Genomic DNA, 67,812 nt, shown 5'->3' with positions numbered 1-67,812 from the left:
CTGGCTGCTCACAGACCTTTCTGGAAGGTTATACAGAGGTTTCGTAAGTGAGGCAACTGAGAGGGTCAAGGGAACGTGGGAGGGCTGGGGGTCTGGAAGGTGTGGGCCCCGCTTCCTTTGCCCATGCCTATCCAAAGGTATCTATGATCTCAGTCCTCAGAGGTGGAGGCCCCAGGGGTGATGGGCTGGGAGGGAAGAGAACCAAGAGATTCCACAAGTGGGCCTCCGTGGGACAGCCAGACTATGCCTAGTATGGTGGAGATCTCAGGACTGGGTTCAGATGCTGGCTTGACCTTGAACAAGTCCTTTCCCTCTCCCAGGGCCTGCTAAAATGAGCAGGTGGGACCACGTGATCTTGAGCTTTAAATCTGTGATCCTTTGATCCCCACCCCCCACCCCCTATAACAGAGGCTGCCCCTGAGGACAAGGAGAAAGATCACAGGGAGGTGAGCCTAGGCCCCCCGCCTAAGCTTGAGGCCCTGGGGAAACCCTTGGAGCAGGCCCTGCCCCTGCCTCCGAACCGAACAGGCTTGGTATATGACGAGAGGATGATGGAGCATTTCAATATGTGGGACAGGTACTGGGCTTGGGTTGGTGGCTGAGGGCACCATTTGCTAGGGGTCACATGACCTCCCTTCCCTTCGATGACCCTACCTGGCCCTTCCCCAGCCACCACCCAGAGCGGCCCGAACGCATTGCCCAAATAGCGCAGCGCCTCGTGGAGCTCGGGCTGACCCCTCGATGCCTCCCTTTGCCTGCCCGTTCCGCTACGGACAACGAGCTGCTGAGCTGCCACAGGTAGAGGCTGCCCCTTGCCCACTCTGTTCTCTTCTCTCCTCTGTTCTCCTCTTCACCCTCTTTTCTTTCTTTGTTCTTCTCTTTGTTCTTTCCTCTCCTCACAAAGCGCCTCTCCCCACCTTTTCCTCTCTTCCTCCTGTCCAGCGAGGAGTATGTTGACCGTGTTCGAGCCACGAGTGGCCTGAAGCCTCGGGACCTGCACAGGGAGGGTGAAAGTTACAACTCCATCTACATGTCCCCCCACTCCTTCAGCTGTGCCCAGCTCGCCGCTGGAGCCGCTTGCAGTTTGGTGGAGGCCATCTTGGCCAGGGAGGCACGTGGTGAAAGGGAGGGGGCTCCACCACGGTGGAGGATGTGGGATAGGGTGGAATTCTTGTGGTGTGGCGTGGCATGCCGTGGTATAACATGGCTTGGTTCCAAGGTGGGGTGAGGAAAGAGGAGGCAGATAACAGAGGGCAGGAAATGAGGCCATCCTTTGCCATTTGGCCTCAGCACAGGTGCAGAACGGGCTAGCCATTGTCCGTCCACCAGGCCACCACGCGGAAAGAGATGCTGCCTGTGGTTTCTGCTTCTTCAATTCTGTGGCCGTGGCTGCTCGCCACGCGCAGGAGGTGGCAGGCCGGGCCCTCCGGTGAGTGCAGCTGAGGCAGGAAGCTGGAAAGGGTGAAGAGGAGTACTGTCCACCTTTGCCCTCAGACGCAGGGCTTTCTAACTTGGCCTCTGACCTTGGCTTTCTTGGGTTTCTATCTGGAGAGGTGGGGCTCGTTAGAATTGGCGTCCTTGGTAATCCTCTGGCATCGCCAGCCTGACTGCCCACAGGGCCAGGCCACACAAAAGCTGCTGAGCACTCTGTCTAAGGGGAGCTGGAGGGAAAGAGCTGGGGGAGGCTCCTTGTCTCTTCTTGCAGAATCCTGATTGTGGATTGGGACATTCATCATGGCAATGGAACACAGCACATGTTTGAGGAGGACCCAAGGTAAGGCCTGAGGAAGGACAGGAAGCCCATGGGGAGGCGTCTGCCTCTGCCTTGGTCTTCTAACAAACCTTCTCCTGGCTAGCGTGCTGTACGTGTCCTTGCACCGCTATGATCACGGCGCCTTCTTCCCTGTGGCTAAGGATGGTGCTAGCAGCTGCGTGGGCCAGGGCCAGGGAGAGGGTTTCAATGTCAACGTGGCATGGAACGGGCCCCGCGTTGGAGATCCCGACTACCTCACCGCCATGCACCATATTGTGATGCCCATTGCCTACGAGGTGAGACTGGCGGCAAAAGAAGATGTTTGAGGGTGGGGTGGCCTCTCCTGGCACTCGCATCCACCCGAGAGGCCGGGCAGACGTTTCGAGTGCTTCAATTATGTTGTAGTTCAACCCTGAGCTGGTGCTGGTGTCTGCTGGCTTTGATGCTGCTCGAGGGGACCCCCTCGGAGGCTGCCTCGTCTCCCCAGAGGGCTACGCACACATGACGCATCTGCTGATGGGGCTGGCTGGTGGCCGCGTTGCCCTGATCCTCGAGGTACGATTCCTTCGGGACTCTGCTGTTTCCCTTTCCTGTGGTCTCCCCTTGATCGTCCTTACCCATGACTCTGGGCCCTCCATGCCCACCTACCTCTCTTCCCCTGACTAGGGTGGCTACAACCTAACATCCATCTCAGAATCTATGGCTGCTTGTGCCCGGACCCTTCTAGGTGACCCACCCCCATCACTCCCCTGGCTTCGGCCTCCGCTGCCTGGGGCCTTCCTCTCACTGGCTGAGGTTGCCCAGAACCACCAGAAGTACTGGCAGAGCCTTCGGCTTACTGGTGAGCAGAGCTTCAGTCGGGGCTGCGGAGGGTCCAACCGGATGGGGGGGTGACTGGTTTCTCCCCGTTCCATTCACTGTCCAGCAGTAAAGACAGAGGTGGAAGCAAGGGAGAGCTCATTGGAGCCGGTTGAGAAGGAGAGCCCCCCAGAGGCGTTGGCCACAGGACTGAAGCTAGAGGAACGGCCTCTGTCACCCGTGCTCGAGGAGACCTTGGGCCTGGAGTCCCTTCGGCTCAGTGCACGTGCTCCGGGGGAGCCAGAGGCCAAAGCCGTCGTTGCCAAAGAAGAGGACCCTGGGGAGCCTGGCCTACTTGGGGAGGCGGCTGGGGGAGGGGGCCCAGCCACCCCTACCCTACTGATGATAGGGGACCAATTTGATGCTGAGGGGGTGAGTCTCTGCTTCACCCCCAGGTCCCCACCGGATGAAGATATGGTGAGAACACCCTTCCTGGCCTCAGACTCATTGCTCTCTCAAACAACCTCTTAGGCCACATTCTATGCTGTGACCCCGCTGTCCTGGTGCCCACACCTGGCGACTGTGCGCTCAGTGCCTGAGGGGGGCCTGGATGTGACCCAGCCATGCCAGGACTGTAGCACCCATCTGGAGAATTGGCTCTGCCTGTCTTGCTATCAGGTGGGCCGGGGAAGGTGGTATGGAGTGCAGAGTGGAGGTGTGGGGTTGGCAGAGAACAAGATTCTACCTGACCCTGGAGTCATTCCAACTCCTGGGTACTAGAAGGGATTACCCTCATTCTTAGGGTTGCCAGGGGTGCCACAGTGCACAGAGTGCTGGGCCTGGAGTTAGGAAGTCCCCAGTTCAAATCCTGCCTCATACACTAGCTCTGTGACACTCGGCAAGTCACTTCACCTCTGCCTCAATTTCTTCACCTGTGAAATGGGGATCATAATAGCGCCTACCTCCCAGGGCAGTCATAAGGACAAGATAAAATGTTTGTAAAGGGCTTAGTACAGTGCCTGGCATATAGTAGGCACTTAATAAATGATGATTCTTTCCCTCCCTGGCTTCCTTTAGGTTCATTGTGGCCGCTACATTCAGGCTCACATGCTCCAACACCATGAGGCCTCAGGCCACCCACTGGTCCTAAGCTATGCTGACCTCTCAGCCTGGTGTTACACTTGCCAGGCCTATGTGAACCATGAGGTGAGTCCCCTGGAAGTGGCTGCTGCGTCCCATGGGCTGGGCATCAAGAGAAGGGCTCCCTCCAACTGTTTTGCCTTTGTCTAGGTTCTGTTGGAGGCCAAGAAGGCTGCATACCAGTCCAAATTTGGGGAGGAGATGCCAGCGTTGCCATGACAGCTGAGTGCCCGGTGGCCCCTCCTTGATGTTGCCATTCTTTTGGATTATTGATTAATGAGAACAATCATTCCTACGTCTCTCTAGCAGACACTGGCTTCCCTAAATAAAAGAAAACGAAAGACACTTGCTTCCCCACCCACCCATTTTGTAGTTGATGAGGGAGGGGAGGGTCAAAAGTGCCACCATAAGGTAGCAATAAACATCGTTAATGCGAGGCAAGCTGGCATCAGTGCCCGGGTGAGCTGGTGTGGAAGAGACTTGTTTCCAGGAGATCGACTGCCCCAAAAGGGGCTGGGAAAATGCCTCAGAAGTTGGCAAGGGGTGTGGGGACCAGAGATGAGACAGACTCTGCTTTGCTTGCAGGGGCACGAAGGAGGCTATTTTATTAAGCTTGGGTGCCAAGGCTGGGGATAAACATGCATGATGGAGGAGAGAGACAGGAAGCAAGGGTGGATGGAGACCCTGTCACTCTGGCCAGTAGCGTGTGGTAGCAAGTGGTACTCCCCACTGCACCTGAGCCCTGCCCTTGGCTCCCAAGGCCTCCAGGCGGTTCAGGCGCTGTAGTGCAGTCCCATGTGACACGGAAGCAGGACCTGGCCCCAGGTCCCGGCGCAAATGACGACGTTGCCGGGGCCATGGTTCCCCCCTGACCAAGATGGGAGGGATTTGGGTCTCCGACATCTTGGCCAACAGCTGGCTCATCACAAATCTGTGGATGGAAATATCCAGAAGTCTCCAGTGCCACCAATTCTGCCCCTCCCCAGACCCATCCACCTTCCCTCCAGTGGTACCTGAGGAGTGCCTGCTTGGAATCTGCTGCCTCATCCTTGGCCTGGGCCTTGGGACCAAGTGACACTGTCTCCTCCATGTTGACCTCAGGCTCAAGATGGGAGCCTCCCCACAGGTGCAAGAGGAGCTGGGCCAGGGCAGCAGCTTCAGCCTTGGTCTCCCGCCACCCAGCCTCTGCCTCAAGGAGCCGCTCTAGGGCCTGGGCCAGCAGGGCTGCCTTGGGAGAACCTGGTGGCCAGTCCAACTGAAGGGCCCTTGCCATCTGCCCAAGGTTCCAAGAGAAAGGCAGGGTCTGGGGCTGTGGGACCCAGAAAGAGCAGATGTTACATGTGACTCGAGAACAGACATGTTATTAAAAAGATCTGGAAGGGGCTTAAAAGCCCCAGCTCCTCCAACCATTCCCTGAATATCTGCCATGTGCCTGACAACTGGCCATTGCCCCTTTGCTGGAAGGCCACCAGGTTAAAAAGTAAGCACACACCCCCCCCCCCCCACACACACACACCCCAAGGCAGCCCATTCCACTCTAGGGTCGCTTTCATAGCAAGTTTTTCCTGACAGCACGCCTAGATGTACCTCCTATCCATGGCCCCTCTCCTGCCTTTAGGCCAAGTTGAACAAAGCCAGTCCTTCTCCATTACTGCTCTTCAGATAAATGAAGACAGCCAAGCATGTACCCCCTCTTCAGTATTCCCTTTGCCAAGCTACACATTCTTCCAACCGATCCACAGTCCTCTGGTTTGCCATCAGGACCCCCAAATATCCCGTCAGCAGCCTGCTGAATTCTGTCTACCTAGTGAATAGTACTTCTCCATCCCTAGGAAATCTAAAAATGAGTGAGTTTTCATGTCATTGGAAACATGGAAGTGTCTAACTACCAATCGTTTGTGGGTAAGGGAGACATCTTGAAATGGCTTTGGAATGTCTGATTTGGCCATGACTCCAATGTGTTCCCTCCCTCGCATCCCACCAAAACCAACACCATAATGTCTGACTTGAGACTTCGACAAAGGGCAGGGACAGTAATCACTCTAGAGCTCTTTGCCAGGTCTCTGGTAATGGGAAATTTCTGTATGTATGTGCATATGTATTTATCCTCTTTTAATCCAGAAAAGACCTCCGAGACCATATAGTCCAACTCGAATTCCTCTCATTTTATAGGTGAAGAAACAGGCCCATGGAGGGGAAGTGACTTGTCCAAGGTCACCAAGACAGAACTGGGTTGGAATTCAAATCCTCTGAGTCCAAAGCGGGGCAGAACTCTTGCCTGTGGTTTGCCTTCCGTTTCAGCATGTTACAATCTTGAATCATTTCTGTGAGGACTAGCAGAAACTCCCTCTGCAGAAATCAACCTACTCGGTCGTCTCCAAATGACTCAGTAAGAGCCATTTGGCTGTATGGGCCAGAGCTCTTCAGAGCCTTCCTCAAAGTCTACCAAAGGGCCACTAGTTAGGGTGAAGGAGAGCCTGTGCTTTGGCAGAAAGCGCCTTTTTCATATCTGGGACAAGACAAAAATGATGCTCGTGATGGAGAAAGAATAGATTTGAAATGAATGTGACATAAAACTGGAGAGCACAAAAACATTCATAAAACCAAACCACGCTGCTTAGTCCTTGAAATCTCAAAGGCTATCCCAGAAGGACACAGACTCCAAGACAGCCACAAGGACAAGGCCCTCGGGAGCTCCAAGCCTGGTCTCCAAATCTACTGACTCCCTTTCCCCTTCTATCCCCATAGCCAGTCCACACCAGCTTGGAGGAGCGCGAAAGAGATGGAGCAGTGGCACCCCCACCCCCACCCCGCAACTCCTGCCACAGACATACGTAGAGACACGTGACCCCACACGAACACCACACAAAGCCACAGCCATGATCAAGCTGGTCGTGAAGGCACAATGACATAGGGTACAGAAACAATCACAATGTTACAAAGGCCAAATGTCTAAAGAATCATCACCCAAAGACTTAACACGATCACACACACATAGTCATGTCACACAAAGACCCAAATACATCCAGACTTGCAGCCCAGCCTTTTTCCTTTCCTACAGGACCGCGGACAGCTCCAAACTCTGGTAAGGCTCCTCCCTCTGCCTGATCCAGATATTCTCCCTCCCCCCCCCCCGCCCCCCAGAATCCCCAGAGCGATCCCCTTCCCACCATAGAGCCTGTCTGAAGACGAATACCTGAGCAAAGACAGCGCCATGGGACTCTGTTGGGAGGAGCAGAACTCCAGCCCAAACCAAGGTGACCAGCGGTGGCAGCGGAGCTGCTGCCATCCTCCTCCTCCTCCTTCTCTTCCTCTTCCTCCCCCAGCCTGTGGCTTGCTCCTCCCTCCTTCCTGCCTCTCCTGTCAGCGCAAGCGTGTTACTTCCTCCCCGCAGTCCTGCCACAGCTTCTAATGCACATTCCTCTCACCCTTCGTTCTCTTAGGATCCTAGAAGGTCAGAGCTGGAAGGGACTTTAGCAATCCATGCAGTCCAACCCTCTGGAGGAAACTGACCCCAGGGAAGAGACTCTGTGCACTCACACTTACAGTTAAAGATGAAAAGCAATCACCGAGTCTTTGACCTGAGCTCTGGCTTTCAGTGTGACTCACCTATTCCTCCCACACCCCCAACACTAACCCTAATTGTGCTTCCAATTTTTCCTTCAGGCTATGGCACTGAACCTCTCCACCCCACTCCCATCCCCCAGCCTCCTCCGTTTGATTCCAGAAATACTGAGGTAAAAATGGAGAACTTTGATATCAAACAACAAATATTACATCACAAGGAATTGTGGCAGGGAAGCAGAACCCTATTTCTTGGCCACGAGAAGTCAAAGGAAAGAATAGAATATGATCTTCTCTAAAGCAAGGCTTCTTATTTCCAATAAGATCAAGGGAGAAACAAGGATGTCCATTATCACCACTGTTATTCAATATTGTACTAGAAATGTTAGCTTTAGCAATAAGAGAAGAAAAAAATTGAAGGAATTAGAATAGGCCAGGAAGAAGCAAAGCTATCACTCTTTGCAGATGATGTGATGGTATACTTAGAGAATCCTAGAGAATCAACTTAAAAACTACTTGAAGTAATTAGCAACTCTAGCAAAGTTGCAGGATATAAAATAAACCCAGGAGGCAAAGCCAAGATGGCGTAGAGAAAGCAGTAACTTGCTTGAGCTCTCCCCAAAACCCCTCCAAATACCTATAAAAATGGCTCTAAACAAATTCTAAAGCAGCAGAACCCACAAAAAGACAGAGTGAAACAAATTTCCAGCCCAAGATAACCTGGATGGTTGATCAGAAAGGTATACCGTGCCGGGCAGGGAGAGGAGCTCAGTTCGGCATGGGCGCACAGGCCGCAGTGAACCTGGAGCAGGCTTCAGAGGACTGGATCACAGGCAGCTGTGGCAGTTTCCAGACTTCTCAACCCACGAACACCAAAGACAACTTAGAAGGTCAGTGGGAAAAGTCTGTGACTTTGGTGAGAGACAAACTAGGTCTCAGCCGCAGTGGTCCCAGGGCAGCAGCTGCTTCCTGAGCTTCCAGCCCACAGACTGAAGGGGAATCGAGTGGCTGATCAGAGGGGGATTGCAGGGATCTCTCTGCCAGGGCTGAGGCAGGAATCTCTTGCTTTGCCCGTGCTCGGATCTGGGTCACAGTTCTGAGGGGTGGTCCTGGGGTGAGGAGCGGTGCTGGTGTGGTGGAGCTTGTTGTGGCAGTGAAGAGAAAACACCTCGCTCCTTATCATAGCACTTTGGAAGAACTGAAAATTTTGAGGTCCCTAGAAGTACCTCTGAAAACAGCTGTACAAACCGCCGAAGCTTGGGACAGTACATTCTCCACGTTGGAAGCAGACTCTTACCTTAACAAAGAGTTTAAAACTGAAGTAATTGGCCGGGATCATGAGTAAGCAGCACAAAAAGAGTCAGACTATATTATCTTACTTTGGTGACAAAGAAGATCAAAACATACAACCAGAAGAAGACAACAAAGTCAAAGCTGCTACATTCAAAGCCTCCAAAAAAAATATGAATCAGTCCCAGGCCTTGGAAGACCTCAAAAGGGATTTTGAGAAGCAAGTAAGAGAAGTAGAGGAAAAACTGGGAAGAGAAATGAGAGTGATGCAAGAAAATCATGAAAAACAAGTCAACAGCTTGCTAAAGGAGACCCAAAAATATACTGAAGAAAATAACACCTTAAAAAATAGCCTAACCCAAATGGCAAAAGAGGTCCAAAAAGCCAATGAGGAGAAGAATGCCCTAAAAAGCAAAACTGGCCAAATGGAAAAGGAAGTCCAAAAGACTACTGAGGAAAATAATTCCTTAAAAATCAGAACAGAGCAATTGGAAGCTGGTGACTTTATGAGAAATCAAGACACTGTAAAACAAATCAAAAAGAATGAAAAATTAGAAAACAATGTGAAATATCTCATTGGAAAAACAACTGACCTGGAAAATAGATCCAGGAGAGAGAATTTAAAAATTATTGGACTATCTGAAAGCCATGATCAAAAAAAGAGCCTAGACATCATCTTTCAAGAAATTATCGAGGAAAACTGCCCTGATATTTTAGAACCAGAGGACAAAATAGAAATGGAAAGAATCCACCAATCTCCTCCTGAAAGAGATCCCCAAAGGAAAACTCCTAGGAATATTGTAGCCAAATTCCAGAGTTCCCAGGTCAAGGAGAAAATATTACAAGCAGCCAGAAAGGAACAATTCAAGTATTGTGGAAACACAATCAGGATAACACAACATTTAGCAGCTTCTACATTAAGGGACCGAAGGGCATGGAATATAATATTCCGGAGGGCAAAGGAGATAGGATTACAACCAAGAATCACCTACCCAACTAAACTCAGTATAATCCTTCAGGGGAAAAAATGGTCATTCAGTGAAATAGAGGACTTTCAAGCATTCTTGGTGAAAAGACAAGAGTTGAATAGAAAATTTGACTTTCCAATACAAGACTCAAGTGGAACATGAAGAGGTAAACAGGAAAGAGAAATCATAAGAGACTTATTAAGGTTGAACTGTTTACATTCCTGCAGGGAAAGATGGTATTTGTAACTCATGAGACCTTTGGCAGTATTAGGGAGTTGGAGGGGAAAAATTATATGTATGTATATAGATAGATAGATAGATAGATAGATAGATAGATAGACAGACAGATAGAGGGCACAGGGTGAGGTGAAGATGAAGGGGTGATATCTGGAGAATAAAATTAAGGGGTGAGAGAGGAGTATACTAGGAGAAGGAGAAAGGGAGAGGTAGAACAGGGTAAATTATCTCACAAAAAATAGAAAAGAAAAGGCTCTTACAGTGGAGGGGAAGTGGGGGGAAGGTGAGAAGGAATGAGTGAATCTTATTCTCATAGGATTTGGCTTAAGGAGAGAATAACATACACACTCAATTGGGTATAGAAATCTATCTTACTCTACAGGAAAATAGAGAGGAAGGGGGCGAGAGAATAGGGGGTTGATAGAAGGGAGGGCGGATTGGGGGAGGGGTAATCAGAAGCAAACACTTCTAACGAGGGACAGGGTCAAAAGAGAGAATAGAATAAATGGGGGGCAGGATAGGATGAAGGGAAATATAGTTAGTTTTTCACAACATGACTACTATGGAAGTGTTTTGCATGACTACACATGTATAACTTGTACCAAGTTGCTTGCCTTCTCAATCGGGGGGGGGGGGGGGGAGGGAGAAAGGGAGAAAATTTGGAACCCAAAATTTTAAAAACAAATGTTAAAAATTGTTTTCACATGCAACTGGGAAATAAGATATACAGGCAATGGGGTACAGAAATCTGTCCCACCCTACAGGAAAATAGAAAGGGAAGGGGATAAGAGAAAGGAGGGAGAGATAGAAGGGAGGGCAGACTAGGAGAAGGGGTATTTAGAATGTATGCCAACTTGGGGTGGGGGAGGGGCAAGATGGGGTGAAAATTTGGAACTCAAAATCTTGTGGAAGTAAATGTTGAAAACTGAAAATAAATAAATTTAGTATTTAAAATAAACCCACATAAATCATCAGCATTTCTATATATTATTAACAAAGCCCAACAGCAAGAGATTTGAACTCAGGTCCTCCTGACTCCAGGGCCGGTGCTCTATTCATTACACCAGCTAACTGCCCCAATAACTGGAAAAACATCAGTTGCTCATCGATAGGCCAAGTTAATATAATAAAAATGACAATTCTACCTAAATTAATTTACTTATTCAGTGCCATACCAATCAAACTACCAAAAAAAAATTTTATAGACCTAGAAAAAATAATAACAAAATTCATCTGGAAGAACAAAAGGTCCAGAATATCAAGGGAATTAATGAAAAGAAATGCTAGGGAAGGTGGCCTAGCCATACCAGATCTAAAACTGTATTATAAAGCAGCAATCATCAAAACTACTTAGTACTGGCTAAGACATAGAGTGGTGGATCAGTGGAATAGGTTAGGTATGCAAGACACAGTAGTCAATGACTATAGTAATCTACTGTTTGATAAACCCAAAGACCCCAGCTTCTGGGATAAGAACTTACTATTTGACAAAAACTGCTGGGAAAACTGGAAAAGAATATGGCAGAAAATAGGCATAGACCAAAATCTCACACCAAATACCAAAACAAAGTCAAAATGGGTACATGATTTAGATATAAAGCTGATACTGTAAGCAAACTGGGAGACCAAGGAATAGTTTACCTATCAGATCTATGGAGAAGGGAAGAATTTATGACCAAACAAGAGATGGAGAACATGGATAATTTTAAGTACATTAAATTGAAAATGTTTTGCACAAACAAAGCCAATGCAACCAAGATTAGAAGGGAAGCAGAAAGCTGGGAAACAATTTTCACAGCCAGGCCTCATTTCTAAAATATATGGAGAACTGAGTCAAATTTATAAGAATATAGGTCACTCCCCAACTGATAAATGGTCAAAGGATATGAACAGGCAGTTTTCAGATGAAGAAATTATAGCTATCTATAGTCATATGAAAAAAATTCTCTAAATCACTATTTTTTTTTTTTTGAGGCAATTAGGGTTAAGTGACTTGACCAGAGTCACACAGCGAGTAAGTATTATGTGTCTGAGGCCGGATTTGAACTCAAGTCCTCCTGACTCCAAGGCCGGAGCTCTATCCATTACGCCACCTAGCTGCCCCTCTAAATCACTATTGATTAGAGAAATGCAAATCAAAATGATTCTGAGGTACCACATCACACCTATCAGATTGGCCAACATGACAAAATAGGATGATGATAAATATTGGAGAAGATGTGGGGAAAATTGGAACACTAATGCATTGTTGGTGGAGTTGTGAAATGCTCCAACCATTTTGGAGAGCAATTTGGAACTATGCCCAAAGTGCTATAAAATTGTGCATACCTTTTGATCCAGCAATACCACTACTAGGTCTGTATCCCAAAGAGATCATAAAAAAAGGGAAAAGGACCCACATGTACAAAAATATTTATAGCAGCTGTTTTTGTGGTGGCCAAGAATTGGAAATTTAGGGGATGCCCATCCATTGGAGAAAGGCTGAACAAGTTATGGTACATGAATGTAATGGAATACTATTGTGCTATAAAAAATGATGAGCAGACAGACTTCAGAAAAACCTGGAAAAACTTACATGAACTGATGCTGAGTGAAGTGGGCAGAACCAGGAGAACATTGTACACAGTAACAGCCACATTGTGCGATGACTAACGTTGATAGACTTAGCTCTTCTCAGCAATGCAAGAATCTAAGACATCTCCAAAAGACTCATGATAGAAAAAGCCGTCCAGATCCAGAAAAAGAACGATGGAGTCTGAATGCAGATGGAACCATACTATTTGGTCTCCTTTTCTTTCAATGTTTTGTTTTGTTTCTTCTTTCTTATGGTTCCTCCCATTAGTTCTAATTCTTCTTTACATCATGACTAATTTGAAAATATGCTTAATATGAATGTGTAAGTAGAGCCTATATCATATTGCACGCCATCTTGGGGAGGAGGGAGAAGAAGGAGGGGGAGAAAATTTGAACTGAAAATCTTATGGAAATGAATGTTGAAAACCTAAAATAAATAAATAAATACACTGCTCTTCTCAGCAATACAATGATCTAAGAGAGACTATCCAAAAGACTCATGATGGAAAATGCTATCCACATTCAGAGAAAGAACAATGGAGTGTGAATGCAAATTGAGGCATACTATTTTTCTCTCTTTTTTAATTAATTAATTAGTGTATTTATTCAAATATCATGGAACCATAGTCAGGATTACGCAGGACTTTGCAGCTTCAACATTAAAAAATTGGAGGAGGGGCAGCTAGGTGGCACAGTGGATAGAGCACCGGCCCTGGATTCAGGGGGACCTGAGTTCAAATCCAGCCTCAGACACATAACACTAGCTGTGTGACCCTGAGCAAGTCACTTAACCTCACTGCCTAGATAAAAACAAATTGGAGGGCTTGGAATATGATATTCTGTAAGGCAAAGGAGCTTGGATTACCAGCAAGGATCAACTACCCAGCAAAATTGAGCATAATCTTTCAGTCAAGGAGATGGACATTCAGTGAAATAGGGTACTTCCAGACTTTCCTGATGAAAAGACCAGAGCTCAATGGAAAATTCGATCTTCAAATACAGGACTCAAGAGAGGTATAAAAAGGTAAACAGGAAAGGGCCAAAACAAACAAACAAACAAACATGTTATTCAATAAGGGCAAACTGTTTACATCCCTACATGGGAAGATGATACTTATAACTCTTGAGAACTGTGTCTTTATTATGACATTTAGATAGGATATACATAGACAAAGGGGGTGGGTTTAAGTTGACTTTGATGTGATGATAAAAAAAAATCCAATGAAGTGGTGAAAAGGAACTGTAATGGGAGAAGAGAAAAGGAGGAAGCAGAAAAGGGTAAATTACATCAAATGAAGAGACACAAAGACATATTACAGTAGAGAGAGAAAAGGGAGGGAGGTGAGCATTGAACTTTACTCTCATCCAATTTGGCTCAAGGAGGGAATAACATACACAGGTATAAAAAATTAACTTGCCATATAGGCAGTAGGAAGGGAAGGGGGAAAGAAAAGGGAGGAGGCTGATACAAGGGAGAGAAGATTGAGGGAGGTGGTGGTCAAAAGTAAAAGTAAGGAGGGAAAGGGAGAAAAAGAAAAAGAAAAGGATAAACAGGGGAGGGGAGAATAGGATGGAGAGAAAGACACAGATAGTAATCAGAACTGTGAACAACGTGAATGGGATGAACTCTCCCATAAAATGGAAGTGGATAGCAGAATGGATTAAAAATCATAATCCTGGGGCAGCTAGGTGGTGCAGTGGATGGAGCTCTGGCCTTGGAGTCAGGAGGACCTGAGTTCAAACCCGGCCTCAGACACTTGACACTTACTAGCTGTGTGACCCTGGGCAAGGCATTTAATCCCAACTGCCTTAAAAAAAATTTTTTTAAATAAAAAATAAAAACCATAATCCTACAACATGTTGTTTACAGGAAACACATTTGAAAAAGAGTGACACCTACAGGGTAAAGGTAAAAGGCTGGAGTAGAATATATTATGCTTCAGCTGAAGTGAAAAAAAGCAGGGGTAGCAATCCTGATCTCAGACAAAGCAAAAACAAAAATAGATCTTATTAAAAGAGATAAGGAAGGAAACTACATCCTACTAAAAGGCACTATAGATAATGAAGTAATGTCATTACTAAACATATATGCACCAAGTGGTATGGCATCTAAGTTCTTAGAGGAGAAGTTCAGGGAGTTACAGGAAGAAATAGACAGCAAAACTATACTAGTGGGGGACCTCAACCTCCCCCTCTCTGAACTAGATAAATCTAACCACAAAATAAACAAGAAAAATGTTAAGGAGGTGAATACAATTTTAGAAAAGTTAGATACGGTAGACCTCTGGAGAAAGCTGAATGAGGATAGGAGGGAATATACTTTTTTCTCAGCGGTACATGGCACATACACAAAAACTGACTGTGTACTAGAGCATAAAAACCTCACAATCTGATGCAGAAAGGCAGAAATATCAAATGAATCCTTTTCAGATAATGATGCAATAAAAATTATATGTAATAAAGGGCCATGGAAAGATAGACTAAAAATTAATTGGAAACTAAATCTAATCCTAAACAATGAGTGGGTCAAACAACAAATCATAGAAACAATCAGTAACTTCATCCAAGAGAATGACAATAATGAGACAACATACCAAAACTTACGGGATGCAACAAAAGCAGTTCTTAGGGGAAGTTTTATATCTCTAAATGCTTACATGAATAAAATAAAGAGGAGATCAATGAACTGGGCATGCAACTGAAAAAAAAAAACTAGAAAAAGAACAAATTAAAAATCCCTATATACCAAATTAGAAACACTGAAAACCAAAGGAGAGATCAATAAGATTGAAATTAAAAAAACCACTGAACTAATAAATAAAACTAAGAGCTGGTTTTATGAAAAAACTAATAAAATAGACAAACCTTTGGTTAATTTAATTAAAAAAAGAAAGAAGAAAACCAAATTACCAGTATAAAAAATGAAAAGGGTGAGTTCACCACCAATGAAGAGGAAATCAAAACAATAATTAGGAACTATTTTGCCCAACTGTATGCCAATAAATTTGAAAATCTTAATGAAATGGATAAATATTTACAAAAATATAAATTTCCCAGATTAACAGAAGAGGAAGTAAAATATTTAATACCTAAATAACCCCATTTCAGAAAAAAAGAAATTGAACAAGCCATCAATGAACTCCCTAGGAAAAAATCTCCAGGGCCAGATGGATTTACAAGCAAATTCTATCAAACATTTAAAGAACAATTAATTCCTATTCTATATAGACTATTTGGAAAAATGGGTGAAGAAGGAGTCTTACCAAATTCTTTATATGATACAAATATGGTACTAATACCTAAACCAGGAAGGGGCAAAACAGAGAAAGAAAATTATAGACCAATTTCCCTAATGAATATAGATGCAAAAATTTAAAATAAAATATTAGCAAAAAGATTAAAGCAATTTATCATTAGAATAATACACCATGACCAGGTAGGATTTATACCAGGAATGCAGGGCTGGTTCAATATTAGGAAAACTATCAGCATAATTGATCATATCAACAACAAAACTAACAGAAACCACATGATTATCTCTAGATGCAGAAAAAGCTTTTGACAAAATACAACACCCATTCCTATTAAAAACACTAGAGAGCATAGGAATGAATGGAGTCTTCCTTAAAATGATAAGTAGCACCTACCTAAAACCTTCAGCACGCATTATATGTAACGGGGATAAGCTAGAAGCATTTCCAATAAGATCGGGGTGAAACAAGGATGTTCATTATTACCACTGTTGTTCAATATGGTACTAGAAATGTTAGCTTTAGCAATAATAGAAGAAAAAGAAATTGAAGGTATTAGAACAGACAAAGAAGAAACAAAGCTATCACTCTTTACAGATGATATGATGATATACTTACAGAATCCTAGAAAATCAAGTAAAAAACTACTTGAAATAATAAGCAACTTTAGGAAAGTAAACCCACATAAATCATTGGCATTTCTATATATTACCAACAAAGCCCAATAGCAAGAGATAGAAAGAGAAATCCCATTTAAATGTATACATTACAAAATATTTAGGAGTCTACTTACTGGAAAAAAAAACACAGGAACTCTATGAACACAATTACAAAACACTTTTCACACAAATAAAGTCAGATCTAAATAATTGGGAAAATGTCTGTTGCTCATGGGTAGGCCAAGCTAATATAATAAAAATGACAATTCTATCTAAGTTAATTTACTTATTCAGTGCCACATCAATCAAACTACCAAAGATTATTTTCCAGAGCCAAAAAAAAAAAAAAAACCCAATAACCAGATTCATCTGGAAGAACAAAAGGTCCAGAATATCAAGGGAACTAATGAAAAGCAATGCTAGGGAAGGTGGCCTAGCCATACCAGATCTAAAACTGTATTATAAAGCAGCAATCATCCAAACTGCTTGGTACTGGCTAAGAAAGAGAGTGGTGGATCAGTGGAATAGGTTAGGTACACAAGACACAGTAGTCAATGACTATAGTAATCTACTATTTGATAAACCCAATGACCCCAGCTTCTGGGATAAGAACTCACTATTTGACAAAAACTGCTGGGAAAACTGAAAAGGGTATGGCAGAAACTAGGCATAGGCCAAAATCTTACCAGATTAACAGAAGAGGAAGTAAAATATTTAATACCTAAATAACCCCATTTCAGAAAAAAAGAAATTGAACAAGCCATCAATGAACTCCCTAGGAACTCCCTATACCAAAACAAAGTCAAAACACCATTTAGATATAAAGGCTGATACTATAAGCAAACTGGGAGAGCAAGTTTACCTGTCAGATCTGTGGAGAAGGGAAGAATTTATGACCAAACAAGAGATACATTATGAAATGCAAAACGGATAATTTTGATTACATTAAATTGAAAAGTTTTTGCACAAGCAAAGTCAATGCAACCAAGATTAGGAAGGAAGCAGAAAACAGAAAGAATTTTTATAACCAGTGCCTCTGATAAGGGCCTCATTTCTAAAATATATAGAGAACTGAGTCAAATTTATAAGAATACAAGTAATTCCCCAATTGAGAAATGGTCAAAGGCAGTTTTCAGATGAAGAAATTAAAGCTATATATAGTCATATGAAAAAATACTCTAAATCACTATTGATTAGAGAAATGCAAATCAAAACAACTCTGAGGTACTACATCACTCCTATCAGGTTGGCTAACATGACAAAATACGAAAATGAGAAATGTTGGAAAAGATGTAGGAAAATTGGAACACTAATGCATTGTTGGTGGAATTATGAACTGATCCAACCATTCTGGAGAGCATTTTGGAACTACGCCCAAAAGGCTATAAAAATGTACATACCCTTTGACCCAGCAATATCACTTTTAGGGCTATATCTCAAAGAGATCATAAAAATGGGAAAAGGACCCACATGCACAAAAGTATTTATAGCAGTTCTTTCTGTGGTGGCCAAGAACTGGAAATTGAGGAGATGCCTATCAATTGGGGAATGGGTGAACAAGTTGTGGTATATGAATGTAATGGAAAACTATTGTGCTATAAGAAATGATGAGCAAGTGGACTTCAGAAAAACCTGGAAAGACTTGTATGGATTGATGCTGAGTGAAGTGGGCAGAACCAGGAGAACATTGTACATAGTAACAGCCACATTGTGCAATGACTAACTTTGATAGAGTTGACTCTTCTCAGCAATGCAAGGATCTAAGACTTCTCCAAAAGTCTCATGATGGAAAATGCTATCCACATCCAGAGAAAGAACTATGGAGTTTGAACGTAGATTAAAGCATACTATTTGCTCTCCTTTTCTTTCAATGTTTTGTTTTGTTTCTTCTTTCTTGTGGTCCCTCCTATTGGTTTTAATTCTTACTTACAACATAACTAATGTGAAAATATGTTTAATAGGAATGTACATGTAGAGCCTATATCAGATTGCATGCTATCTTGGGAAGGGAGGCAGAGAGGGAGGGGGAGAAAATTTAAAACTCAAAAGCTTATGGAAGTGAATGTTGAAAACTAAAAATAAATTAATGAAAAAAAAAAAAAAGAAAGCAGACTAGGCCAAATAGTAAAAGAGGTCCAAAAAGCCAGTGAGGAGAAGAATGCCTTAAAAAGCAGAATTGGACAAATGGAAAAGGAGGTCCAAAATCTCACTGAAGAAAATAATTCCTTAAAAATTAGAATGGAGCAAATGTAAGCTAATGACTTTATGAGAAACGAAGAAACAATAAAACAAAACCAAAAGAATGAAAAAAATAGAAGACAATGTGAAATATCTCATTGGAAAAACAACTGCCCTGGAAAATAGATGCAAGAGAGATAATTTAAAAATTATTGGACTTCTTGAAAGCCATGATAAAAAAAAAAAAGAGCCTAGACAACATCATCTTTCTATTTCTTTCTTTCTTTTTTTTTTTTTTGCTTTTTGGTGAGGCAGTCAGGGTTAAGTGACTTGCCCAGGGTCACACAGATAGTAAGTGTCAAGTGTCTGAGGCCAAATTTGAACTCAGAGGTCCTCCTGACTCGGAGGCCGAAGCTCTATCCACTGTCCCACCGAGCTGCCCCTTAGACATCATCTTTCAAGAAATTATCAAGGAAAACTGCCCTGATATTCTAGAACAGGAGGGCAAAATAGAAATTGAAAGAATCCACCAATCACCTCCTGAAAGATATCCCCAAAGGAAAACCCCTAGGAATATTGTAGCCAAATTCCGGAGTTCACAGATCAAGGAGAAAATATTGTAAGCAGCCAGAAAGAAACAATTCAAGTATTGTGGAGCCACAGTCAGGATCACACAAGATTTAGCAGCTTCTACATTGAAGGATGGGAGGGCTTGTAATATGATATTGTGGAGGGCAAAGGAGAAAGGATTACAGCCAAGAATCACCTACTCAGCAAAACGGAGTATAATCCTTCAGGGGGACATTCAATGAAATGGAGGATTTTCAAGCATTCTTGATGAAAAGGTCAGAGTTGAATAGAAAATTTGACTTTCAAATACAAGACTGAAGAGAAGCATAAAAAGGTAAACAGGAAAGCAAAATCATAAGGGACTTAATAAAGTTAAACTGTTTACATTCCTACACAGAAAAATGATATTTGTATCATAAGACCTTTCTCATTATTAGGGTAGTTAGAAGGAGTATATATAGACAGAGGGCATAGGCGTGAGTTTAATATAAAGAAATGATATCTAAAAAATAAAATTAAGAGGTGAGAGAGGAATGTACTGGGAGAAAGAGAAAGGGAGAGGTATAATGGGGTAAATTATTTCACATAAAAGAGGCAAGAAAAAGCTTTTACAATGGTGGGGAAGAGGGCGGAAGTGAGGGCTAATGAGTGAACCTTACTCTCATCAGAACTGGCTCAAAAAAGGAATAACATACACACTCAATTGGGTATAGAAATCTATCTTACTCTACATGAAAGTAGGTGGGGAAGGGAATAAGAGAAGGGGGGATGATAGAAGGGAGGGCAGATTGGAGGAGGGGGTAGTCAGAAGCAAAACCCTTGAGGAGGGACAGAATGAAAGGAGAGAGAATAGAATAAATGGGGGGATAGGATGGAAGCAAACAGAGTTAGCAGTAGTAACTGTGAAAAAAAATTTTGAAACAAGTTTCCCTGATAAAGGCCTCACTTTTCAAACATATAGAGAAGTGAATCAAATTTATAAAAATAAGAGCCATTCCCCAATTGATAAGTGATCAAAAGATATGATCAGTTTTCAGATAAAGTCATCGAAGCTATCTATAGCCATATGAAAAAACATTCTAATTCACTATTGATTGGAAAAATGCAAACTAAAACAATTATGAGGTACTACCTCATACCTATCAGATTGGCTAATAGGACAGAAAAGGTAAAAGACAAATGTTGGAGGGGATGTGGGAAAAATGAAATTTTAATGCACAGTTGGTGGAGTTGTGAACTGATTCAACCATTCTATACGGCAATTTGGAACTATGCCCAAAGGGCTATAAAACCATGCCTACCCTTTGACTCAGCAGCACCACTACTAGGTCTGTATCCGATAAAAGATAAAAAACAACAAGGAAAAGGAAAAGGAAAAGGACCTATATGTGCAAAAATATTTATAGCAGTTCTTTTCTGGGGGTGAAGAATTAGAAGTTGAGGGGAAGCCCATCAATTGGGGGATGGCTGAACAAGTTGTGGTATGTGATTATGATGGAATACTATTGTATTATAAGAAACGATGAGCAGGATGCTCTCAGAAAAACCTGGAAATATTTGCACGGGGTAATGCAAAGCAAAATGTACTGTGTACAAAGTAACAGCGATATTGTAACATGATCAGCTGTGAATGACTTAGCTATTCTCAGCAGTACAATGATCCAAGACAACTCTGAAGGACTTATGATGAAAAACGCTATCCACCAGTTGTGAAATGATCCAACCATTTTGTTGAGCAGTTTAGAACTATGCCCAAAGAGCTATAAAATTGTGCATACCCTTTGACCCAGCAATACCACTTCTAAGCCTGTATCCTAAAGAGATCATAAAAATGGGAAAAGGACCCACATGCACAAAAATATTTAAGGCAGCTCTTTTTGTGGTGGCCAAGGATTGGAAATTGAGAGAATGCCCATCCATTGGGGAATGGGTGAACAAGTTGTTGTATATAAATGTAATGGAATACTATTGTGCTACAAGAAATGACGAGCAGGCAGACTTCAGAAAAACCTGGAAAGATTTACATGAACTGATGTGGAGTGAAATGAGCAGAACCAGCAGAACATTATACACAGTAACAGCCACATTATGGGATGACTGACTTTGATAGACTTGGCTCTTCTCAGCAATGCAAGAATATAAGACAATTCCAAAAGATTCAAGATAGAAATTGTTATCTACATCCAGAGAAAGAACTACGGAGTCTGAATGCAGATGGAAGCAGACTATTTGCTCTCCTTTTCCTTTGTTGTTTTGTTTTATTGCTTCATTCTTGTGGTTCCTCCCATTAGTTCTGGTTGTTCTTTACATCATGACTAATGGGAAAATATGCTTAACATGAATGTATATGTAGATTGTACACCATCTTGGAGGGGAATAAATGGGAGGGGGAGAAATTTTTGTGTGAGTGTGTGAGTGTGTGTGTGTGTGTGTATGTATATGGCAATTGGATTTAAATGACTTGCCCAGGGTCACACAGCTAGTAAGCATCAAGTGTTTGGTCTGAGGCCGGATTTGAACTTAGGTCCTCCTGACTCCAGGGCCAGTGCTCTATCCACTGTGCCACCTAGCTGCCCCAGGAGAAAATTTAAAACTCAAAATCTTATGGAAGTGAATGTTGAAAACTAAAAATAAATAAATTAATTACAAAAAAAAAAAAGAAAAATGCTATCCATCTCCAGAGAAAGAACTGATGATGTCTGAATACAGATTGAAGCATACTTTTTTATTTTTTTAATTTTTAATTAATTTATTTTGAATTATCAACAATCACTTCCATATGGAATCATACTTTTTTAAATTTTATTTTTCTTGAGGTTTTTTTGCCTGTTTTTTCACAACTTGACTATTATGGATATGTTTTGCATGACTACACATGTATAACCTATATCAAACTGCTTGCCTTCTCAGTGAGGGGGGATGGGAAGGGAGGGAGAGAATTTGGAACTCAAAGTTTTAAAAGTGAATGTTGGGGCAGCTAGGTGATGCAGTGGACTGAGCACTGGCCCTGGAGTCAGGAGACCTGAGTTTAAGTCCGGCCTCAGACCAAGCACTTGACACTTACTAGCTGTGTGACCCTGGGCAAGTCACTTAACCGTAACTGCCTAAAAAAAAAAAAAAAATTTTTTTAAATTTTAAATGAATGTTAAAAGTTGTTTTTACATATAACTTGGGGAAAATGAAATACTAAATAAAAGCAAAAAAAAAAGAATATTGAGGGAATTAATTTAAAAAATGCAAAAAAGGTGGGCGAGCCATACCAGATCTCAAACTATAATATAAAGTGTCAATCATCGAAACTATCTGGCACTGGCTAAGAAATAGAGTAGTGGATCAGTGGAATAGATTAGGTACACAAGACACAGTAGTAAATGACCACAGTAATGTAGTATTAGATAAACCGAAAGACCCCACCTTCTGGGATAAGAACTCACTATTTGACAAAAACTGCTGGGAAAACTAGAAAACAGTATGGCAGAAACTAGGTATAGGCCAATATCTTATACAATATACCACGATAAGGTCAAAATGGGTACATGCTTTAGACATAAAGGGTGATACTATAAGCAAATTAGGAGAGCAAGGAATAGTTTATCTGTTAGATCCATGGAGAAGGAAAAAATTGTTGACTAAACAAGAGGTAGAAAGCATTATGAGATGTAAAATGGTTAATTTTGATTACATCAAATTAAAAAGTTTCTGCAAAAACAAAACCAATGCAACCAAGATTAGATGGAAAACAGAAAGCTAGGAAACAATTTTATAGCAAGTGTCTCTGATAAAGGCTTCATTTCTCAAATATATAGAGAACTGAGTCAAATTTATAAGAATACAAGTCATTCCCCAACTGATAAATGGTCAAAGGATATGAACAGGCAGTTTGCAGATGATGAAATCAAAGCTATGAAATCATATGAAAAAAACATGCTCCAAATCACTATTGATTAGAGAAATGCAAATTAAAACAATTCTGAGGTGCCACCTCATACCTACCAGATTGGCTAATATGTTAGAAAAGAAAAATGATAAATGTTGGAGAGGATGTGGGAAAATTGGAATTGTTGGCAGAGTTGTGAACTGATGTAACCATTCTGGAGAGCAATTTGGAACTATGCCTAAAAGGCAATCAAACTGTGCATACCCTTTGAATCAGCAATACCACTACCATGTCACTATCCCAAAGAGATCATAAAAAAAGGGGTAAGGACAAAAATATTTATAGCAGCTCTTTTTGTGGTGGCCGAGAATTGGAAATCTAGGGGATGCCCATCAACTGCGGAATGGCTGAACAGGTTGTGGTATGTGATTGTGATGGAATACCATTACACTGTAAGTAATGATGAGCAAAATAATTTCAGAAAAACCTGGGAAAACTTACAGGAACTGATTCAAAGTGAAGTGAGCAGAACCAGTACATTGTACAGAGTAACAGCAATATCGTAAGATGATCAACTGTGAATGACTTAGCTATTCTCATCGATACAGTGATCCGAGACAATTCCAAAAGATTCATGATGAAAAATGCTGTCTGCCTCAAGAGAAAGAACTGATGGGAGTCCGAATGCAGATCAAAGAATACTGTTTTCACTTTAGTTTTTTTAGTTTTTTTTTTTCCTTTTGGTCTGTTTCTTTCATAAAATGACTAATATGGAAAGGTTTTACATGATTGCTCATATATAACCTATATCAAATTGTTTACCATTTTAGGAAGGGGAGAGGAGAGAGGGAGAAAATTTGAAACAAAAAAAAATTCTAAATGAATGTTTAAAATTTTCTTTACATGTAATTGGAAAAAACGTTTTTAAAAAAGAAGACATCCAATCAATATAGTCAAAATGCTCTAAATCACTAACAATTAGAGAAAGGCAAATTAAAAACAACTTTGAGGTCCCACCTCACACCCATCTTTTGGCTGAGATGTTAGAAAGGGAAAATTATAAACGCTGAAAGGACTGTGGGAAAAGAGGCACTCTAATGTACCATAGGTAGAGCTGTGAACTAGTCCAGCCGTTCTGGGAGGCAATTTGGACCTATGCCTAAAAAGGTTATTAAGCTGTGCATAGCCTTTGAGCCAGCAGTATAACTGCTACGCTACTACCCAATGCAACTATCCCAGAGATCAAAACGAGGAAAAGGACCCCCCCCCCCCATTTGTACAAAATATTTATAGCAGCTCTTTGCGTAGCGGCAGAGAATTGGGATCTGAAGGGTGCCCAACAACTGGGGAATGGTTGAACAAATGATGGCGTACGATCGTGCTGGAAGAAATGATGAAGGGGGTGGTGTCTAAGAAACCTGGGAAGACTTGTATGAACTGATGCAGAGGGAAGTGAGCAGAATCACAAGGACAGCTTGGACGCTACCAGTGACGGTGCAAGGATATTTAACTGTGAAAGACTTGGGAATTCTCATCACTACTGTGACCAACCACAATTTCAAAGGACTCGTGATGATCGCAAAGGCCTGCGACCCACTTCCAGACAGTGATGGGCTCTGAGAGTGACTGATGCAATTTTTTGGGACGTGGCTAATTTGTTTTATTTGACTATTAATGTTTGTGCCTGGCGACGTATTTTTCTTGTTTTCTCAATGGTTGGAGGAGGGGGAGAAGAAATTCGAAACTGAAAATAAAATGAAAAAAAAAAAAAAAAAGGAATCCCGGAAGGATTCAAAGGGGGCAGGGTGAGTCAATAGACCCATTTCCCGACGAAAGAACAGAAGTGGCCAAAAAGCCAGTCGGTGGGGGGGAGGGGCCTTCCCTCTCCCCCCCCCCCGCCCAGAGCCCTGTGACGTCACGCCGGGCCGCGGCCCAATCGGGCGTCGGGCCCGCAGTCTGGCGGTGCTCGCGGCCCCTGCCGGTCCTCTCGTCCCGCTCTCGCCGCAAGGCTGGAGTGGGCCTTCCCGACTCTCCGGCTCCACAGCTCTATGCCCTGGCCCTCGAAGCCGGTGGGCTCCCGGAGGGAGCGAGGCTCGACCCAAGGCCAGGGCTGCGGCCGGGGTGGACAGCGTGTGCGCACACGCCCAGATCGTCTGCAGGGAGGTGGCCGCCACGTGCTCCCAGGCCGAGGCCTTCTGGACCAGGCTTTACGCGCCAGGGTTAAGGCAGAGGCCGAGGCGCATGCCCGCCGCCTCTCAGAGGGCTCGGCCTGTAGGTCAGGGGGCGGCCGCGGCACCGCCCACCGACCCGCCGAGCCAATCCAAGCCTCCCTCCCAGACCTGTCTTCCTTCGCCCCTCCCCCACCAGCCGGGACGCGACGTCACCGCCCCGCCCCCGCGGGGACAGCCGCGCCCATTTGAGGAACTGGCCAGAGGGATAAATAGGGGAGTGGGTCTTTCCGGCCGGTACCGCGTGTAGGGAGAGAAGGCACCGGGCGTGTTCCTGGGTGGCTTAGCCCGAGCTCAGGGTACTGAGCAGCTGCGCTCGCGGGAAGGGAAAATGGGAAGGACTACAAGCCCCAGAGGGTAGTGCGCGTGCGCCTGCGTAGTAGATTGTACGCCGACGAGTTGAGACTTGGGCGCCTGCGCTCAATTCTCCCCCCCACCCCCACCGCGCCTCCTAATGTCGGGGGGTGGGGGTGGGGGTGGGGGTGGGGGTGGGCTTCGGGGCCACGATGTTCGCGGGTCGCTTGTCCCAGGACCTGTGGCCTCCGCGGGTCGGATGGGAGCGTCCATCGATGCATCTGTGTAGCCATCCCTGGGGCTGGAGGATGTCAGGGAGGAGGGAGGGCTTTCCTGGCAGCTTTTAAGATTCTGGACTGGGGGGGGGGGGCACCGAGGAAGTGTTCACCACCCCACCCCCACCCCCACCCCCGAGACCCCCAGAGCTGGCTGACGGCGTTGAGCTGGGCTGTGGATCTCTTCACTGCCCCCAGGAGCCTGAGCCAGAAACTAGGGTAAGGCTGCATCTAGCTGCCTTCACGTCTGCTCTTGCCTGCCTCATGGTACTCGGGTTGTGCCCTTGGAGACATGCGTCCAAGCCCTAGGGATCGTGGAAAGCCCTTACGGCCCTGCCAGCAGCTTCGCCTCTGGGCCAGGCTGTTTCAAGGCCACCGTTCCAGGTAGACATTACAAGTACCTGGAAGGCGTGAGTCCTCTCCTCTGTCGTGGACCCCATCCATCCCTACCAGGTGGCCACTGCCCAGGAAATCATTTACCACTTTAAGGGGCGATCAGCTGGCCTTGTTCTGTGGGATGGGGCCCCTGCCGGTGGGTAGCGCCAGGGCCTAGCTTGGGGTTAGGAGCTCGGTGGCGAGTCAGTTCAGCCCAGCCCAGCAAATGCTTTGGTCTTCTCTTGTAACTCTCGGTCCTGTGTCACTGCTTTTGGTGGCCCTCAGTCCCTGACTGTCTTCACCTGCCTCTTTCCCCATAGTCACTGGGCTACACGTCACAGATGAGCACACCCGGACTCCACTCCTTTCGACTGTGTCTCATCACCCTCCTTGGTCCCAATGTCCTTGAAAAGCCCCCTGGCCTGCCCCTGAACATCTCCCACAGCTCCTCTGGGTCTTCCCACCTGCCTGAAGCCCAAGCTTCCAGGAATTAAGGATGACCCAAGCCCATCACTGTCTCCTCATTCTGAAGCCTGGAGGGAGCTTTGTTGCAAAGGTAAGGACTAGAGGAAATGTTCTGGTGGGGGAGTCACCTCTTCCCCCCTCCCCTCAGGGCCAAGCCTTGACTCTGCTTTATTTCCAGCTTCAGCTCCTTATCCCTAAAGTCATCTGTGCCAAGCCCAGGAGCAGCCACAATTCTAGCACTGGTGAGTGGGGCTACACAGTACAGACCTTGGCTTGTGACTAGCTGGGGGAAGGGAGGCAGCCTTTTGACTCGCCTACCTCCAGTGCAATTGTCCCCCTTGCCAGTTGGCTTCTTCCTTCAAGAGGCTGATTTTCCCACGTCTATACTCTGCTTCTTCCCCTTTTCCCTCTGTGGCCAGCACAACCTCTCCCTCCAGGGTCCATCCAAGTTTCCTCTCCTTGCAGTTCGACTCTTGACCCTTCCTTGACCTTGACTCTGACTCTGCCCCTTCCTCAGAGGCAGACGTATTCTAGCCCCAGAGCCCATAATCTCTTGGGGGCAGGAAGGAATGTGGAACCGCATCAAATCCAGCCCCTGACCTCTGTAGCTTACTGAGGAGGGCAGGGACACTTGAGCCAACTTTCCAGCAGAGTGTAGTCAGAGCTATTAGAATGCAGACCAAGGGACAGCTCTGGAGGAACAGCCAGAAACTGGCTTGTGTCAGCAGGGCCCAACTTGATCCTCTGGAGCTTTGGGAGCTGAGGAGGAACTGGGTTGGGCCTGGGACTTGGAAAAGTGAATTTGGCAGAAAGGCCATGGAGGAAGCTCTGAGCACAGCCATCGGAACACTCGGAAGGTGAGGGCTGGGGGCAGTGGCAGCAGCAGGATGTAACGAATGCGCTGTGGGATCTGGGGAAATCTCCGCTCTTTGCCTACCTGTGGCCCTTCTCTAGGCACCGTCCTCAGGTTGGCTGTCCCATCTCGACCCCAGAGCCCGTCGTTTGAGTCTGCTGGGGTCTCGCTTCCCTTTCTAGGCCATCGCTCCCCCACTCTCCACAGCCAGCCTTCCCTCCCCCCCCCCCAGGGGCATGTGTGGTCTGCGAGGGCCACGCGCCCTTGCTGTCTGCGTCCCAGCGTGCCGAGCCCCCCACCAGGTCACAGCTGGAGGAAGCAAGGAGCTCTCTCTGTTGGTCCCTGGTTTACTTTGACAGCCTCTGTGGTCTAACTCAGCCCTTCTTGCCACCCAAGACCCGTGCATCATCCAGGTCTCTCTGATGGCCCCTTTGTTCCTTCTGGGTCAGCCTGCAGGAGGCCCTGAGTGCTGCTACAGGCCACCCGTCTGCTTGTCTTGGCGAGAGGCCTGCATCCTCTAAGAAGACTGGAGACCTGGCTTGTACATCTAGGAGCCCTCACAGGCAAGAGCAGGAGCAAAGCCCTGGGCTCCCCCTCCCCCGGCCAATAAAAGGCCTTCTGAATCCCCTAGCCCTCGTGTCTCCTGCCTCTTGATGGGTGGGAGGGCTCGGAGCGAGCAGCTCAGAATTAGGGAAACAGCTCACACACACAGCTCGGCCACTTGTGCCTCACCTAGTTTTATCTGACAATAACAAACCATTTATAAAAAGGGGAACTTTCTAGCAGAATGTGGGGGTGGAAGACATGGTGTCAGGGTCCTGCCCTCCAAGGACCCCTCCCCCCCAAATCCCCAGAGCCCCTTTGGGGGAGGGGGGCCACCGTGGCCAGGACTCCACCGAATGCCCAGGGCAGGTGCTTTGGACCCACCAGGGGGAAGAAAGAGAAGGGGGGTGGGGGAGGGCCCTCAGCTGATGAGGCGGTAGAAGATCCAGCAGCTGAAGGTGAGCCAGTGACTGGCCCAGCCGAGCTCAGACCACTTGCGGATGGTGTGGGACATGCCGTAACCCTGGGGAGGGGATGAGGATGGCAGTGGTGAAGGGGCCTGGGGGCAGGGCCACCCAAAGAATGGCCAAGCAACTCCCCATCCCTCAGACCTTGCCAGACCCTCCACCGGTTTGGGGGCAACGTCGTCCAAACCCTACCTGTTCCTCAGTGGCATCATCCGTGTCTACGTCAAAGAGGGAGCCCAGATAGGCCAAATGAAAGACAGCCAGGGCTCTGAAGAACAAGTTCAGCACCTGCACGCCCAAACCCTGGGGAGGACATGGGGAAGGCGGGGGTGAGGTAGCCCGGAAAGGGGTGGGCGTGACTGTGTCCAGGCTTTAGGAGGAAAGGAGGAGGGGGCAGAAGCAGAGAGGTCAGGGAGGGAAATGAGGTTCACCTTGGTCTAGGCTGGTTCTGGGGGAAGGGAAGGGCAAGTCATCTCACCGTGCGGTGTTGGTGTGCACAGTCGGGGGGGCAGCGCTTAGAGAGGACACAAGCGTTGAAGATGGTAGCCAGCCGCTTCCGGAGCACTGAGGACCAGGAGAGGAGAATTGGCAGTTCTTTGAAGGTCAAAGTTCCAAAGGGAGGCTTTCGGGGCCTGGGGAAGGAGATGAGGCATGCAGGAAAGGGGAGGGAAAGACAAGGCTCTCTAGAAGATGAGGGGAGGAAAGAGGCATCTTACCATGTTCCACATACGTGATGAAGGCAAGGGTGAGCAGCACGGCCCCCAAATGGAAACTGAAGCCCTGGGGGGTGGAGAGAAGGCGAGGCCATGGGGCAGAGGTGGGGCAAGAAGGGACAGCCCCGAACCTCCACCTCGCCCGCTCCTTACATGCAGGAGGGCACTGGCAGCGTAGGTCACGAGGAGGGCTGAGAGCTTGCCGAGGCGAAGGGAATTCTTGAAAACATCTGGAGAAGGTCAGGGAACAAGCCTCACTCTTCCCAGTTTGCCTTGGTTTGTCGGGGGCAGGGCAGGGCCTCAGCCACTTTCCCCTCCCCCCCCCCCCCCCTCCAACCCTGGGACGGATCAAGGTCTCTCATGCCATCTGGGAAGGAAATGGGATGGAGAGAGAGAAGTGCCCAGCTCCCTCCCTCCCCAGGGCCGGATCCCTGGCCCGGCCTCGCCTCCCGCAGCGGGACAGGGATGGGTCTCACAGGAATTGAGCCAGTGTGACATGGGCAGGTTCCAGCTGGTGACGACCTCAACCATGGACCTGGGGAGCTCCACGTTCAGGGGCCTCGACACAGTAAGGTCCCTGCAGGGGGTGAGTGGTTGGGAGGAGGAAGGGCTACGCCAGCTGCCGCCCCCACAGAGCCCAGCCTCGGGAAGGGGATCAGAGGAGCGAGGGCGATCCCCTACCACCGCAAGTGGTCCTTCTCCTCTGTGAAGCCCGCCCCAGCCAGCGTTGTTGTGCCTTCTGACAGGAAACCCACAAAGTAGTTACTGAAGTGGAATGAGATGGCGCTCTCGTAGGCGCGCAGCCACCTGGGGTGGGAGAAGAGCGGGGTGTCGTAGTGCCCCCCTCACTAGCCACCCAGATGTTAACTTGCTTCTCCTTCACAGAGACTCACCTGGCCACAGCGCCCCTGAGGGATGAAGTACAAAGAAGGGAAAAGAGAAGAGAGATGCGTCAGCAAGAACACGGAGGACAGAAGGAGGGGCTGACAGGCCTGAGTGGGCAAGTTGGATACCACTTACCTCACCTGGCGTTTCTTGCTGCAGATATGGAGGCATGGGGAGGGGAGAGGAGAAAAAGTCAGGGGTGCTCGGAATGGGAGGCAGACCGGAGTGTAGGTTAGAAGCCGGAAGAAAGGGTGATGCTGGGGGTGGGCCACAGGCCCCATAGGCTGCCCCATAGCTCACCTGCGCAGCAGCCGGTCCCCATAGAGCGGGATGAAGTAAGGAAAGAGGTAAGGGCCCACACAGGTGGAGACTACCAGGCACAGGAGGGCCCGGGCCAGGCTCCCTGCCACCTTCCCCAGCCACGTGAAGCTCTGCAGGACACGGGGGAGGCGGGGAGATGGCTGTCAGGGGCTGCCCTGGCCGGCCTCCTCCCACCCTGTCACCAGCCCACAGCCCCTGCCCTGTCACCAGTGGTCGGCCCTCGACAGCGTGGAGATAACTGCGGAAGTGGAGCCAGGGCCCGAAGACGATGGTGCCCACGAAGTAGAGGTAGCCCATGAACTCCACGGGGGAGGGGACCGCACCCAGCTCACCCCGATCCAGGTCAAAACCCAGGGACACAGCTTTCATGGCGACGATCATCTGGGCCCCTGCAGGTGAGCGAGCAGGCGGACGACGGCAGGCGCGTGCACCCAAGGGGTTGGGGGGGGGGGGGCAGCCAACCAACCAGGGGCCAAGGAAGGTACCGAGGGATGGGAGGGCAAAGTTCAGGAGAGGGAAGGGCTCAGGATTTGGGGTTTCTGCCCTGGGTAGGGTACTTACCCCTCATCTTGTGCCAGGTCACAGTATCCACCATGTGCATCTCCCTGCGAGGGGGGGCCGCATTGGGCCTTACGGTCCATTATTTGTTTCTCTTTCCCAGCTCCCTTTGCCCGCCCCAGCCAAGTGCCCCATCTCCTCTATCTTCCCTCTCCCGCAGCCTGGGGCCCTACCCCATCAGAAGATAGATGAGGATGGTGACGGAGAGGAAGACGCCACGGTGAGATGAGTGTCGGCACAGGAAGAGGACCAGGTAACACAGGAGGCTGAGCAGCACCACCCACACCATGTGCCGTTGGAAGAAGTGGTACAGGCTGAAGAAGCCGCCAGCCACTGTGCTAGCGTGTTTCACAGCTGGGGGTAACCCTGCAGAGTGACAGGGAGGAACCCCCCCCACCCCAGCTAAGGAGCCAGCCTCCGGGAAGTGCCCTCCACCCTGCCCTGTACCCTGAAGAGCCTCCTCAAGGAAGCCTGGTTCCCTTCCAGAAAGCTCTCCCCCAGTAGCTAGCCTCCAGAAAGTACCCCCCCCCCAAACCCCAAGGAGCCAGCCTCTCGAAAGTCTGGGGCCCCCCCCAGGACCCAGCCTCCAGGAAGCCCCCTGCCCCTCTGCCCTCCTCTCCTCCCAGAGGGATCAAGGACCAGCGCAGCCCACTCACCAAGTCTCCAAAGGAGGCGGCAGGTCAGGCAGACAGCCAGCAGAAGCCACAGCTGGTCCAGGCCCTGCTGGGCAGTGGGGACCACGCAGCCCTGCACCAACTGCTGGAAGAAATCCTGCCGGCTGAAGGTAGCCATGGCGACGATGAGCCCGGGGACAGGGCCAAAGAGCTGGTCAAGGATGGGAGAGTGTGGGAAATGGGATCCCAGCACAAGTTGTCATGAGGCTGGGGCCACCCCCTCCTCCCTGCACATCAGGCTGGGCATGTGACTGGGACTGTGGCCGCACTCTTCATATGTGAGTTCAGGGGATGGGCCTGCTGCTGTATCCCCGTGAATTCGTGTGTGTGTGTGTAATGAGCTGGCATACTGGTGTGATGTGTGAGGGGTTGCCACATGCTGCTGTGTGTAATTGTGAGGCTGGCCTGTTGGCCAGCGTAAGGGGTGTGTGTGTCTGTGTATCTGATGGGCTGGGCGAGCAGCGTATCCCTGTGTGTGATAAGCTGGCCTACTGACCAATATAGTCGTGTGTGAGTGTGTGAGTGTGTGTGTGTGTGAGTGTGTGTGTGTGTGTGTGTGATGGGCTGACCTGCTAGTGCATCCCCTTGTGTCTGTGTGTGTGACGGTCTGGTTTGCAGGTGTACGTGTGTGTCTGTGACTGTGTGTGTTATGGGTTGGCCTTCCGGTGGATCCCCCTGGGGGTTTCATGAGCTGCCCTGCCGGTGGATCCCCGTGTGTGTGGGGGGGGGGAGCGTTAAGGGGCCGCACGTGTCCCTCTCTTTGCCATCGTTCCCCCTCCCCGCTTTGGTCCGAGTGGAGGGGGTTGGAGGGGGATGATGGAGGAGATGGGAGAAGATGGGGGGGATGCTGACCAGGGACCTCCTCTCTTTCCCTTCTTTCCCCTTTCTTCTCCATCTATGGCCCAGAGAATGGGGAAGGGATTTTCCTCCACCTCCCCCTTACCTGGCCGCCTCGTCCTCTGTTGGCCACCGAGGCGGCTTCCCTTCCAGCCACCTTCTCCACCGGCCCCAATCACGTAGGGTTGACGGCGGCCCCTTTAACGCAGCGGGGAGGTCGGCTCTGAGCCAGGGAGTTCGGAGCCAATGAAGACGCGTAGATCGTTTGCGCAACCAATGGGACTGCGGTGAAGTAGGGGGAGCAGAAGGAGCCGAGGCAGCCGAGTGAGCGGGGGGGGGGGGGGGGGTGAAAATGAAAGAGGTGACCAATGAGATTGAGTCGAACGTTCGGTAGACCAATGGGAGCCCGTCGAAGCTGGGAAAAGGTACATTACCGGGGCTGGCGGGGCTGGCGGGGCTGGCGGGGCTGGAGGAGCTGGAGGAGGTGAGTGGAGAGGAAGGCTGCTGCCAATGGACACGCGCAGAATATTCGCGTGACCAATGGGAGTGTGGCGCGGGCGGAGGAGGAGGAGGAGGAAGAGAGAGGAGGAGGGGAAAAGAGAAGAGGATCAAAAAGGAGAAAAAAAGAGGAAGGGGAGAATAAGAGAAAAGAGGGACCAAAGATTGCGAAGGGAAAGAGGAGGAGGAAAAGAAGGGGAACCGATCTCCGATTAGATTGTAAACTACATGAGGGCAGGGACTATCTTTTGCTTTTATGTCCCCAGGTATAGTGCCTGGTACATAGAAGTTGCTTAATGAAGGTCGGTTAACTGATAAAGAAGAGGAGGGGAGGGAGGAGGTGTAAAGAAAAAAGGGAGAGGAGGGATCAAAGAAGAGGAAAGGAAGAAGGAAAAAAGGAGCAGGGGGAACCCGAGGGGAGGAGGAAAAAGGGAACGGGGGGGGAGGGGAGGAAGGGGACCCGGGGGGAGGAGGGAACAGAGAGCAGCTGCTTCACTGCGCTGTTTGAGATTTCTCCGTCCGATTTTGGATAGGCTGGACAGCCAGTGTAAATTGCGAGGCTGGCGGTGCAGGGTGTCAGAGAATTCGGGGTCCCGCTCGGCCTCAGTCCTGCCTTGCTGTTGGCGGTTCTTTAGAGCTGCCCAGATTCTATAACCTTTTTTTTTTTTTTTTTTTTTTTTAACTTTCTGATGGGGCAATCAGGGTTAAGTGACTTAACCAGGGTCACACAGCTAGTAAGTGTCAAGTATCTTAAGCCGGCTTTGCAGATTCTATATCCTTAAAGACTTTATCTCCTACTATATTAAAAGCCACCAGCATTTTTGTCGAGTCTACTCTGTGGGCGCCCGGCGGCGGAGACAAAAGAGTGAAGGGAAATAGTCCCAGCCTGGCCTCCGAGAGATTGCATTCTAAAGGGGAGACATATTCACTGCTGAATTTCATACGAGAATTTGAGGAAGGAGGGAGAGGGCGCTAACAGTAAAGTCAGGAAAGCTGGCCCTCGCGTCGTGGGCAGCACCTGAGCAGAACCTAAAAAGAAATTCTAGGAGGCGGAGGCGGAGTATCTTCCAGACCTGGGGAACACAAGCCGGTGCAAAGTTCCAGAGGTGGGAAATGGAGGATCATGTGTGAAGACGGTGCTGGTAGATGAGATTATCATGGGAATACCTTTGCCCTATAAGTGTGACAGGGACCCCCCCCCAGCACCTCCGGCCTCCTCAGTGCTCTTCATCAGTGACCTCTTAGTTGGTTACGCGAACATTTTGAAAAGAGTTTTCTTCGCGGGACTCTTCCTTTGCAGCTCAGATGGCCCTGCCTCTCCCTGAGTTTCCTTGTCTCAATTGAGGGTCAGGGTTAGACTGTTGCACCTTCCGGGTTTGACCTTCGGTGTTCTAAAAGGAGGCAGGAATAAGCCTGTCTCGAGCGAGAGAAAAAGGTTAGGGACCTCCTGGGGGTCCGGGAAACGAGAAAGGATCCCCCGAGACAGAGGAGAGCAGTCAAGGGGAGCGGCATGGGGCGGGGGGGGTGGAGCTTCTAGCGCTCTCGGCTCCTATTGGTCCCCTGAAGCCAGGGGGCGGGGACTGACGTTCCCAGAGCCGAGATGGCGGCCCCGGCGGGTTTGGGGGGGGGGGGGGGACGACGGTGTGTGCATGCGTGGATTTTGTATGTTCCTGGGCGTGTGTGGTGCGACAGAGGTGCGTGGGCAGGGGCCGCGCAGTGGGCACTCATTGGCACGCTCCAGGCAGGAAGAGGCTCGGGGACGTTCCGCGGCTTCCAATTGGCCACGCGACAACGCCATATCGGCTTAGGGCGGTCCTCCAGCCAGGAGCCTGGGGGGGGCAGGGAGTCCAGGCTCGCGCGCTCAACGCCCATTGACCGCCTTAGGCCGGAGGGGCGGGCCTTGCGGAGCTCCCATGGCGGTGATTGGCCGACTCCTCGGCGGAGGCGGGCCACGGCGGAGACACCTCCCGTAACCTGCGTGGAGGGGTGAAGGGATGGAGGAGGGGAGGGCTGGGCCCGACCGAGCAGTTGTTGGTGAAGGTTTCGGTTAGTCGGGACTGCCCCAGCGATACCGCGCCGCGTCGGGCTGCAGTGGGATCCTCCGGGGAGTCTTGTGAGTCCTTGGCCTTGATCTGACCTCGGGCTCACGCTTCGGGGGGAGGAGGTGCGCGCCCCAACTCTCGCTTCTGTCTCTGCAGAAGCCAGAATGCCTCCCCGTCTCCTCCGTGCATGCGCCGGGCTTCCCTTGACTTTCCGCGCCCGCCTCCAGGAAGCCCTCCTGTCGGGGTGATCTCACCCTGGGAGCCCCGAATGAGCAGGCCCACTGGCACCTGGCTCCTTCGTTTCCCCTTAATGCCTTTGTGACTTCTCCGGGTACCCTCGGCTGGCTGCGTCCCCCAGCGCCCCCAGATCCTCGAGGGCAGGGGCAGCTCCCCTCTTGGCGCCTCTCAGGCCTTCCGCGGCCTTCACCCCATTTTCTGTTTCTCATTCTAGGATCCTGGCCAGAGAGCTTTCCTTCCCCGTCCCTCGCCATGAACTCTCGTCATGTGGCACACCCTTACTGGCCCCGAAACCTCCAGCTCAGTGGTTATGTACCCAACGATAGACCAGTGTGGCAGATCCTCACAGTCTTCTTTTCTGGCTCGGGGGCGCTCCTGGCGGTTACCTGGCTGTTATCTGGCCAGAGGAGGCGAGAGAGGGGAACCCTGGTGCCAGCTCTGGACCCCTGGCGTCGCCTGGCAGTCTGCTGGTTTGCCATGTGTGCCTTTGTGCACACGGTGATCGAAGGCTGGTTCAGCGTCTACAATCAGGACATTGTTCGGGACCAGGCCTTCTTGTCGCAGTTGTGTGAGTTTTTGGGAAGGGGAGGCCAGGGTTCTCACCTCAGCTTGCTGAGTGTTGCTGTGCCGGACACCCGTGCCTTTGGGAGTTCTTGGGGCTGCCCTCTTCCCTGGAGGGAGGACAGACCAGTACTGGGTGCTAATCCTCTCCACACAAGTTCTTACCCAGTAGAAGGGCACTGAAGTCAGTTCAGCTGGACTGAGTGCAAGATTTGCCTAGCCTAGCCCTTTGGCTCTGGCCCTCAGGAGCCACTCAGTCCCCCCTGGGATGCCCTCCCAAGCCTGGACTGCTGCTTTATGGCTTGTGTTCTCTTGCAGGGAAGGAGTACTCCAAGGGTGACAGCCGCTACGTTCTGTAAGTAACCCTGAGTGCTGCTCCCCACCCCGGTACTTTTTGGGTTTTTTTTTTTTTGCATTTTGGTAAGGCGATTAGGGTTAAGGGACTTGCCCAGCCCAGGGTCACACAGCTAGTAAGTAATTAAGTGTCTGAGGTTGGATTTGAACTGAGGTCCTCCTGACTCCAGGGCCAGAGCTCTATTCACTGGGCCACCTAGCTGCCCCAAAATAAGTTCAATTTTTTTTTTTTTTGATGAGACATACTTGCCCATAGTCACATAGCTAGTGAGTGTTATGTGTCTTAATGCCAGATTTGAACTCAGGAGCTCCTGACTCCAGGGCTAGTGCCCTATCTACCATGCTACCTAGCTGCCCCTCTCCTAGTACTTCTTTGGAATGTCTTAGCTCTTCTCTGGATGGAAGTGTGTGGAAGTGGTGGGAACTTTCCTAATGTCATGTATTGTACTTCTGGGACAGAGCAGACAACTTCATTGTGTGCATGGAAACAGTGACAGCCTGGGTGTGGGGCCCACTCAGCTTGTGGGCTGTGGGTGCCTTTCTGAGACAGAGGCCAGAGCGCTTCCTTCTCCAGCTTGTTATTTCCTTGGGTGAGTGGGCCTTTTGGGGGAGGTGGGGGAGGCAGGGAGACTTTGAAGGCTGGATTTCTGTTGGAGACCCCAGGAAGATCCTGGTGCTCCTTCCTGTATATTGACTAATCTCTGGGGGGCTTTGCTCTCAGGCCAGCTGTATGGTGACGTCCTTTATTTCCTCACTGAGTATCGAGATGGCTTCCAGCATGGGGAGCTCGGGCATCCACTCTACTTTTGGTTGTACTTCGTCTTCCTGAATGCCTTGTGGATTATTGTGCCTTCTGCCCTCCTCCTGGATGCCTGGCGACAACTGGTGCTCGTCCAGTCGTTGGCAGATGCTGCTGCCGGCCCCCAAGCCCAAAGAAGGCAGCACGAGCATCTCCAGTGAAGATCTGCACTGGTGGGGGGGGGGGGGGGGGGGGCTGGAAGGGTCCCCTGGAAGCACTTTCTCACATTGAGCCATCCCTCCCTCCTGGCACTGTTGGATTTTTGTAGCACTGTGTTGTTCAGGTAGCTTCTTCCTCATTTGCCCAATTTGTGGGGCAGTTCAGGGACCTGGTCTCTCTCTACTCCCCCTCCATCCCACCCCCGAGGATCTGCCCATGACAGTTTTAATAAAGGCTGCTGAAGGAGGCCCCAAATGCCCAGCGAGTGAATGAGTGGGGTGTTTCGGTGCTGCTGAATCAGGGACGAGACACCCACCCCCCTGGCCCTTCCGGCAGGTCCTGGGGGTAGGCAGTCATGGCTGGCACAAGAATGGGTGTTCAGGAAAGACACGGTAGTGGAGGGCTAGCGCGGGCCAGAGAAGCACGACTGGCAGAGGCCCCGGGAACTCGGGCCATTCGATTTCACAGGGAGGCAGCACGGCGAACCGTGCCAAGTCACTAGGCCGAGGCCCCGCCGCGCTCTGTGCCCTGCTGCGTGGCAGAGGGAGGGAACCGGTGCACGCGCCGGGCCCGGCCGGCCTCCCCCCCCCCCGCGCGCGCGCGCGCGCCTGCGCATTGGGCTCAGCCTGGCGTCGGCTGGCCCGAGGTCCCCTGGCCCAGACCAGCTTCAGGAGAGAGGAAGGGGATACGCTGGCACTGTGGGGCAGCAGGACGAGGTGCAGCTGTGCTCGCTCGCCTGCCGGGCCGCACAAGGCGGGGCAAAAGCGACTGAAATCTCGAAGGGGTGGGACAAGGCCGGCTCGTCCCGGCCACGAGGGAGTGCGCAGGCGCGCGGCGCCTCTGAGCAACACTCAGAGGGTGGGGGTTGGGGAGCGGAACTCTCCGAGAGCCCCCGGTGGGCATGTGCGCCTGCGCACTTGGAACGTAACAGTCACCCTGGGAGGTGCCGGTGCCGGTGCCGGTGCCGGTGCCGGTGCGAGGCAGCTGGGCCCCGGGTCAGAGCAGACGGGATGGCGGCCTCCCCGGGGAGCGGAGGAGCGGCGGGAGCGGCCGAAGACGAGGAGCAGCGGGAAGTGGTCCGGGTCCGAGTCAAGGTGAGGCCGCGAGCCCTCCTGACCCGAGGCGGGGGTGGGGGGGGGGGGTGGCCCTGGATGGAGACTGGACGGGAACCGACGGGGGAGGGGGTGCGCTCGTGTGACCCCCACCCCCCCCCGACCGACTCCGGGGGCCGGCGGCGGCGGGCAGGGACCCCGGGGGCCCCCCCCCCCCAACTCTACAGAGGAGGAAACTGAGGAAGCAGGGGGAGGGGCGAAGGGCCTCCCTGTTGCACACGGGAGCCTGAGCTTTTTCCGCTGAGACCTCTAAGTTTCAAAACAGGGGTCCTGGAGTGACGAAAACTCCCGAGAGCAGCCGCCGCCTCCCCCCAGCTGACCTCGGGCCTTGCCCTCTTTGGGCCCGTCCCAGGGCCTCCGTGGGGTCAGGCAGGGAATCTGGGAAGCACCAAGCCGACTGACCAGGTACTGAGTCTGGCCCTCGGTGGAGCTTTGTGTTCTCACCAAATAGGTGCTTGAGGCGCGTGGCAGCATCAGAGGGAGGTCAAGTCAGAGCTAGACTTGAAGTGGGGGTGGGGTGTTTGGAATTTGGCCTTAGCGATCCTCGGGGACTTTTCGGCTGGCATAGTGTGGGTTAGCTCAAGGCCAGGCACTTAATCCACCTGGGGGATGGAAGTGTGACAGCAGAAAAGCCCTCTCAGTGCTGTGAGGAGGCCAGCTTTTGCATCTCGTTGCTGGGGGAATGCCCTGTCTAGCCAACTCCCCAGCTCTCCAGCTCCAGCCCCAGGTCCAAACTGGGGGTGGGGCGAAGGAAAGTTCTAAACAGCTTCTAGAAACCGGGGCCAAGGGGAGACCACTTGGAGTTGGCTACTTCCCACCAGACCTGGTTGGATTCAGATCAGTCCCCTGGCATTGCGGCCAATTTGGGCCTTGAACCAGTTCTTATATTTAGACAGTCGAGGAGCCCCAGTCTTCCTGCATGGCAGCAAGCCTAAAAAGGAGGTGAGTGTGTTCCATGGGCCCAGTGAACCCCTGACTGTTTAGGTCCTGCCTCTTGGGAGCTTCCAAGGTAGGAGGCCTGGTTGTTGAGGCAATGTTGGTGACAGCGGACCCAACCTAAGGAAGTCTGGGATCCCGGAAGGAGTGAAGTCTCTTGGGATTCGTCCTTCTCAACTTGGTTTTCACTCTTGAGGAGCCAGGCCAGCTTGCCCACTAGGATGTCCTGTCTCTCTCAGAAGTTCGAAGGCTTTCTGCAGCCTGACTTCCGGACATTCGCTGTGGATCCCCAGATCACCTCCCTAGATGTGCTACACCACATCTTGATGCGGACCTTCGACCTGAGTGGGTGAGTAGGCAAGCGCGTGAGCAGTTCAGGGCAGGGCAGCCTGGGTCACGCCAGGCCGGCTTGGCCCCGGTTTCCCTGGCCGCCTGAAGCTCTTCTCGGCTGTGAGAAATGCTGTTTGGTGCTGGGCGACAGTGCACGCTCTCAAGTAGCTTCCGTTCTACTGGGAGGAGGGAGAGGCTGTGGGAAAACAGGCCCCTGAGAACCTGGGATGGAGCTAGCAACAGGGTCAGCACTTGTGCCTCAGTGATACAGACCGCCGCCAGCCTTACATTCCAGAAAAATTTCGTTTCCAAAAAGGAGGAGGCAAATGATCCCTGTCAGTCACTGCTAGGCACTATGCAGTGGTTTGTCACTGAAAAGCATCCCAGTCCCCTGCTCTCTCCAAGCAAGGGCAGCTCAGACATTTTGAAGCAGCTCTTGCCTCTAAACCCAAGAAACCCAGTATGTGTTTAAGCAGACAAAAATTAAGTCAAGTTAGCAAGCACTTATTAAGCGCTTACACAGTGCCAGGCACTGTGCTGTGTGACCTGGGGAACACGAAGACGTGTAGAAAGAAAGATAGTCCCTGACGTCAAGGGGCTTCCATTCTAATGACACCAAAGTCGTGCTGAAAAATGGAGGGAGGGCGGGGGGGTTGGGGAGGGAGTGTCGGGCAGAAGGCGCCCAAGCGAGGACGTGAAAGAGAAAAGCCTGAGATGCAGGAGAGGAGCCTGGAGGCGATGAAACAGAGATTCTGGAAGGACGCAGCTGGTCACAGGGAGTCCAGGGCACGTGAGGCTTCTGGGGAACACGCCACAGACAAAAGTCCAGGGAGGAGTCAGAAACAAGGGCATCCCCAGAGCCTGCTGCCTTTTGCTCAGTTGCCTTGCTGAGCTGTCTCTTCCTACGTGGCGCCCCCTTTACCTAGCTCTGGCCCCAGATTTCCTTCCCACATCCCTGTTCCATTTTCTTCTGCTGGTCCTTCACCACCGCTTAGGGGGCGAGGAGCCCCCCTTCCAGCCTGGGTTAAATCGAGCTTAGCTGGGTACTCACGATGACTGCTGCTCTGCCCAGGGCACCTCAGAAGCTGTAGGACCCACAGCCTCCAGTCAGTTGCCAGTGGCACGGGCTAGCCAAGGCGAAGACAGAACCCGGCCCGAGGTCTTCCTGAACTTCTGTCTTCCCAGGAAGAAGCACTTTGGTATCAGTTACCTGGGCCGAGAGAAATTGGGTCCTGAGGCCTACATCCCACTGACCTCGGAGGGAGATCTGAGTGCCGCATTCAACAGTGCCTCCCAGCCCTACCTACAGCTTCGAGTGGACGTCAGGCCTTTGGAAGATAGTGCGTATGGAGCCCCCACTGAGCCCTCTCCTTCCCTCCATCGAGTTCATGTGTTAGTGCAGATTACGCCGGATCCTTCAGAAAGAGAATTTTGCAGGCTGGTTAACGGGGCTACTGGCAGGAACTAGGCCCAGGAGTGGCGAGGTCTGGGGCTGGGCCACTGTGGGGGAGGGGGGTCAGGGGCACGAGAGCCTGAGGGGCCTCCTCTGTCTCATTTTTGGCCAGTATCCTTCCGCCATCATACAGACAACGTGCCTCATTTAGGTCCCCTCTTGGAAGATTGGGACATCATTAGTCCCAAGGACGTCATTGGCACCGACCTGCTGCCTGTAGAGAAGCGTTCCCTGACGGCTGTGGCTCTGCCTTTCACACAGTCCATCATCTCTCAGGTGTGTAAACACTGCCTTCAGCTCGGAAAGCCCTGGGGTGTCCTCGCAGGTGCCTTACTTGCCCCATTCACGTACCACGCTGCACATTTTGGAGCAGCTGAAAGAACATGGAACTTGGAGTTAGGAGGTCCGAGTTCTGATCTCACTCGCTTTATGCGTGGAACTTTTATTTTTGCTTTTGAGTCTCAGTTTCCTCATCCACAAAATGGGGATACACGTAATTGTTTTACCTGCCTACCTTGTAAGGAGAGCCTTTGTTAACTTCGAGACACTTAGAGAAATGGGAGTCCTTGTTATCGAACTGAACTCAAATATGCCCTCATTTCTCTCCAGTCCCCTGGTGCATCTCTCTCTGTGGGGAGGTAGGGGTGGGCACAGTTCGGAGAACAGGTTGGTCATGGTGAGCTCTGTCCCCCACCCCCACTTCTGTGTGTTTTCCAGGTGGGTCGGACCCTCTCCAAGGTCCAGCAGGTCCTGAGCTGGTCCTACAGGGAAGATGTCAGACGTTTTAAGCCCCCACTCAGTGATGCTGAGTTTCACACCTACCTGAATCGGGAGGGCCAGCTGTGCCGGCCTGAAGAGCTGCGGCTGCGGATTTACCACGGAGGAGTGGAGCCTTCCCTCCGCAAGGCAAGCGACAGGGTGCCCTTCCTCTCTGAGGGCACAGGCTGATTGCACTGTCTGTCCTTTTCCTTAGACCTTTCCATCTTGGCCCCACGTTACCCCCAGTTTTCAGCCCGAAGCCTTCTGCTCAGCCAGTCAGGGAGGGAACAGGGGAGGGCCTCTCCCGCCTCTGGCTTCTGCATCACCAGGCTCACGGGCATGGGACTGCATGTGCGTGTGCGTGGGGGCACACGGGATCGGGCTAGCGGTGTGTTAGCACAGCTTCATTTGGCCTGAGTCCAGAGAAGCTCCTCTGCTCATCGGGTCTATCACTGAGTCCTATTGCCACTTGTTCTTGGCTCCAGGTGGTATGGCGATACCTGCTGAATGTGTACCCTGATGGGCTGACGGGCCAAGAGCGTATGGATTACATGAAACGGAAGACACTGGAATACAACCAGCTGAAGAGTGAGTGGCACCAGCGCGCCAGTGCTGAGGACTTGGAGTTCATCCGGAGCAGCGTTCTCAAGGACGTGCTGCGTACAGACCGGGCTCACCCCTACTATGCCGGTCCCGAGGACAACCCCCACCTCATTGCTCTGCACGATTTGCTCACCACGTACGCGGTCACTCACCCCCAGATTTCTTACTGCCAGGGCATGAGTGACATTGCCTCTCCCATCCTGGCCGTCATGGATAACGAAGGCCATGCTTTTATCTGCTTCTGTGGTATCATGAAGCGTCTGGAGGCCAACTTCCGCGTAGATGGAGAGGCCATGTCCATCAAGTTCTCCCACCTGAAGCTCCTGCTGCAGCATTCAGACCCAGAATTCTATAGCTACCTCCTCTCCACTGGGGCTGACGACCTCTTCTTTTGCTACCGTTGGCTGTTGCTTGAGCTCAAGCGGGAGTTTGCCTTTGAAGATGCTTTGAGGATGCTGGAGGTAACTTGGAGCTCCTTGCCCCCAGACCCACCTGAAAAAGAGGTAGAGCTTGTGGGCTTTCCTGCCCCGGCCAGAGATGGCGAGCAGCCCGTCCGCCAGAGGCACATGCTGAGGCCCACATACTATGGCTTGGACAAGGCTGGAGACAAGGTGCTGCACGCAAGGGGAGAGAAGAAGGAAGAAAGCCTGGGAACGGAGGAGAGTGAGGAGGTGGGCCTTCGGAAGAGGCCCTTGGCCAGACAGGCCAGTGTTGGGGAACATGAGCCTTACAGGGCCCAGGCTGGGGAGGACATGCAGTGGGGCATCCCCCACCAGCTACTGGAGCAGCTGCCAGTGGAGGAGGGCGACGGGACGGCCGACGTCCTCGTTCCACTGGCGCTGCCTCTTCATATGACCAAGTCCTTCTCGGCTCCTTCCCTGAGGCCTTTGATGGTGCCGCCTTCCCCTTCGGCAGCCCGATCCCCTTTGTCCACAGAGCCCAACCGGGCAGAGGAGAGTAACGGCGCCCGGACCCCTTCTGACAAGGGTGGCTCTCTGGGGAAAAGCCTGTCCTCGCCCTGCTCATCTTCGCTTCTGCCGCCACCGCCACCAGCTGGGGCAGCTGTGAGCCTCCCGCCGCCCCAGGAGTTTGGCCGGGGAAACCCGTTCATGCTGTTCTTGTGCTTAGCTCTCCTGCTTGAGCACCGGGACCACATCATGAAGCGGAGTATGGACTACAATGAGCTGGCCATGCACTTTGACCGCCTGGTGCGCAGGCATCACCTTGGGAAGGCCCTGCACCGGGCTAAGACACTGTTCGCTGACTACTTGCAGTCTGAGATGTGGGACTCCGAGGAAGGCGACGAGGCTGCAGCGGACTCTCCCCCTCCTGCCGCCGCCGCCGCCGCCATGGCCGCAACCTCCTAACCCCAGGAGTCTCCCCTTCTCCCTTCCCCCTTCCCCCTCTCCATCCTATCTGTGCCAGCTGCTCCCAAGAAAGGGTGGAACAAACCGCCAGCTACCTCCCTCTGCCTCTGCCTCTGCCTCTGCCTCTGGCTCTGCGTTCCCCTTCTCTGCCTGCCTCCCACGGAACGTGGCATGGTTAGCCCTTGGTCTACGGGCCAGCGGTTCTCGAGGCCTCCACACAGAGAGCCCAGTTTCCTTCTGTTGGTCACTCTGAGTTGAGAGGCCTTTCCCATTGCTTCTGAATGCAGCCTCTAGGTCCCCTCTTTGTTTTGAGGGGCATTTGGTTCAGGGTATTTCAAAGCCGTTCTTTTAAGCCAGCAGACACTCTTGGGTAGTGGCTTTCCTGAGCCCTGTATCTCTGTTTACATTCTTACCCGAATGTAAACTGTTTACATTCTCACTTTTATTGAGTGAAACAGGGTTGGCTTGCCCACATCACAGTGATGGGAGATTTGGGCAGAATGGCTCCTGGGGGCTGGATACGTGACGTCCAAGGGAAGCAGGAATGAGGGGTGCCACCCTTCAGCTCCCAAGCTCAGAGGCCTGTATCTGATGGGGAAGCCTTGAGGTGGGTTCTCAGGGTGCTGCCCCCCCCCCCCCAGATGCAATTACTATGGCTGCTTGTCCCATCCACTGGGGAGGTGAGGGAGCTACCGCCAGGCATTCCCAGGAATCAGCTGCTTTATTGTGTGAACAATAAACACCTGCCAACTTCCAAGGCCTGACTTCCTGTTCCTTTTTTAAACAAAGGTTCAAAGTGCCTCCTTGGGAGGGCGAGGGGCGTCATTCCTGCATGGGAACAAGTCCTCCGCCTTGTTTTCTTGGAGTTGGGGGCCAGCGCCTGGTTTTCTTCCATCACCACTTTTCAGCTTTGTCTGTAAAGCGGGAAAGTCTACTTCCGTGTATGAGGCAGGAGAGCTGGGGGCGGGGCGGGGTGCATGTGTTTGCTGGTCACGGACGCTTAATTCTGGATCCCTGGAGGCAGACATTACACTTCATTGGCAGATGGGGTTCCGAGAGAGAGAGAGAGAGAGAGAGATACAGAATGACAGAGGGGGCACAAAATTTTGAGGAGAAGGCTCTTCTCCGTGGGTACGTTCTTTGGAGCTCACAGCCTAGGAAGGGAAGAATGTAATACTCCAACGTTTACGAAGCCCGATTGTATACCAGGCCTGTGCTGAGCACAGGGGGCCGTGGACTAAGACCCCAGACACTTGGGTTATGCAGATTCAGAGCAGAGTTTGGGCAAAGCGTAGACAGCAACGATTTATTGATACAACCCCATATGTACAGATAGAGTAAAGGGTAGAGCCCTGTGAGCTTCTCATGGGGCAAGTAGTGGGGGGAGAGATTTACTCTCTGGTCAAAGGCCCAGAATTGCTAGGAGCCCTGGTTTTCACACAGAGAGTCTGCATGGCAGCAATTATGTTGTTCGTGCACTGATGGAGGTCCGTAGAAATTAACCATGAAGGCCTCTTCGGCGTGAGGAACGGGACATTGTAAACAGGAGGTAGGGTTTTGGCAGCCGCGGTGTCTGGCACATAGTAGGTGCTTCGTAAATGTTTTTTGACTGACTAGGGCTGGGTGCAGTTTGAACCATAAGCATACTGGTGCTGTTACGACAGGAGACAGACCTAGGAGAGTGGGATCATAGCCTCCTTTGTCTATCTAGCTTGACTTCCAGCAGCTTCTATTCCTGGGAGTGGGGGAGCCAGCATTTCCACAGATAAGTACAAGACAAAGTAATTTGAGGAAGGAGAAAGTAGTAACAGAGAGACCCAGCTGGCAGTGGGACAGATTCAAGGGGGGAAAAGATTGGAGAACTGCAGATGTGAAGATGATGATCCGGTACTCACGGCTAGGTCTAGGGAAGTCCCCTCATCTCGGGTTTTTAAGCCCTTCTACATGTGTGTGTTATAGAGGTGCAAAAAAAGCACTTGATAAGGCCTGAGGTAGAAAGCCAACAAGGGATGAAAGGTGAGGCTCCTGGAGAAGGTGGCATTCTGTTGGCCTTTAAAGGATGAGTACGGAATTAGCATGGAGAGGGAAAGGGAGGAGCAAAGGCAAAGGCTGGAAGGTAGGAGAGGGGAAAGTGGGTCCAGTTTGGCCTAAGTGGAGTCTGGAGAAGAGCAAGAAAAGAATAGGAAGGGGTTGTGGAATGCCAAGGGAAGAGTCTGACCTTGACTTGAACAGGGAGGCACTGCGGGGTTCTGAGCCAAACTACATATGCATCAGAAAGCAGGATTAGAGGTGAGAAGTGACTCCGGGATAGGTAGGATGGTAGACGGTGGCAGGTGGGAACAGATGGGAGAGAATTAGCTCAATGTTAAACAGGTTGAGTTGGAGGTACTGATTATACGCCTAGCTGGCAAGAAAGATCCTGTGGCTAATTGGAAATAGGAGTTTGGGGCCTACTGGAGATGATGGTTTTGTAGTTATTTACATAGAGATAGTAGTTGATAATGGGGTCGTGAATGAGATTATCAAGGAAGAAGAGAGAAAGAGAGAGAGTCCAACAGGGAGAAGACCCAGGATAGATCCCATCGAGGCTGGGAAGACGGAGAAGTCTGAGAAACAGGGAAATCGGAAATCAAGAGAGAAGATGTTCTCCAGCCATAGAGAAAGGTAAAGAGGATGACTAAGGAAACCCAATTTGAGATCTAGATGGCTTTGTCCCCAGAGCTGAAAGATAAAAGTGGGGAGAGAGATGGAGAAGCACCTAGATGGTCTACAAGGATAAAGAACATTTGAGATGGGGGGGATCTCCTACTGACGGGGAGATTGGAGATGAGAAAGGGATGATTGCTCAAGCAAGGTACCAGAAGAAGGAATAGAAGGAAGAGAGATTCACTTTAGTAATGAGTAAAGCTATCTCATTTGAGCACACAGGGAGTTCTGGGGAGATGGCCTCCATCTTCTCCATCATCAAATGCCTCAAGGCTGGAGTGGGATTGGAGACCGGAAGAAAGGTTTGAAACAATCTCTATGGGGAATAAAATAAACTGATGAGTAGAGGAGAAGGATTATTGAGCAGTATTGAGGACTTGTGGATTTGTAGATAGTGAAAACAGTTCAATCATTTGACTTTCCCAAACAGATAAGCCCTATCATTTCGATGAAATTACATGGCAGGGACTTTTGTCTGAAGGGCACCACCCATAGGAGGGAGACATGATCCCCGACCCATAACTGAGAGGAAACAGAACACTCTGGTTGGTCCCTTTTCCTCTTGGAATGATTATAATCTCTTGGCCTTCCAGCTCAGAGTGCAGCAAAGTGGAGCATGCAGGCCCAGCTATCTGGTAGATACCCAGCAAGCCCCAACTGCCAGGTGGAAAATGGCTACTTGTAGCAGAGGCCCCTGCTGGGTGACCTGGGCTTGCCAAGGCAAGCTTGAGAGAAGAGTTGCTATATCTCCTGGCTGTCTCATTCTGCCTTTCTGTTCCCTTTTCTGAGGTGAACAAGTCAGAGACCAGAGTCCCTGAAAATGGGCATTGTTGACCCTGGGGATTACCTCGTGGATAGTCCTGAGATCGAGAGGTATAGGCCTCCTAGAGGGAGATTTCCTCAACACACGTTGTTCAAGCATCCTAGTCTGACCAGGATAAGAGTGCAGATCCTCTGCTGCGCCCCACCCCCCCCATGCCTGCCTGCCTCCATGTTTATATATACTTCTCACATAAGCTACTTAGAAGAAATAGTAAGATCCATCCCCTCCTTCCTTTTCCTTTCTACCTAAGTGTCTTCCTTCTCTTACCCTCCCTTCTCTTTCTCCTCTTCAAATCTTTGGAACAGAACCAATCTGCACCCCCCCCCCTTGGGACCCTTTGAGCATATTAAAGGCCTGAGGGGACACTTGTTTCTTCTCCCTCTAGTCAAATGTTAGCCCAACCTCAGCATGTAACTCTTTCCAATTGTGCAGATAAATTTTCCTTTCTAGGTTTCTTTTCACTTTTTTCCTTCTATTTCAAAGTCCCTACCTGGCTCTGGCCTTTTCACCAGACATGACTTAAATTCCTATGTTGCTTTAAAGGTTCGTTTTTTTCCCCCGTAAGGTGGCACAGCTTTGCAAAGGTAAGTTATTCTTGAATTTAAGGCTTTATTGATTGATTGATTGATGGATCTTGCCTTTTGAGATATTATATTCCAACATATCCTCTCCTTTACCATTGAGGTTGCTAGATCATGTGTGATCCCGACTGTATTTACCTGGTACTTGAACTACTACTTTTTGGATGGGGTGTAGGGGATGTTCAGGGAGGACTAGCCCCTCTTTCATGAGGGCTGCTGGCCCCTTTTCAGGGCTGTTCATCACCTTTGGTGTCCAACATTCACTCAACCCTCACCTGTGTCTCCAAGAAGTTATAGTATGTACAGTGGCCACACCCTGGTAAAAGCGTCTCAGCAGATGGGTTAAACCAGGTTGAGGGTAACTGACAGGCCTCAGACCTGCTGGTAAGTGAGGGAGGCGTCTACCCCGAGCGTGTGAAGACTTCTGTCGGCAGAGTGGGTGGATGAGAACGATTTGTTCCAACAGTCACAAAGGCAGCTGAGGCAGGTGCAGCAGAACTTGGTCAGACATCGCAGACGCCAAGGCCATCACCTGCATCCAGAGCCGTCACCAGTCATCTTGTCTCTGATGACTCTGGGAGAGAGAGTGAGACTGATGACTTTGTGCAGCTGGACCTCATTCTTAAATCCAGTTCATAAATGAGTCAAGACATCACCCCATGATGCCATTGCTCCGCCTCCTTTTTAGATACTTACAGTATTTTCTCTTTCAGGTGGAAGTTCTGGATTTGGAATTTCTTTCAGGAGAGGATTGACGGATTCTTTCTGTCTTCACATTGCCCACTGGCTCTAATAAATTTAGGTACTTTTCATGCATGATTCCTTGAAAAAGAGTGTTCAGACTTTAAAAAAGTATGATTTTCAAAGAATCCGAAAGATTCTTAAATTATCTCACCTTGACCTGGTTTCCAGGTCAGTTGTTTTTGTTAGCAGAGACTCGACATGTTCTTCTATTTTCACAACCTTTTGATTTTATTCTAACATTGCTTGTTATTTCTTGGAGTCATTGATTTCAGTCTATTCTAGTTTTCAGGGAGTCCATTATTTGAGTTAAATTGGCCACATTCCCTTCTAATTTGTTTATTCTCCTTCCAGTCCTTTCCTCTAGAGCTTTTTCTTTCTTTTTTCTCGTTTCATTTCTTTTTCTTTTCTTTTTTTTTTTTAAAGCAATTGGGGTTAAGTGACTTGCCCAGGGTCACACAGCTAGTAAGTGTCAAGTGTTTGGTCTGAGGCCAGATTTGAACTCAGGTCCTCCTGAATTCAGGGCCAGTGCTCTATCCACTGCACCACCTAGCTGCCCCTTCCTTTCATTTCTTTTACATAGTCATATAAGTCCTTGTGTACAACTTTCTTCCCCCTTTGAGTATCTGTTTGCAGTTGTTAGGAAATTAGATTTGCACTAATTGTTCATACTGATTGATGTATTCTTTGATTCACTCATCTCTCCAGCTTTAATTCCTGAATTACCTTGTATTTAACTACTTTGTACATATTTGTATTTATTAACATAATATCTATGTTATATATATTTCTATGTGTAGTTAGGTGATGCAGTGGATAGAGTGCTGAGCCTGCAGTTAGGAAGACCTGAGTTCAAATCCAGCCTTGGGTGCTTCCTAGCTGTTTGACCCTGGGCAAATCACTTAACCCTGTTTGCCTCCATTTCCTCATCTCTAAAATGAGTTGGAGAAGAAAATGGCAAACCACTCCAGTGTCTTTACCAAGAGAAGCTCAAATGAACAATGGAGCCAGGGACTGAATAACAACAACAATATATTTCTTTGTGTATTTGTTTTCTCCCCCATTAGAATGTAAGCTCCTTGCAAATACAGATTATTTCACTCTTTGTACTCCTATCTCTAGTGCCTAGCACACTGCCTGGCATATAATAGGCACTTAATAAGTACTTGTTGATTGACTGATTTTAAGCACCAAAAGGTTACTTGAAGAGAAAGTTAACAGAATTATAGAGAGACAAAGACAACAAAATTGTAATAGTTGGAGATATCAGTGTTCTCCTTTCAAACTCAGACAAGTCTAACAGATAGATAAGAAAGAAATGAAGCAACTAAATAAAATTTTATAACACTAGATATGATAGCTCTCTAATGATACAGAGTGGAAACCAAAAGAAGCATACATATTTCACAGCTATGCGTGACACCTATACAAAAACTGACCATGTTTGAGGACACAGAAAACCACAAGAAATGAAGAAAAGTAGAAATATTAAACATACTTTTTTTCTGAACACACCACAATAAAAATTCATTTTATATTGGTAGTATGGTTTTCCTTTCTCTTTTAAAAAGTCAGATTATTGGTTTATCTATTTTATTAGCTCCCCCCCCTTCCCCACCAAAACAAAAACAAAAACCAGCTCCTTTTTGTACTTATACGATAGGGTTATAAAATTCAATGGTGTTTTGGCTTTTTTTGTTTGTAGCCTCCTTAATTGTCAAAATTTCTATTTGTTTGAGGTCTTTTGATTAGCTACATGCCTGATTCTATTTGACATGCATCAATCCCTCCTTATTTTAGAAATATATCTTGTATTCAAAATAAATTTTTATTGATATTTTGTTTTTATATCACCTAAATTTTCCACCACATCCACCCAGCTCCTTCCAAAGAGCCAGCCTTTATTTTTAAAACTAAACTTTATTGATGTCTTTTGTTTTTACATCACCAACATTTCTCCCAATATCCTCTCCTCCTCCCAGAGAAACATCCCATAGGACAAAGAGTATTTATAAAAGAAAAAAAAAGCGTTTCATTCTGCATATTTAGTCCATCAGGACTTTCCATCAGGAATTGGATAGCATTCTTCATCACTGATCCTATGGAAACATGCTTGATCATAATAGATTCTGCTGCAGCCCTTTATTTGAACTCTGTGCATGTCTTTCTGTTTCAAGTGTGTCTCTCTTTTTTTTTTTCTTTTAAGGCAATTGGGGTTAAGTGACTTGCCCAGGATCACACAGCTAATAAGTGTCAAATGTTTGGTCTGAGGCCGGATTTGGACTCAGGTCCTCCTGACTTCAGGGCCAGTACTCTATCCACTGTGCCACCTAGCTGCCCTCAAGTGTGTCTCTTGTAAACAACATGTTGGATTCTGGTTTCTAATCCATTCTGCTTACATTTTTATGGATGAGTTCATCTTGTTCACATTCACAGTTATGATTACTAACTATATTTCCCTCCATCCTATTTTCTTCTATTTATCTTTCTCTCTCTCTCTCTTTTTAAAATTTATTTATTTTTCATTTTCAACATTCACTTCCACAAGATTTTGAGTTCCAAATTTTCTCCCTATCTCATCCCTCCTCCCACCCCAAGATGGCATGTATTCTGTATACCCCTTCCCCTAATCTGCCCTCCCCTCTATCATCCCCCTGCTCTCTTGTCCCCTTCCCCCCCTATTTTCCTGTAGGGTAAGATAGATTTCCATATCCAGTTGAGTGTGTATGTTATTCCCTCCTTAAGCCAAATCTGATGAGAATAAGATTCACTCATTCCCTCTCACCTTCTCCCATGTCCCCTCCACTGTAAAAGCCTTTTCTTGTCTGTTTCATGTGAGATAATTTACCCCATTCTACCTCTCCCTTTCTCCTTCTCCCAGTATAATCCTCTCTCACCCCTTAATTTTATTTTCCGGATATCACCCCTTCATCTTCAACTCACTCTGTGCCCTCTATCTATCTATCTATCTACATACATATAATTTTTTCTCTCCCACTACCCTAATACTGACAAAGGTCTCATGAGTTACAAATACCATCTTTCCATGCAGGAATGTAAACAGTTCAACCTTCATAAGTCTCGTATGATTTCTCTTTCCTGTTTACCTCTTCCACGTTTCACTTGAGTGTTGTATTTGAAAGTCAAATTTTCTATTCAGTTCTGGTCTTTTCATTAAGGATGCTTGAAAGTCCCCTATTTCACTGAATGACCATTTTTTTCCCCTGAAGGATTATACTCAGTTTTGCTGGGTAGGTGATTCTTGGTTGTAGTCCTATCTCCTTTGCCCTCCGGAATATTATATTCCATGCCCTTCGGTCCCTTAATGTAGAAGCTGCTAAATGTCGTGTTATCCTGATTGTGTTTCCACAATACTTGAATTGTTCCTTTCTGGCTGCTTGCAATATTTTCTCCTTGACCTGGGAACTCTGGAATTTGGCTACAATATTCGTAGGAGTTTTCCTTTGGGGATCTCTTTCGGGAGGTGATCGGTGGATTCTTTCCATTTCTGTTTTACCCTCTGGTAAAACATCAGGGCAGTTTTCCTTGATAATTTCTTGGAAGATGATGTCTAGGCTCTTTTTTTCATCATGGCTTTCAGATAGTCCAATAATTTTTAAATTCTCTCTCCTGGATCTGTTTTCCAGGTCAGTTGTTTTTGCAATGAGATATTTCACATTGTTTTCTATTCTTTTATATTTTTTCATTCTTTTGGATTTGTTTTACAGTGTCTTGATTTCTCATAAAGTCACTAGCTTCCAATTGCTCCGTTCTAATTTTTAAGGAAGTATTTTCTTCAGTAAGCTTTTGGACTTCCTTTTTCATTTGGCCAATTTTGCTTTTTAGGGCATGCTTCTCCTCGTTGGCTTTTTGCCAATGAGGCTCAATGACCTCTTTTGCCATTTGGGTTAGGCTATTTTTTAAGGTGTTATTTTCTTCAGTATTTTTTTGGATCTCCTTTAGCAAGCTGTTGACTTGTTTTTCATGATTTTCTTGCATCGCTCTCATTTCTCTTCCCAGTTTTTCCTCTACTTCTCTCACTTGTTTCTCAAACTCATTTTTGAGTTCTTCCATGGCCTGGGACTGATTCATATTTTTCTTGGAGGCTTTGGATGTAGGAGCTTTGACTTTGTTGTCTTCTTCGGGTTGTATGTTTTGATCTTCCTTGTTACCAAAGAAAGATTCTATGGTCTGACTTTTTTTGCACTGTTTGTTCATGATCCCAGCCAATTACTTGAGTTATAAACTCTTTGTTAAGGTAGGGGTCTGCTTCCAGTGTGGAGAATGTACTGTCCCAAGCTTTGGGGGTTTTGTGCAGCTGTTTTCAGAGATACTTCTAGGGACCTATAAATTTTCAGTTCTTCCAAGGTGCTATGAACAAGGGCGAGGTGTTTACTCCTTTCCTGGCCTGTGCTCTGGTCTATGAGTGACCACAAGTGCTCTTTTCTGCCTTAGAACTGTGAGGAGGATTTCCTCTCCACAGCCACCACAAGCTCTACTACGCCAGCACTCCTCCTAGCCCTAGGACTACCACCCAGAACTGTGGCCCAGATCCAAGCATAGGCAAAGCAAGAGAATCCTGCACCAGCAGAGAGATCCCTGCAATCCCCCTCTCATCAGCCACTCAATTTCCCCTCAGTCTGTAGGTTTGAAGCTCAGGAGGCAGCCACCGCCCCGGGGCCGAGCTCTCGAATGGGGCTGGGATCCTGCGCTTCTCTCTGCTTCTTTCTCTCACCACAGTCACAGACTTTTCCCACTGACCTTCTAAGTTGTCTTTAGCGTTCATGGGTTGAGAAGTCTGGAAACTGCCACAGCTGCCTGTGATTCAGTTCCCTGAGGACTGCTCCAGGTTCGCTGCGGCCTGTGCGCCCATGCCAAACTGCGCTCCTCTCCCCACCCGGCACGATATGCCTTTCTGATCAACCATCCGGCTGTCTGGGGCTGGAAATTTGTTTCACTCTGTCTTTTTTGTGGGTTCTGCTGCTTTAGAATTTATTTAGAGTCATTTTTTAGGGGTATTTGGAGGGGTTTGGGAAAGAGCTCAAGACAGTCACTGCTTTTACTCCGCCATCTTGGCTCCGCCCCTCTGTCTCTCTCAAAAGTCTGTTTTACTTCGAATCACTGCCTCCCTTAATCTGCCCTTTCTTTTATCATCCCACCCTCTCTTTCTCTTATCCCCTTCTCAAGTCCAACTTCCCCATTGGGTAAGACAGATTTTTATACCTGAGTGTGTATATGTATATGTTCTTTGCTCTTTGAACCAATTCAGATGAGAGTAAGGTTCAAGCATTGTCTACCTCCCCCTCCATTTCCCCTTCCACCATAAAAGCCCTTCTTTGCACACCTCTTTTATGTGAAATAATTTCCCCTATTTTTTCTTTCCCTTCCTTCTTCTCCCAGGGCATTTCTCTTTTTCACCTTTCATTCTTTTTTTTTTAGATCATCCCAACATAATCAACTCAATCTTTGCAGCAATCTTTCATCTGTGGAGTTTAAAATTGTCCAACCTACAATGAAAGAAACTGAGGCAGAGCTCTGAGCCAATGGCACTTTATTAAAGGGTCTATGGTCCTTTCCAATGAAGTGGACCTCAGATCTTCCTTGTGATCTGAGATGCCCCCTTCCTCCAGGGCCTTAGTTTTATAAGGTGTTGTACCTGAACACTCTAGAGGGGCTACACAAAATACAGAATCCCGTTGGTTGATAGACCTTGCTTCGAAGGCCAAAAGTGATGTATCAGCCAAAAAAGGTGTGTGTGGGGGGGTCTCAGGTTGGGTGAAGCATGGGACATCTCCACTGACTAAGTGGTCATAAGATGGTCACCTGCTCATGTTGGGCAAGAGAGGGTGGTCTGGAGGTACAGCCATAAGTTGGGGGACTTTCCATGTAATTGAGTCGACTCCACCACACTGGGCTTGGTCACTATAAATGAGGAAAAATAAGGGTGGAGGGCCTCTAGTTAGTTTCCTAGGATTAAGCAAGTGAATTTACAGTCTACAATTCACAACTCTGGAACCTAATATACAGAACTTACACTCACTACCCCTTTGGAATCATATCAAACCGATTAATACTGATTGGAATAAAGTAGGGGTCCAAGTGAATCATTTCTCACATTCCCCCACTTTGATCCACAGAAAGACCTCAGTCTTTTTTTGGATTGTTACAATTTAAATGCATAGAGGGTAGTCCTCTATGGGTGATGCAAAATAGTGGGGGGGGGAGTAATTAATAGTATGAGGGGAAAACGGAGCAAAGTTAATCGAGGCATTGACAGAAGCCATTGGGGGCAGTCCCCTTGGGGCCATATCTCTTTCTCAGTAAGCCATTCCCTCCTGTCCATTGAATTAATTCATCATATCTCTCTGAAGCATCCTCTGACGCAGTCTCCTTTGGAGATCTCTCCTCTTAGGCATACTGGAACGAGTGGAGCTTCAGGGCAGTTTCTTGTGGATTTGCTTCTCCAGTTCAGGTCACTTGGAGAGATCCCCTCTCTGTTAAATAGATCTTAATACAATTCTAATTTGCCATGACAATAACCAGGTCAGGTGGTGAGACCTAGCTCAAACCTAATATGAACTAGTACTAATATGAACATCACTAGCCCGGAGAATGTACATTTTAAGGTTGGTAAATTCAAATAACTGAAAAATTTAAAAATTCTGAACCCAGATTTCATATTTGGTATAAATAATTACCTAATCTTGTTACAACTATTTATTGAAACCAAATGAAAAATTTTCACTCTAGCTATTTTCTTTTAGCTGCTCATCCCCCTTAGGAGGAACTGTTAACAAAACACTTTTTTAAAAAAATAAATCCATTTAAAAGTTGGCCAGAATAACTGCAATTGTCAGAAAAAGTTATGGGGTGGCATGTATGAGTACACAAGACAGCACATATCAAATAAGTTATTTATAATAAAACACGTTAGCCTTGCAAGACGTGCCCAACATCCAGGTACTAATAATAAACCCAAATACAATTGGCTTTTCCCATTTAGGGAACACAAACCAAAAGTTTTAGGCTTAATAAATAATAGGACAATAGTTTGGTCCCATAAACTGTTCAATCAATGCCCAATTATTCTCACATTAATTTTAGGCTAAATAGATCAAATCTTATACCTGCATCTTATTATAATAGTTCAGATGTGCTCCTATGAATCCTAAGAAATAAGGATTTAATATTGTATTTATGCTGATAACCTGCCATGATTATAGAAATTTGCCATAGAAAGAAAACAGGGACATTATCTAGTAAGGGAAAAGATGCTTCCCTAACTTCACGTAAATTCCAGGCTAGAATCATATAGATGGGCAATTGTATTGACCCAGGCTTAAAAGGTGGGATATTTTCTATTCAAGAGGAAATGCCATACTGAGGAAACTTAATCAGGACAATCCCATCTCAGCCCATGCCAAAAGTCGATCTCCCAGCTTTCCGTTTGAGAACTGTCTACTTCATGGATGTCAGCCTCATAGGGTTACTGCCATCATGGATCGTTGGCCTAATAGGACTCCTAGATGACTACACCTGGAATCAGAGTTAGAATAATATCCATTACAATCCCGTGAGGTCTAATAGCAATTCCAGTAAGCATAGCTTGGTAGCTTTAGGTGGATTTCATTATTAAGGATCACATGTCCTTGATGTAGATGAAAAAAGTTCCAGGTCTATAATTTTATAGACAATTCTAGAACAAGCCATGTTCTTAGGTCACCTCTGAAGGAGTGTCTTCCTTCTAGATCTGTGTCTCAAGTAAGCCCAGGCTTATTACTAGTTTAAAATAGACCCATAAAAAGAATCATTATGTTAAGAATACAAAATTTTAATTGTTGCGTCAGGAGGGCCTGAATTGGAAAATAAGTCTTTGTCTTTCTTAATATTATTAGATAGATGTTTCAAACGAGTTTTTACATGTAAAATTCTTAATCCAATTTTGAAAATTGCATCACATTTTTCACTAAGTGACATATCCCACTAATAATGTTAACATAATGAAAGGGTGGTCTCTTATAAACTAAATAACCCACTAATTGTAAGGCTTCCTGGTCTTTATTATTTGTGATTCAAATGATAATGCAAAATGATCCCTCACTGTACTAGCACATATTATCAAAAATCACTAATAGGGTTCATCTTCTTTCACACTTGCCCTTATCAATGGAGTTTGCTATGTGAGGAGAAAGACAGGGACATAGCGGCATTAGTATTGTTTGATCTCAGGCCCACTGTATGACAGGATGTTATAGCCAGGCTCAGAATTAACCAGGTAGGAAAATGTCTTGTTGACCAAGATGGGGATAGGTCAATAGATGGGGATACTGTTGCCTTCCCAAGGTCTTTCTCTCAACTTTCCCAGAGACAGACATCCACCTACAGCAGTCCTCAGACTACAGGGGCACATGGCATTTCCCTTGAATGATGACCCAGCAGCCTTACGAGGGCTCAGGCACTTATAACCTGGATTCAAGATTTGGAATAGCAGCAAGTTAAAGTTCCAAGGGACTCTTCCTCAAACAGTAAAATTTCCCTAATTTCAGCTTAAGGCTAGACAATTCTTATTTTTTTCTCATATATTAGCCTCAAAATCTCATCTAGAATTTTTCAACTATTCATATATTTCATCTATTGACAATTATCATTTACAACTTTCATCCATTCATCTACTCATCATTCCCCTCCTTGGTCTGCAGATAAAGCCGAAGGGAGAACGTCAGGCCGTTTCTACAATACAATGAGCCGACACCCCCTTAAGAGTCCCTGTAGACAAGTGGGTCATATCTGGGCACAATTTCCTTGGTGAAAGCCATGGCCTCAGAGGGAGCTGTGGCTTTAGAACTAGGCAATAGTTCAACCTTGGTCAGGGACTGACTTGGGCACAGTAAGAAGGGTGCGAGCTAGTAGATGGCTACCAGTGGATGTGACTTGAAAGGCCAGCTGCTTCACTGGAGTAACTCACCCTTACTTAATTGAATCTATTATCCCTTGTGGGCCACAATGAGCCTCTTATGAGCTAAAACAGTATCCTGGGGGGAGGAATGGCTGGCTTTCCCATCCCAGTCACCCAGACCCAAGGGGCCTGGTTAGGGTTGGATTGCTGTTCCTGCTTATTCACCCCAAGTTCATACACAGTGAATAAATAGTTGGTTCAAAATAATAGCATCAAAAGGTGTCATTACAATGCAGATTGAAGCATTTACTATTTGCTCTTTTTTTTCTTCTGTTGAGTTTTGTTTCCTCTTTCTGGTGGTTCCTCCTATTGGTTCTAGTTCTTCCTTACAACATCCCTAATGGGAAAATATGTTTAATAGGAATGTATATGTAGAGCCTATATTAGATTGTGCGCCATCTTGGGGAGGGAGATGGGGAGGAAGGGGAAGAAAAATTTTAAACTCAAAAGCATATGGAAGTGATTGTTGATAAATCAAAATAAATTAATAAAAAAAAAGAAAGAGAAAAAAAAAAAGGTATCATTACATGAGTTTCTAAATGATCCCAAATGACACTCACTTCTTGTTCAAAAGTTTCATTTCTTCATTTTGGGTGGGAAAGGCCCTGGTGCCTTAGACAGCAGCACCCTGTCAGCAGGGCTCAGCCCGAGGACACTCACCGACAAAGTTCTCCTATCAGGACTTTACCCTGGTTTTCCCCCGACAGCAAGTACAACAGTAGTAGAAGTATTTTCTAGGTTTGTTTTTGTTTTTTTTTCAAACAAAATATACTCTGCATTTATAATGGAACATTATTTCAGATTGAAAAAAGGAAGGCACTTCTTGTATGGACAACATCACCAGTCAGATGAGAAGAATTTGGATAAATACTTTTCGAACTTATCAATTCATAGAAAGTCATTGGTCTTATTCCCCCTGGCATTTTCATGCAAATAATAGTAGTTTATGCAGTGCCCGCCACATGCCAGGCGTCTTCTATGTCTTGAAAGTTGCTTAAGTCTGTTTTTAGTATTTTTAAAATGTTTAGTCGATAATTTCCCAATGTTGTTAACATTCCATGCCCACTAGAAAAAGTACCTGTAAATGGGATAGCATTTTGTTCAACTGTATTCCTGCAAGGTCTGAACAGCACAGTGTTCACCCTTTACACAAGCCAGGCTCTGTGTTAGCACTGCACAACTATGTGTTTCTCCCAACAACCCTGGGAGAGAGGTGGAAATGTTTATTATTCCCTTTGTACATACAAGGACTGATTGGATTCTCTCATTTACTACCATTACAATATTTTCAGCCCAATCAGTTTTGATTTAGAATGACTAGTGACAATAACAAAACTTTATTTTGCACAAGGTTCCATTATTTGTAGTTGGTTTCTATTTTAAAAAAGACTCCTAGTGGTGACACTCCTAGCTTCCCATTCCTGCTTCTTTGTTTCTTTCAGTTACCCAAACAGCCAAACCAATTCCTTGAAATGTTCTGACTAATCCTTTAAACCAGAGCAAAGAGAAAACTCTTTCTCTATCAATCAATTAATTAATGTGCATTTTATGAAACTTATTTTTGTAGTCTTGTATTGACTGGGGGAAAGGAGACATGCAGAAACCATCATAAAGGCATTGCTTTAAAAATTCCTAATCTTTTCTATTTCAGTGGGACCAAAAGTTCTTTCTCTGATTCCTCTCATTTTTACTTCCCAATCATACAGACTTAATAATTTTTTTTCTTTACTCCAGTGAATTTTGCTTTGTACATTAGCACAAAGTTTTATTGCACAAAATCAGCTAGCTGAAAAATCTGTCACCTTTTTTTGATTCCTTAGAGGTTATAATGCACACTTTAGACCAATTTCTTTAAGGGCAATTAAAATGGGGTATAGCCACGTAGTTTTGGTAAGTGATGGGCAAATAGACCCCAAAACAACTCATTCAGCCCAAGAAGTTCTCCTTGTAGGGTGTCGCAGATTTCAGTAAGCTGGAAAACTTTGGAGAAGAAATCATCTGTCTCCTTCTCAAAGTTAACCTCTTTTATGCTGTCAAGGCATTCAGCCAGCTATTTTGGCAATGCCCAAGGGGATCAGGCAAAGCCCAACTACGGCACAGGAATGGCACAGGCATTGGTGCCCTAAAAAGCTCTCTGCCATTCTTCTCCCAATAGGAAGTTACCATTATTACTCTCTTCTTGACTATTCCCTCAATGAAACACTGACTGGTTTTCTCAAAGGCAACTTCCATTGGGTGTTTGTTGACGTCAGTTGCTTCTTTCCTTTGCAAAGTTCGGATCCTTTCCAAAACTGTAGTTTCCATGTTAGAAATTTTATGTTTGCCTCTCATCAAAAGAAGAGCTAATTTCCTAATGGTTATAAATGAACAGAAAATCCTTATTATCTAATTAACCTTGAATTCACCTAAATGAAATACAGTTCGATGTTTTTTTTTTTTAATCTCATCTTCCACAAAGGCCATTAACTGCCAAGATTTCAAATTTCAGAGCCCAATATCATCAACATGGCTCCTGCTTTTTGACAACGATTTGGATTAGAAAGATCCTTTTAGTTGTAGTATGATAATTTCTTGATTTAAAGTTTCTATTTTTATTAAAACACAGTTTTGACTACATATAGTGTTAACAGGGATTGCGCTACTGGAAAACTATCTGATAGAGATTAGACTTTTCTCGTGTAACTTTTTCCCTATTTCCTTTCAAATCACTCAAAAATTAAGTCCATTTACTTGGTTTTTTTTCTTGACCTAACCTAATGTAATATATCATTTAGTAGAAATTCCAAAACACTGTGGTTTGTTTTATGACCTTACAAGCTTCCAACTGATAAGAATTATTTTATATTTTAGGTTTCCTTATTTCATCCTATAAAATGTTTTATTTGTTCTGAAATAATTTGCAAGTTCTGCTTTTCCCTCTCAAAATGTCAGTATTTTATACTTTCTATAAGCCATATGCTCATTTTAATTGGATCTTTTATAATCAGAGCACCCTCTATTAGGTGTGCGTGCACTTGATTTATTCCTATATCTATCTTTTTTTATTCTTGTTTAATTCTATCTTCAATGATTCTCTCCCTAACTTATACAATTTGAACTTATTTTCACTAAACAATTGATTTCGACACAAGTTTTGCTGTGTTTTGATTTACCTAAACAATTGATTTAAACTGCAGAAGTATCATTCAACTTCACTTACCTTCAGTTGCTTTCTGATTTCAAAACAAGCTTTTCTTTTTCTGGGAGCACTTTGGGAGTCCCCTTCCATCAGGAGGCCCAGTCAGGACTTGCCTGGTGCCCTCAGGTTGGTTGCTTAAAAGCAGCCAACAACAGAATGGCAAACGAACCCCAATTCTACTCACTTTTATTCTTTTCTGAAGATGGTCTAAAATTTCCTTGTTCATCCTTCTAATAATACAAATTTCTTCTTGCACTACACTTATCCTAACTTTAAGTACAATTTTAAAGTATGCCTTAATTCCACAGTAAAATTAAAACCCATTTCACAAATTGAAACCCCCAAACTTCAGACTTAGAGCTTGGCTAGCTGAAACTTCTTCAGGCTTAGCAAAAGTGTTTCCTTTTTCAATTCTGAGCTGTGGAATTATTTAAGTTCACAAGAGTTTTGCTCTAATTTCTCCTATGCTATTTCCTAAGTTTTTCTTATTTTAATACTTCTCTAAATTCCTATTTCACGGAATCTCTCCTGAACATATCTCATGACTAATAAGACACTTCTTAAAATGCAAACTTCAGGCATTTTCAAAGTCCCTTTTTTTTTCTTTTTTTCTTTCTTTTTTTCTTTTTCGGCAATTGGGGTTAAGTGACTTGTCCAGGGTCACACAGCTAGTAAGTGTCAAGTGTTTGGTTTGAGGCTGGATTTGAACTCAGGTCCTCCTGACTTCAGGGCCAGTGATCTATCCACTGTGCCACCCAGCTGCCCCCAAAGTCCCTTTTAAGGAATAACTGATCTGTGAATTTAGTTTTTTTCATTAAGCTCCACAGAGTTTGCTAGTACCCCATAAGCTCAGCAAAATACTTTATCAAGACATCCAGATTATAATTTAGAAGTGAAAGAAATCAATTATTCCTTTTTCACAAATTTGGTTTCTGATAAGTTTTTGTATCCTAGTTTTCAATGAATTTCTGCATCTGCCTTTCATCTCAGCAATCTCCAACACGGCCAGTGTCAGAAACAGAGAGAAAAGAGAGATCTGTCTTCTCTTAATACGTTTTGGAGAATTTCCTTATCCCAGCCTGCTTCTTTTGGTTGCTCAGGCCAAATGAGTAGAACACCTGTTGGCGATGGGTTAGCACAAAGCACAGACAAAGCAGATGTTGATCTCCCTTTCTCTTCAGGATTTTCCTCATTGTTGAAGGCCCCTTTCTAGCTGAAGTAAGGAAGCCACTATTCCTAAACTTCGTTTCATCATTTACAAAGTGAACACCCACAGAGCATAGAACAAGACCCAACATGAAACCAGGCCTGAACTCCTCCTGAGTTTTTTCTCTAGAAGATTCTGAAGTCAGGATTCTACTGGTCCCCTCTATTAAGTCTATTAAGAACTTAGGGTGATCTTAGGCTGGGGTCCTGCTGTCAGCCTGGGCTCATTCTTCTGTTTCCTAATTAATTACATGAATGCTTTTGGAATCTTATTAAAAATGTAATTTAATAACAATACAAAATTGCTTTAGTCTAATTTGCCAATTGGGTTCACCCATGTAAAGTGTACTTTGTATTGAGAACGAGTCCGTAACAGATCGAAGAGCTGGTTTAAGTTCCATTCCTACAGACTTTTTGCCAAAGTATCATTACAGGAAGAAAAATGGAGACTGAGTAAAACTAAAAAATGTCAAATATTGTGAGGATGGCGGGGGACGGGGGTTAGCCCAAACCGAGTTTCCCTAGTTTTAGGAGATTGCTCATAACTTTCTAAGGGTAGAGTAATGCAGAGTTGCGTACTTTGGCCAAAGCAATCCCCTAAACCCTTTGTAGTCTCAAACCAAACTCTACACAGCTTCATAGCTCCTTCTCTAGTGATCCCCAACAGGGAGACCCCCCTTGTCCCACCGTGGATCCTATAGGAGGCATTTCTCCTCCGGTGCCTGAGCCCATCTCTCTGGGAGTGTTCCCAGCTAGGAGTGGCATTCCTCGGACTAGATTCCCAAGGTACCCGCCTTTTGGCTTATTTCGTCTACGGCGCTCCCCACTGACAATGCTGGAGACAGTTCTCCTTGCCTTTTTTTCTTTTTTTTAATAGCATTTTTTCCCCAATTACATGCAAAGACAGTTTTCAACATTCATTTTTTAGAAGATTCTGAGTTCCAAATTCTTCTCCCTCCCTCCTTCCTCTCCGCCCTCCCCAAGACGGCAAGCAATCTGATGTAGGTTATACATGTGCAATCATGTTAAACATATTTCCACGTTAGTCATGTTGTGAAAGAAGAAATAGAACAAAAGGGAAAAGCCACAAAAAAAAAAACTCCAATAACAAAAAACTGAAAATATGTGCTCCCCCTTGACCTTGACGGTCCCCTGACCATCTGAGTTCTACCCTTATGGGAGTCCTTTCCTACAGCTAACATTCCAACATTCAGGAATTGGTTGTGGCAAATTCTCCGATACTTCCAATTCTTCATTTCTGGGCTTGACCTCCAGGGTTCTAAGACTGGTCAGCTAGAGCCCAAAAGTTCTTAACAACTGAATAGAAATATTACAAATCAAGTTGTTGATCTCTGGAAACTCTATGCTGAAGAGACCCAGGAACAATTTTATAATTTCAACGGAAACCAAAGTTTCAACAGAATTTATGCTAGCCTTCCTTTAAAACTTCCTAAAAACATTTAGTTCTGATTGTCAATAAGTGACTTAATCCTAAGCAAATATAAGTGAAAATCATCTTCCTAAGTGAAAGGGGGTCTTTTGCTTTCCTCATCTCTGTAAAACTTCTCAGGTCGAAAGAGGGTGATCACAGATCAAGGTGGTATCGAGTGGGGAGTCAGGATCCTCTAGATGGGTTCCTTGGCCCTCTAGGAGCCACCAAAAGTTTCCCTTCAACAAATTTAAGAGATTACTAATGACAAGAATGATTTAATTATTTCTCGTTGAAAAGAATTTAAAGTCAAAAAATCTATATTAACTCTGTCAATAAGAAGTTTTAAAATTAGCTAGGTGGCTGAAAAGGTGGAACTAGCAATTCCACTGCTCAATCTCTAACAAAATGAAAGTAAAGAAAACAGAGGAAAAAGAAGAAAACCAGCAGCCTGTGTATACAGAGTTAAAATTCTGGCTATATAATTTTTATATAAATTGAATTTGAGCACTCCAGAGCTTATAAATTTAGACAGATTAGTCCCTCTTAGCCCTATCAAGAACCTTTCTTATGCTGAGTGAAGTGAGCAGAACCAAGAGGTTGCATATGATAACAGCCACGTTGTGCAATGACTAAATGAATTTAGGGTAATTCAAGGCAGACTCACCAATCTTCAGCTTGCAGAGACTTACCTCAGGCTCAGAGAATTTGGGTACAGACGGCGAGGGGAGTCCAACCTCCCAGGGCCTGTGTTCATGGGGGAGCCATTGGCAAAAATTCATCTTAGTGTGCATTTCCTTTTTGGGTCCTTTGCAGGGGCTGGCCGAGAGGTTGAGATCCACTCATCATCGTCCCATCTGGGTTGCCAATAGTGTAGAGTTTAAAATTGTCCAACCTACAACAAAAGAGATTGAGGCAGAGCTCTGAGCCAATGGCACTTTATTAAAGGGATCATGGTCCTCTCTAATGAAGTAGACTTCAGATCTTCCTCATGATCTGAGATGCCCCCTTCTTCCAGGACTCTATTTTTCATAAGGTTTGATACCTAAACACTCTAGAGAGGCTCCACAAAATACAGAATCCCACCGGTTGATAGACCTTGCCTTGAGGGCCAAAAAATGTTGTATCAGCCAAAAACTGGTATATCAGTGGAGGGGGAGGGGCGGGGTGGTCTCAGGTTGGGCAAAGCACGGGACATCTCCACCGACATAAGATGTTGGACAAGAGAGGGTGGTCTGGAGGTACAAAAATAAGTTGGAGGACTTTCCATGTAATTGAGTCGACTCCACCACACTGGGCTTGGTCAGTATAAACAAGGAAAAACAAGGGCCGAAGGCCTCTAGTTAGTTTCCTAGGATTAAGCAAGTGAATTTACAATCTACAATTCACAACTCTGGAACCTAATATACAGAACTTACACTCGCTACCACTTTGGAGTCATATCAAACTGATTAATACTGATTGGAATAAAGTAGGGGTCCAAATGAATCATTTCTCACACATCTCAGTCTCCTGGTGGTCCACTGTGGGATCTGACCTCAGCCCGGCACAATCTTCTCCCTGTTGTGGCCCTGAGAGGCCCTCGTGGGTTGCTGGAGATCATGATGATCTCAGGCCTCCTTCAACGAACCTCTGGCTCGGGCACCTAGGTGCTAAGTTGGCCCCATTTTTAGTGACTTGCCTAGGGTCACACAGCTAGTAAGTGTTAAGTGTTTGGTCTGAGGCCGGATTTGAACTCAGGTCCTCCTGACTTCAGGGCAAGTGCCCTATCCACTATGCCACCTAGCCGCCCCTAAGTTGGCCCCATTTTCTAAGTTGCTCCTATTTCCTATTGTGTCTCCTAGTGCTCTGAAGAGTGAAGAGCTGGGTCAACTCTGCACGCAGTGAAATGTGGGGACTAGTTCTTTCTCTGCCTCTGTTCTGATGAGCCAGGATCATGTTTCTAGTGTCTGATTGCCTGGCTTGCATTCAGAGCTCTGGTTGGCTGGCTTCAGGTTTGGTTGCTGGAGTTCATGATGGCTTCCCTGGCATGGCCTCCACTGACTTCACACCTGTTTACCTGCCATGAGTCTTTCCTCCTCATCTGAAAGCCGGAAGTCCAGTTCTGGATCGGATCCATTTTGGGGGGGTTGCTTTTCTATTGCTCTTTCTAGGTCCTTTTCAGCTATTTGAGGAGGGGGGATGATGTGGGAGAGCTGGCCATCTCTATGACCTCTCACGTGGTCCTCTTAACTGGAAGAAGCTACTGTACTTTTAGGAGGCAAAAGGAAGGTTGCTAAGCTGGGGAGCATCCAGAGGAGGGCAACCAGGACAGGTAAGGGCCTGGCGTCCATGAGGTGTGAGGATCTGTTGAAGGAACTGGGGGTGGTTATTCTGAAGAAGAGGGCGTCGACTGTCTTCCTGTCCTTGAAGGCCAGGTGGCACGGGGATTATTTGCTTGGCCCCAGAGGGCAGTGCCAGGAGGACTGATGGGGGGAAGTCCATGTCAGGAGAAATATTCCTGATGAAAAGTGGAGGGAGATCCCTAAATCCCTACGGAGAGTCCGGATGACTACATCTTGTATATGCTGAAGGGGGATTTCGCTGGTGTATGTGTTCGACTAGGTGGGTGCTGAAGGCTCTGCCAGCTCTCCAATTTGGTGACTCTTTTGCGAGTTCCAACGTGTGCACAGAAAAGTAAATCCATGGTAACTGGAGGAGAGTGAGGACACTAACAGTTGAGTGGATTTGAGGAGAAGAATCTGGGAAGGCTTGAAGGATGACAGGGATGCTGAAAGGAAAAGAGAAAGACAAAGGCGCAGATTCCTTGCAAAGGACAGAGCCTTGGTGGGCGCCTAGAGCTGGGATTATGGGAAACACAGAGTGCACCTCTTGGGGAGGGGGTGTCCTCCTGCAATGGGGAGCAAGGGTCAGCAGGGTGAATCCTAACCCTCCGAGCGGCTTCATTAGCTGATCTTGGGCCTAGCCAGACCTTGCCCGACTCCTCTGTTTCTTTGGCCTGGTGACTCCCTTTTCAGAAGGGTTTGTGTGATTGTGTCGATGGGAAGGGATGACCCCTCAGGGGCTGAGAACAATTTAGCTTCCTTTTAAGGGAAGGCCCTCAGCCCACCCACTGGGATCAAACTCGTCTGGAGGAAGCAAGCCCTCAAGGGGGGAGCCACTTCCTCTCCTCCCTTTCCCTGCCCCCAGCCAGGCCCAGAGCATTTCCCACCCCCACTTCCTTTCCTGGATTGCACATTTTAAACAGGTGAAAAAAAGAGAAAGCTTCAATGTGTCTGGTGATGGCAGGGAGGCTAAAGTTGGGGGGGGGGGGGTCCTCCATTGGCTATTTCCGGACCCTCATTCTTCTCAGAGGCAAAACACAGGGAGAAGGCCAAGGAAAGCAACACTAAGCAATAGAGAGACAGAGATATAAAAACAGAGGAGAGAGTTGGAGAGGGAGAGTCAAAAACAGGCACAGAGAGAGAGAGACAGAGCTGAGGGCAAGAGGTGGGAAAAGGCTGAAAGAAGAATACAGAGAGAAGGAGAGAAAAGTAAGGGGGCAAATGAGGAGAGACAGAGACAGACAGGGAGAGAGAGAGGAAAGAGAGGAGACAGAGCCGAGGGCCATTCAGACCTGCCTCCCACCTGTGGGGGGGGGGGCGCTCTGGGCCAATCCTAATGGCAATGCCAGGTAGCACCATCTCCATGCTGCAGATGGGAAAACTGAGACTCAGGGAAGTTTGGGGCCTTGTCCAGAGTGACCCAGGCCTTCCTGACTCTGAGCCCAGCTCTTTATCTGCTACATACGCTGATTCTTCATCCACTGCAGTAGCATTGTTTTGATAAATAGAAAATACTGAGGTTAGGACTCACCGTTTGACAAAAAGTACTGGGAGAACTGGAAAGCGCATTTAGGCAGAAGTGACATTTAGAACAACCTTGCACACTATATACCACAGTAAGCTCCCGATAGATGTAAAAAAATCACATTATAAATAAATCATAAGCGCAAGAATGAAGCACCTTTTGCAACTGCGGCCCACCGGGGAATACGTAGGATCACAGAAAGTAAAATGGACACTCTGGATAGCTGAAAATTGTATACATTTTTGCACAAACAAACCCAATGCAGTTTGAATGAGAAGGGAAGCCAGTGATTGGGGGGCGGAGGGGGAATCTCTGCAACAAGTTTCTCTAATCAACGTCTCATTTCCAAGATAGACAAAGAACTGAATCCAATATATAAGAATAAGAGCCATTTCACAATAGATAAATGGTCAAAGGATCTGAACAGGCACTTCTCAAGCTTTTAACAAACATCAAAGAATGCTCCAAATCACTAATCATTAGAGAAATGCAAATCAAAACAACCATAAGGTCCTACTTCTTGCCCACCCGATTGGCCAAGATGCCAAAAAAAGGAAAATGAAAAATGTTGGAGGGGCTGTGGGAAAACAGGCTTACTTGTACATTGTTGGTGGATCTATGAATTGGTGCTGCTGTTCTGGAAAGTCACTAAATTGTGTACACCCTTTGCCCCAGCAAAGGTCTTTTTCTAGGCCTAAGGTCCAAAGGGATCAAAGAAACAGGAAAATGCCCCAGATGGGTATTATTATAGTAGCAAAAATCTGACAAATTAAGGGGCTTCCCATC

General features: G+C 47.3%; 5 protein-coding genes and 1 long non-coding RNA gene across 15 annotated transcripts in view; 4 read left to right on the top strand and 2 right to left on the bottom strand.

The window, feature by feature from the left end:
• Window positions 1–4,127, top strand: part of HDAC6 (histone deacetylase 6) — an 8,563-nt gene extending 4,436 nt beyond the window's left edge. The window contains exons 15-27 of one of the 2 annotated variants that reach the window (XM_027841156.1): window positions 1–43; window positions 409–577; window positions 670–798; window positions 943–1,111; window positions 1,296–1,429; window positions 1,706–1,774; window positions 1,857–2,049; window positions 2,159–2,308; window positions 2,420–2,594; window positions 2,682–2,983; window positions 3,083–3,229; window positions 3,629–3,757; window positions 3,842–4,127. The exon at window positions 1–43 is cut by the window's left edge and continues 25 nt beyond it. In XM_027841156.1, coding sequence (XP_027696957.1) covers window positions 1–43; window positions 409–577; window positions 670–798; window positions 943–1,111; window positions 1,296–1,429; window positions 1,706–1,774; window positions 1,857–2,049; window positions 2,159–2,308; window positions 2,420–2,594; window positions 2,682–2,983; window positions 3,083–3,229; window positions 3,629–3,757; window positions 3,842–3,910 — 1,878 coding nt within the window. In that variant the 3' untranslated portion in view covers window positions 3,911–4,127. Of the gene's footprint in view, window positions 44–408; window positions 578–669; window positions 799–942; window positions 1,112–1,295; window positions 1,430–1,705; window positions 1,775–1,856; window positions 2,050–2,158; window positions 2,309–2,419; window positions 2,595–2,678; window positions 2,984–3,082; window positions 3,230–3,628; window positions 3,758–3,841 lie in introns of both variants that reach the window. The other variant, XM_027841155.1, reaches the window with a different exon arrangement.
• Window positions 4,128–4,270: 143 nt separating this feature from the next.
• Window positions 4,271–7,107, bottom strand: LOC114027211. Its single transcript, XM_027841166.1, has 3 exons — window positions 6,888–7,107; window positions 4,705–5,000; window positions 4,271–4,622 (listed from the first exon to the last, which is right to left on the bottom strand). Exons 1-3 carry the CDS (start codon window positions 6,978–6,980, stop codon window positions 4,379–4,381), a joined length of 633 nt encoding a protein of 210 aa, XP_027696967.1. The 5' UTR covers window positions 6,981–7,107; the 3' UTR covers window positions 4,271–4,378.
• A 20,963-nt stretch (window positions 7,108–28,070) lies between these two features.
• Window positions 28,071–32,656, bottom strand: PORCN (porcupine O-acyltransferase). 4 transcript variants are annotated; one of them, XM_027841157.1, is made up of 15 exons: window positions 32,454–32,651; window positions 31,493–31,661; window positions 31,010–31,202; window positions 30,840–30,883; window positions 30,486–30,667; window positions 30,258–30,388; window positions 30,093–30,110; window positions 29,966–29,980; window positions 29,754–29,879; window positions 29,549–29,649; window positions 29,226–29,302; window positions 29,076–29,139; window positions 28,838–28,923; window positions 28,552–28,662; window positions 28,071–28,415 (listed from the first exon to the last, which is right to left on the bottom strand). In XM_027841157.1, the coding sequence occupies exons 2-15, from the start codon at window positions 31,626–31,628 to the stop codon at window positions 28,314–28,316; spliced, it is 1,386 nt and encodes a 461-aa protein (XP_027696958.1). In that variant the 5' UTR covers window positions 31,629–31,661; window positions 32,454–32,651; the 3' UTR covers window positions 28,071–28,313. The 4 variants fall into 4 exon arrangements, with proteins under 4 accessions (XP_027696958.1, XP_027696959.1, XP_027696960.1 ...); XM_027841158.1 differs by lacking the exon at window positions 30,093–30,110; XM_027841159.1 differs by lacking the exons at window positions 29,966–29,980; window positions 30,093–30,110 and having other exon boundaries at window positions 32,454–32,650.
• LOC114027212 lies at window positions 28,869–30,104 on the top strand. Its single transcript, XR_003567234.1, has 3 exons — window positions 28,869–28,961; window positions 29,232–29,311; window positions 29,958–30,104. It is a non-coding gene; the product is annotated as an uncharacterized LOC114027212 (long non-coding RNA).
• Window positions 31,652–37,256, top strand: EBP (EBP cholestenol delta-isomerase). 3 transcript variants are annotated; one of them, XM_027841163.1, is made up of 5 exons: window positions 31,652–31,788; window positions 35,339–35,692; window positions 36,004–36,040; window positions 36,499–36,629; window positions 36,761–37,256. In XM_027841163.1, exons 2-5 carry the CDS (start codon window positions 35,377–35,379, stop codon window positions 36,997–36,999), a joined length of 723 nt encoding a protein of 240 aa, XP_027696964.1. In that variant the 5' UTR covers window positions 31,652–31,788; window positions 35,339–35,376; the 3' UTR covers window positions 37,000–37,256. The 3 variants fall into 3 exon arrangements, with proteins under 3 accessions (XP_027696964.1, XP_027696962.1, XP_027696963.1); XM_027841161.1 differs by lacking the exon at window positions 31,652–31,788 and adding an exon at window positions 34,850–34,958; XM_027841162.1 differs by lacking the exon at window positions 31,652–31,788 and adding an exon at window positions 34,898–35,009.
• A 387-nt stretch (window positions 37,257–37,643) lies between these two features.
• TBC1D25 (TBC1 domain family member 25) lies at window positions 37,644–44,314 on the top strand. 4 transcript variants are annotated; one of them, XM_027841225.1, is made up of 6 exons: window positions 37,644–38,091; window positions 39,285–39,394; window positions 40,561–40,715; window positions 40,941–41,104; window positions 41,546–41,734; window positions 42,073–44,314. In XM_027841225.1, the coding sequence occupies exons 1-6, from the start codon at window positions 38,008–38,010 to the stop codon at window positions 43,555–43,557; spliced, it is 2,187 nt and encodes a 728-aa protein (XP_027697026.1). In that variant the 5' UTR covers window positions 37,644–38,007; the 3' UTR covers window positions 43,558–44,314. The 4 variants fall into 4 exon arrangements, with proteins under 4 accessions (XP_027697026.1, XP_027697023.1, XP_027697025.1 ...); XM_027841222.1 differs by having other exon boundaries at window positions 37,874–38,091; window positions 40,980–41,104; XM_027841224.1 differs by lacking the exon at window positions 37,644–38,091 and adding an exon at window positions 38,252–38,514.
• Window positions 44,315–67,812: the final 23,498 nt, after the last annotated feature.

Source organism: Vombatus ursinus, unplaced genomic scaffold (assembly GCF_900497805.2).
Source record: "Vombatus ursinus unplaced genomic scaffold, bare-nosed wombat genome assembly UNPS02014853.1, whole genome shotgun sequence".
NCBI classification, from domain to species: domain Eukaryota; kingdom Metazoa; phylum Chordata; class Mammalia; order Diprotodontia; family Vombatidae; genus Vombatus; species Vombatus ursinus.
This window is presented reverse-complemented; position numbering and strand designations above follow the sequence as displayed.

Bases quoted from the DNA above. Each gene is read 5' to 3' on its own strand.
- LOC114027211 (XM_027841166.1), bottom strand. From the start codon at position 6,980: ATGGCAGCAGCTCCGCTGCCACCGCTGGTCACCTTGGTTTGGGCTGGA. The intron at 5,001-6,887 runs GTATTCGTCTTC...TGGGTCCCACAG, and splicing joins ATGGCGCTGTCTTTGCTCAG to CCCCAGACCCTGCCTTTCTC. The intron at 4,623-4,704 runs GTACCACTGGAG...TTCCATCCACAG, and splicing joins TCCAAGCAGGCACTCCTCAG to ATTTGTGATGAGCCAGCTGT.
- PORCN (XM_027841157.1), bottom strand. From the start codon at position 31,628: ATGGCTACCTTCAGCCGGCAGGATTTCTTCCAGCAGTTGGTGCAGGGC. The intron at 29,303-29,548 runs GTGAGACCCATC...GACCTTCTCCAG, and splicing joins GTCACACTGGCTCAATTCCT to ATGTTTTCAAGAATTCCCTT. The intron at 29,140-29,225 runs GTAAGGAGCGGG...TCCACCCCCCAG, and splicing joins CTGCCAGTGCCCTCCTGCAT to GGCTTCAGTTTCCATTTGGG.
- EBP (XM_027841163.1), top strand. From the start codon at position 35,377: ATGAACTCTCGTCATGTGGCACACCCTTACTGGCCCCGAAACCTCCAG. The intron at 35,693-36,003 runs GTGAGTTTTTGG...GTTCTCTTGCAG, and splicing joins GGCCTTCTTGTCGCAGTTGT to GGAAGGAGTACTCCAAGGGT. The intron at 36,630-36,760 runs GTGAGTGGGCCT...CTTTGCTCTCAG, and splicing joins CCAGCTTGTTATTTCCTTGG to GCCAGCTGTATGGTGACGTC.
- TBC1D25 (XM_027841225.1), top strand. From the start codon at position 38,008: ATGGCGGCCTCCCCGGGGAGCGGAGGAGCGGCGGGAGCGGCCGAAGAC. The intron at 38,092-39,284 runs GTGAGGCCGCGA...TGTCTCTCTCAG, and splicing joins TGGTCCGGGTCCGAGTCAAG to AAGTTCGAAGGCTTTCTGCA. The intron at 39,395-40,560 runs GTGAGTAGGCAA...CTGTCTTCCCAG, and splicing joins CGGACCTTCGACCTGAGTGG to GAAGAAGCACTTTGGTATCA.